The following is a 72,089-nucleotide window of genomic DNA, read 5'->3' on the forward strand; positions in this document are numbered from 1 at the left end:
TAATTATCAGGAATGTTGAATCAGACTCTGATAAGGAAGAAGAAAAGCCTATGGAACAGCGGTCACTTCAAGGGGAGAAAAAGCAAAGTGGGGTAGAAGATTTGCTAAATGAAAGATTAGTCTTAACCCCTCAGGATCAAGAAGACCTCCTTAAGACTATAGCTATCGGGCAAGGTGGGACAGAAGAAGATGACGAAGAGAGGATGTTTGGAGAACAGGTCAGTGGTAATTTGGGAGAGTTGCACAAGGAGCAGTAGCTAAATGTTAATATTGCTCTCCAAACTAATTTGGCCCACCAAGTTGCTTCACCTCAAGATCCTAAACAGACAGAGGCAGAAGAGATGGAAGTAGAGGAACAGGCAGATGTTCATATTGTAACTGTCGACATAGTGTCATAGCAAGGTGACAAAGATAAAGATATACCACAGTGGCTTGAATTTAATTTTGAGAAGAAGAAAAGAAAATTGGAGTTACCTAAAGTTACTCTACAACAAGCAATCACAGAGGAACCAAGAAAAGTCAAGAAACCTAAGACCGTCCATCATCTATCAAGAGCAGGTTTCGGTGAAGTGATTACGGATGTGGCATTTCCACTGCACATAAAGGGTCAAGCCTCCCCAAAATACCAGGTATCCCAAGTAAAATTGGGCAAGCAAACAAAGTGGGGAGAGTTGGATACCTTGGAACTCTCCATGAGTGTCGTCAGGGGACAAATAGAGAAAGAACATTCCTCCCATATGGAGCTCAAAACACAACTAGGGTAGTACAAACAGTTGCTGATAGAGATGGGCAAGCCACTAGATAATTGCAGGAGTTATAATCTGTCATCAACCTCATCACTCCCAGAGGAGGAGGTAAAAGCATTGATAGAGGTAAGACAGGTAGCTGCTACAGCAAAATCATGGGGCCAAATAAATGCCTCGAAAGTCAAATTAATTTTGCATAATACTATGGAGGAGTACAAGGAGGCAGTACAAGTGGGAGGAGCATTAGATTCTTATTCTCAGCAATGGGAGCGAAAGCTCAAAATATTTAGTAAGCAATTCCGGATTTTAAATAAATTTTTGTGTTTAGGAGAAGAGGTAATAATGGAGGACCTGTTGGGTGGTGATAGTTGTAAAAACTTGCAATCTTACACATACATTTTGGCCTGAAGATCGAGATGCTTCAAGAGTATGTGAAGGATGTGGAAGACATCTGAGTTCATCTCCTTAAGCTAATTTTGAAGTATGAGGATTTTGTGAAGCACCTACTCGGAGTTTTTGGATTTGGGATAACTGATATAGGGGTCATGGAGGAAGAGAAAGTATTGAATCAATGGGATGCCTATGATGCTTAGCATTTGCAACCTCCAGCTCAGTTTGATGTCAATTTGGTGGACAGATACACATACCTGATCACCTAGTGTCAAGAGGCAACGGATACAATAGCAGAGTTGGAGAAGAAAAGAGAGAAGGCAGAGGAAATTTTGAAAAAGTATAAATTTAGAATCAGGCATGTTGTTGATCCTCATGCTGAAGAGGTTGCATGTATTATTAATAATTATAAATCTTATAAAATGAAGTAGGAGATAAACCTACAGTTACTAAAGATATAATTGTTTATGAGAAGAAATTATGCATGACTTCTCCACTGGCACTCTAATGGCAGTTCCAACTCCTGTTCCAGTTTTGAACAAAATTCTGCATGATTACAAAAGCTTGACTCATACAACATGCTCTTTGTAGTGCTCACTGAACCTTGGTTTTGTAATAGATTATTGGAGTCTAGAGACAGAAACTTGCAAGTTAACTGCGACTCCTAGTTTTGAGTTCTTAATTTAGGTTAGATTTATTTCTTAGGAATAGGGTAGAAAATTCTATAAATTGAGAGGTTTGATTCATTTGTAAGGGTCCCCAAATTGATGATTTGTGGCCCACTTAAAAAATTTTAGGATATTCTTTCATATTATGATACATTTTAGTTATTCTTTATTCTTTCAACTAAATACAAGAAGTAGCTTGTAGATTGCCTGATCTACGTCTATATTCTATGAAATTGTTCTATGTAATCTGGTAATGTATGTTACTTGAAATTAGCAACGTGATTTGATCTTCTATTTATTGCTTTATGAACCATATTGCACACATAAGTGGTGTATGATAATTATTGTGATGGGCGATGTTATTAATGATTCTATTTCCATAAGTCTATGAAGTTGGTGATTTTTGTAGGTTTACTGGAGGTCCATTGTTGATTGCTAATTTGAATAATATTTTATAATTTCTTGGATTGCAGGAATCTAACTAAGTAGTTTGTTAAGTTGTTATTGAATTGATTTCATTGTTGTTTTCTTGTTTCCTTTAATCTTCGCAGTTTATTTTCCAGAGAATCTTAAATCATAAAATACAAAAAAAAAAGGGAAGTGGAGCCATTAACAATCAACGGGATTTAGTTTCAACCAACAAGCCCCTTAATAGGTACAACCACATCAACCATTGGGCTGCCCATCACCGTCATGACCCGACTATAGAGACCTTGGAGTAGTGAGTTTTCCTAAACTTGTTGCTTTTCAGGAGAGGTGGTGAGTGTTCACATTGGTTACCTGACTGTTGGCGGGTGTGTCAAGACAATCATCAACAAAACCCTTAGAAAGCCTTCCTCTCGAGTAGCCCATAAGGCCAAGTGAGAAGGAACGACCTAAGTGGCAACAGCTAACGCCAAGTAATCCAAGCCACTATAAATAAATGTGTTTGCAATGAAAATTGTAAGAAATGAGTGTTATATGTTGTCATAACGACATCATGTCTTCCTTAATCCCTATACAGTATGAGAAAATATGTAGAGCGTAACCTCTACAGACTGAGAGACCTCCTTAACAGAGCATAAAACTTTGTTGATTATGACCACTCAAACGGAACCTTTATTAATATCTTTAGAAAATTAGAGGCCAATCTGAGTCAATAACCAAACACTTATAGTATCATAGTGCAAGGGTGGGGAAGAATCTGCCCCCAAGACACTCACCATATATCTCCTAGGATAACAAACCAATTGAGGAGCAATCCTCGTTGGTTTAATTTTCAGACAAAGGCAAAAAAATGGGTACACCCTAGGTTGTGACAGGGCTATTTGAGCTGATGGGTATCAAGATGTGTGTTGTGGTACTATTTGTGACCTTTTGACCTTAGTAGAGTCTGGTTGTTGTATGATCGAAATGACCAAAATTTATCAAAAACAAAATGAGGTCTTGAAAAAGATTCATACATTCATAGGGGTTTGCAAAAATCCTTTGAACAGTACTCTCTTTATGTCAAATTGGTTTTCTTACTTTGTTGTTGTGTCTTTGCTACATGATCAAACATTACAAAGTGGAATATCAACCAAGTTTTGTCAAAAGCATCAAGAATCTCAAAACTCATAGAAAACTCCAAGTATTAACATCAACATCAAAATCAAAATCAAAACATTGTCACATTCAGAAAAAATGGAGAATAATATATCTTTTATGATCTTAGGTCCTAGGCATTTAGTCCATACATAGTCTCTTTAGTGTCCTCATATTGCACAAAGTCCTTACACAAGTCCTCACTTCAAGTAGAAATAGCTTCAATCTTTGTCAAAATTACATCCATTTAGTCATTGCATTGTCATCATCTAAGTTCATCTTAGGACCCACTTTAGTCGTGAATATCACAATAGGGTGCATTAGAATCCACATCTATCATATTAGTTTCAAGGTTAACCCTTACATAGTCTATATTTTGATTCATCACTCAATAGAAGTCTTAAGATAATATCATTTGCATGGGTTTAAAAGGCAATGGCGATTTCCCATTTGAACAACCCAATCTTGGGGCAGACGATGATCAATTAGAAATAATTGATGGGTTGGATAATATTGCTTGGGAAGTGAGGATTGACCTTCCCCAATACGATGAAGTCGAAGTTGTTATAGATGATAAAATCCAAAACTTTGTCTGCCTTGATATAAACTTAGAAAAAGAAATCAAGGAACAAAGAGAACGGGAAGAATTGCGACAATTTTTTGAAAGACTTATGGCAAATAGCCCAATTCCTCGTCAAAGTCATCATTAGAGTGTTGTCATCTATAGATTGCATACATAGCTAGTCCTTGCATATGTCTTGCATTCATTTTAGTATGCCATTTGCATTTTAGAGAATCAAAGTAAGTCATACAGAGTCAAGATGACTTTGGAGATACATTGATGCGATTAACAAGATCGCAAAAAGCTAAGATGGATCCAAACAAAGACCCCTTGGTCAATCCCACTTGGAATATGGATTTATTCGCAAATCAACAACCACAAGGCAGAAGACCTATAATGTTACCAACAAACACCAACAGGATGCCTTCCATAGATGAAATCCAACACAATCTAACACAAGAGGAATTGGAGGATCTGGCAGTACTCATGGTTCTCAACGCACTCATCAATAATGATGTTCGATATCTCGCACTTTTAGTTCAAAACGGGGCCAAGTTGCTTCCAAGTGTTGATGTTTCGGCAGTCTTGCCACTGGGAGTAACATTGACCCAAAATATAACTCAAGCACCTAGTGTGGCACAAACTCAAGCAGCAACAACTCATGCTACAACCACTTCAGCTCAATCAACAGCTGCATCTTTAAGCACTAATCTCACATCTCAAACCACACCAAATGTTACATCTCAAACAACATCAAGCATGTTGAATACTTCAACCCAAGCTACAACAACCATGGCTCAAAACACTATTTCTGCAAGTACATCTCAACCTACAGTATTAGTTGCCCTTGGATCTACATACAATGGTCAGAATATGAACCAAGGATCAGTAGGAATGAATAGCTCAAGTCATTCAAATGTCAATGCTCAATTTGCATATTTCACACCACCTAGTGGAATTCAAGGCACGCAATTACATAGTTAGTCAACATTTCAACAAGATCCAAGATACTCAAACGCTATTCCATTTGTGGGAAATACTTATAGGGTCAACGCACCTTTGATCCAAACAGAGATCTTTGCTCAGCAAGTAGAGAATCTCCAAAAGCATATGACCAGCATGCAAACAGTGAATGACAAGAACTATAATACAAAGAATCTTCGTCCTTATCCTTTCAATATGACTTTGTATATGCCACCTTTTCCACCACATTTTGAGACACCAAGATTTGACAAGTATAGAGAGAAAGGTGATCCCCAGGATCATGTCAGAGAATTATTCACAGCATGTATAGAAGTGGCCCATGAAGACACATATTTGATGTGCCTATTCCTTAAAGTCTTGAAAGGATGGCCTTAGAATGGATTTCACATTTACCACCTAAGATTGCTTCATGGGGTGAGTTGGTTGAGTTATTCATCACAAACTTTTCACACAACATAAACAATCCAGTTACTCTAATGGATATGTGTGCAACTAGACAAAAGGAAGGTGAAGTGTTTGCTACATTCTTGCAAAGATGAAGAGCTCTATACCGTAGATGTCTCAGTCACATTCCCGAAGTTGAGCAAGTACACATTTTTATTGAGAACCTTGTTCCTCAAGTGACATATCCATTGCAAATGCAATGTTTAGGCACTTTCAAAGAAATCACAGAAAAAGGCATAAACTGTAAAAAGGGCTTGTTAGAACAAGGAATATTGAAACATCACAAGGATAATGGACTAGCTCCATAAATACAAGCAATGAAAAGACAAATTTTTGCTCTAAAAACAAGAATGTTACAAATGGTGAGGTTGTAGATGCCCGTGTTGTTAGTAGAGCTCAACCAGTGGTATCACTTCAAGGACCAGTTGATTCTTTCAATAGGAATCAAACTCAAACCAACAGTGCAAATGCCAATATGGTTCAGTCAAGCAATCCAAGGCCCCCAAGGATCAATACACCGAAAAGACATTTTATACCATTGGGAGAACAAATTGAGTCAGCTCTCAAGAAGTTGATACAAAATAATGCCATAACTTTGATAGAGGCTCAACCCTATGAACCTGGTCCATTCAAACCTGCTTGGTGGAATGACAATGATTTCTGTGAATACCACCTTTCCAAAGGCCACAAAATAGCAAGCTATTACAAACTCAAGAACCTGATACAAGACCTTGTTGAGCAAGGGGATATCACTGTGGATGCCAATAAGCGATCGGCTAATACAGACCACACCATATTCAAAGACCCTTTTTTTAAACATGATAAAGGGAAAGCTTCTAGTTCAGGTGCACAGAATAACAATGGAAATTCTACTAATGTTGCATATGATTATGCAATCAATACAATCAGTGCAGGAGATGACATACTGGCCACAATTACAATAAATCCAAGGAGCAGAGATTGTGTTGTTATCACTCGAAGATCCAAGGTCACATTGCAAGGGGTACCACCAAAACCCCCTCCACCAACAAGCAATTACAATATGGTTGACCAACTCAAAAGGACTCCAACTCAAATTTCATTGTTTGAGTTGCTTTGCATCTCACCAGCCCATAAGGCAGTCCTAGACAAAGCATTACAAGAATCTATTGTTGCTAGAGATATAGATGAGAATCCATTCTAATCCATGGTTGGAAACTTGGCAACTTTCAAGCTAGCATTCACTGGGCAAGATGTACCAACAAATAGACCAATGCACAATGATCCCCTACACTCGGAAGCTCTTATTCACATAAAGAAGGTTCAAAGAGTTCTCATAGATGGCAGAGCCGGGCTCAATATATGCACTTTACATCTGATCAAAACTCTAGATTACTCTAAACATCATATTGATCCCACCAAGAGAATCAATATCAAAACTTATGATGATGAGGAACGCCCCTCCAAGGGTGTAGTAACCTTACCAGTGCAAGTAGGACCAGTTACCACAAACATCACCTTTCAAGTCTTAGACAGAGAATTGGGGTACAAAATACTAGTAGGGCGGCCATGGATACATGACATGCAAGCAATGCCATCAACTTTTCATCAATGTGTTAAATTCCCTTACAATGGCATTAAGATCACCATACAAGGTGATCCAAACCCATTTCAACACTGCAATTACTTAAGAGCAAGCACAGATAATCAATTACCTATCAATCAAGCAGCTCTTCTCCACATACAAATGGAATCTCTAAAGATTGCAGAAACACCAACATCATCATCTCGAACACCTACAGCACCTCCTCTTCAAATCAAAGATGAAGGGTGTGGCGAGTATTCATGTTCCGGAAGATTGCCAGTAGGACAGTTGTCTCCCAGGTCTTTTGGGTAAACATTACCAAATCTAGCAAACAAATGGAAGGAAATTGTCCGGTTTTCCAATTCTTGTTCATTTATCAGATGGGGAGAGCTTAATGAAGAATCTCTAGATGAAGATGTCAATGGATGGCTATATAAAGAACAAAATGACACTCCACATATCAAACTCCCCTTAGAACAATATGGCAATGGTTTTAAGACATTGCAATGCCATGGTTATGATGGTTCAACAGGCTTGGGGGCACATGCACAAGGCATCATAGAACTCATATTACCTTCAGAGAATCCAAAGAATTGTGGATTATGATACACTAGCCTAACAAAAAAAAGAACAACTCGACCAGATACCCCAATTATCCAAAACTTGCCAATAATAACAAGTGAAGATCATGACCCTGAATCACCAAGACAAATGGTCTTTCACCCAACATCTCATGTCAATATAGTGATGGAAACGGGAGTTGCACCAGCAGCAGATGTGTCTACACCATCATCACCATCCAGTACATAAACAAAAACAAGGATAGCACCAACAAGAGATATTAATTCAATATTACTCCTATCTCTTATTCAAGCACTCAATTATATCATAGAAGAAGGGCCTACAAGTCAGGATACTCTCCCATTCATCATCAACACGACCAAAGCTCCTCTTTCTACAATTGAAGAAATTGATGAAGATGGATTAGACAAAGAAACGTATAGAGAGTATAATGGCTTCACATGATTATGAGTTTTTAGCTGTACACAGTTGCAGCACATATTCAGCATTTATATCATATGACAACCAACCAATTGTGGATGACGGCATTGAATATAAAGATATACCAACCAACCCAAAATCAGTGAAGTATGTTTTCAACAATAGAATCTGCGTGATCTTAGCAACATCTCTTCCTACTGAAGAAAGAGATCTTTGTCTCATTTATCCTCACCTAACAAACTGGGGGCAAGAAGGACAACCACAATTACATTGGTTCCAAAATGATGAAGCTATAGCTGAATTCTTGGATGCAAGGGATGGACTTCCCTATGATGATCATAAAGTTGGTTTTGCCATAGATCTAGATAGAATCGCATACTATGGAGAAGCAAGCTCCTCTTCCAATCTAGATGATAAGAATGAAGCAGAACATATGACCCACAACAGACTAGATACTCTTCCTATAGAGAAAGAACAGTCAGCAATACTAGTTGAAGAAACTGAAGAGATCAACATCAGAGATGCTGAAATAGTAAATAAGATACACCTGGCAAAATCTCTGAATCCAATGGAAAAAGAAAAGTTTATTCAATTCTTTACACAAAGGGCAATCAACTTTGCATGGTCCAATTCTGATATGCCATGTTAAGATCTAGAGTTAGTCTTACATCATTTACCATTTCTCCCAAGAGCAAAACCATACAAACAGAAGCTCAGGAAGATGCATCCTCACATAGCCCTATTGGTCAAAATCGAGTTACAAAAATTGTTAGATGTGTATTTCATAAGACCCATAGACTATGCAAAATGGATCTCAAATTTAGTACCAGTAACCAAACATATTGGAGGTATCAAAATCTACACTGACTTCAAAGACCTCAACAAGGCTTGCCTAAAGGATGATTTTCAACTACCTAACATAGATGTGGGTTTCATAAGACCCATAGACTATGCAAAATGGATCTCAAATTTAGTACCAGTAACCAAACATATTGGAGGTATCAAAATCTGCACTGACTTCAGAGACCTCAACAAGGCTTGCCTAAAGGATGATTTTCCACTACCTAACATAGACATGATAGTGGACCTGACAGCTAGAAATGAAATGCTACCACTCATGGATGGTTTTTCTGGTTATAATCAAATCAGGATTGCACCAGAAGACCAACATAAAACAACTTTCACTTGTCTATGGGGAACATATTGCTGGAATGTGATGCCATTTGGCCTTAAAAATGTCGGTGTTACTTATCAGAGGGCGATGACCACCTTGTTTCATGACATGATACACAAAACCATGGAAGACTATGTAGATGATTTACTAGCTAAATCCACAACGAGGGATGTTCATTTGGATGTCTTAGCTAAAATATTTGACAAACTTGAGCAATACAATGTTCATCTCAATCCCAAAAAGTGTGTTTGAGTAGCATTAGGTAAACTCTTGGGTTCATTGTATCAAACTAAGGCATTGAAATAAATTCTGAAAAGGTAAAAGCTATACTGGAAATGCCAACAACACTTAAACAACTAAGAAGTCTACAAGGAATACTACAATCTATAAGACGCTTCATTGCACAATTGGCAGACAAGTGCCAACCATTTCAACATCTTTTGAAGAAAGGTGTCACATTCAAATGGATGGAACAATGCCAAAAAGCATTTCAAACATTGAAAGAATATATTTTGTCCACACCAGTCTTGGTTCCACCAATACATGGGAAACCATTACTCTTGTACATATCTGCAACGAATTCCTCTTAAGGTGCTCTCCTAGCACAACATGATGAGCAAGGAAAAGAGAGAGCTATCTACTATATCAGTAGAATTCTCATATGATATGAACTCAACTACACACCAATAGAAAGAGCATGTCTCGCAGTAATCTTTGCCACTCAGAAGATAAGGCACTATATGTTGAGTCATAAAGTCCAACTCATTGCACATTTTGATCCACTCAAGTACTTGTTGCACAAAGCAGCACTAACCAGAAGACACGCCAAGTGGGTCATGATACTAAGTGAATTCGACATAGAATGTGTCAACAAAAAGGCCATCAAAGGACAGATCATAGCAGACCAACTAGCAGAGGCACCCCTATAAGGTAGTCATCCAATGGTGGTATATTTTCCAGATAAATTAGTGTTCGCACTTTCAGCATCAACAAACTGGAAATTGTATTTTGACGGGTCCTATACCAATCATGGAGTAGGAGCAGGAATTCTCTTCATAACTCCTCATAATTGGCATATGCACACTCCAATGAGACTTTGTTGGTGATTGAAGGTTTTGTCATTGATGGCAACCTTACAATCCTATGACACCGGCAAGGCATTCCACCGGCACTAGCAAGATCAGACTCTACACTGGCACTCAGACCACTAGCACCGACAGTGAAAGGAAGCATACCGACACAGAAGCCGACAGGAATTTTTGTTGTTAATATATTTTGTTTATTATTGTAAAATCATTGTAAGCCGACTTGGCAAGTTGTAAAATGACTCTTATATGAGAGAGATCGTTGTAGAACATTTTGTAATGAGAGATAGAGGAATGTAATTAGGCGAAATAAGGCAGACCTATTATGTGAATTATAGGTTAAGGGTTTATGTAAGAGGTAGAGCAAAAACTGGTACTGGATATGGCATTATAGATGTCATTTTGAAGCAGTACAAGACACTGGATTTATATAATCCATTTTGTAAGTCAGTGAGACTTTCTATTTTGTATTTGAGCAGTGAGCTCTAGGCACTTGGCCTTCCTGCATGTGCAGGCCCCTCTTGTAGTAGTAATATTCTCTTATTGGCCAGTAAGCGAATATTGTGGGTCACAAATCCCACCGAGGTTTTTCCCACACCGGATTTCCTCGTTAAAATATTGTGTTATGGTGTGTTTTTCATGTGGTTGCTTTTGTCTCTATTTATTGCATTACTTTTTGCTTACCGGTACACAGTATTAATATGCTCTACATGTTTTAAGTTGAGAAAATTCTATAACTGGTTAGATACTGATTCAACCCCCCCCCCCCCCCTCAGTATCTGTGGGAATCCTAACAGACGTTTTGATCATGTTTGTCTTATACAGGTTGTCTCCTTCCTGAAACCAAACTTGATCTTTATCCTACCAATCAAATCAATCTGATCAATCCTATCAATCTTATCATTCAGTCAATCTACAAATTGCTCCAATCATCTCTTCTATCCAATCAAACTAATTCATGTCATCAACTAATCATTCTTCCATCTCTCATATAACATTTTTTGTTTTTCGAGAGATCATTCATGCCTTTAATGCACAAACAATCTCTCAAGGGGGCATTATACCCTAATATCACCGAAGCATACTGGGGCAATTTTTTTCATTTTCTTTGGAAAAACGTCATTTCGACATTGTCCCAAAGAGGGGCAAATGTAAACACCTAAAAATGTCTCATTGATCGCAAACCAATTGATCTTATTTCTTCTGAACTAACTCAATCATCAACTTCAACATTACTAATCATTCAATTTCTATCCTTTAATTAATTAATCATTTCAAATATTAATTATTTAATTAATTGTGATTTATTCCCTTAATTAAATAATCTTTATTACTTAATTAATCATATTTCTAATGATTGAATAATTTTATTTAAATTATTTAATTCATTCATTCATTCCTCCAATTCCCCAAATTCGAATTTCAACTCATTTCATCTAATTCCAATTTCCCAAATTTGAATTTAACCAAATTTGAATTTCATCATTTTTCAATAAATTTCATGTGCATTTCAACATTCGAAAATCAAAATTGAAATCTAAATAAACATGAAATTGAATTTCAATTCAAAATCCTACAACACATGTTGAAAATCATGACTGATTGATCAAGTCAGTTAACTTTCCAATCTCTCCTTTTCACTCTAAATCACCTTTTCTGACTAATCAATCAATTTAGTCTTCTCCTCAATCAATCTAGTCAACTGGCTAATCTATTCAGTCATCTCCCTAATCTATTCAGTCCACTGATCAATGAAATGAGTTAACAAATCAATCTATCATGTTAACATATCAATAAATTCACTTAATTGATCAATCAAAATCAATGAACTATCAATCAGCACTTTAGTTGTATTTCTTTCCCCATCTCACCTGAAAATCTATAAATATCATATCAATTCTCAAGTCCAATCTAGAATCACAGAATTATAATCTTCGAAGCAATTGTCTATCTTGTGCAGGAATTTCAGTGCAACACCTGAGAGCCATCCTACATCCACAATTTGGAGAAGAGAAATCGAATATTTGTCAAATCGATTAAGGGAGTCTTAAATTAGAATTCATTTTAATTCAATTGATTTCGCATTATTTGATTGTCATTTAGGAGCATTTCTAATTAGATTAGATTTGTAATTCGCTCTTAATAATCTGATTATTCTAGAAATGATGAATTTACCCTTAAGAAACATAAATCATTGTTGCTCATTAATTTGTTGAAAGCCAAAATCTCATATTTGAGGATATTGCATCTTGGAGGTTTAGTATGCCTAAGGGCGACAACACAATCTCACCTAACCTCTTCAGTAATACGAGTAGGAAGAAAGCGCACGACATTCTCAATCTCTTTGAGAAAGTCTATATGCGAGAGAAAGCGTGGAGCCAAGGCAAATCTGAGACCTCTTTTCAAAAAATTGAAGGCGATGGGGTCTAAGAAGACCCAGGATAAGTTGACAACCAACTGGTCTAATAAATCTTGTTTAATTTGAATGAGTTAGTTTGATTTCTCATAATTTAAATTGATTTTATCTAAAATGATAGTGCTAGCTAGAATTATTTGGAATAAATCTATTTAATTTTTAAAATTTAATATTATATGATTTTTATCAATGTAGAAACAATTTAAATCCAAAATATTTGAAATTGTGAAATTGATTTAACTTATTTGAAGTAGATTTAATTTATATAAAATTAATTGATTTAATTTGATATACTTTTAAAATTCTTACTAATTTAATCTCAATAAATTCTAAATTAATTATTCAAAAGAATCATTGTACACATATGTGTATTACACTTTTGTAAACTCACCATAAAATTTAAAGCACGAACTATAATATTTTATTATCAAACTCTATGAGGTACTACATAAATAAGTCTTCTGCCTAAAATAATCCAAAAGGTATATTTCCATCGGAACTGGCTTGAAAACACATTTTCTTTCATCCTTTCTTTGTTTGCATATTCTCTACATGAGAATTAAAAACAAAATCTCTAGCTTTCGCAAGATATAAGAGAATATGTTTATTGATGCGCTGGTAACTAATTCTCCATAGTCATTGCTAAGTAAAATCCTTTTCTTAAAAATAAATAAACCACATTTAATACGACCAATAAATCCCATTTAAAACTGCAATAATATGGCTTCCCCAAGAAAGATTTTTATTTATTTTTAAATCGAAGGAGTAGAAATTTGAAAATAATGACAATTTCATTTACAGGCTCAAGGGATGAAATTGATTAATACAATGTTTAAGGAGGAAGACAGTAATAGTGTTTCATTGTGATTGAAGCAAGATGAGTCACTCTATACAGTTTAGCTGGTATTAAGTCAAATTATACAACTATGCTAGTGACTTCCTTCCTGTGCCAAACTGGGTGCTCCAATCGCATATAAACAATTATGGAAATGTGGGCAAGGTTATCAAATTTTTGGACAGAATGATTGTATGAAATCAATGCAAGATCTGCTAAAGGTAGTATGCGCAGACTATAATGCTTTAAGAACTATGCAGTGCAGAGCATACGAGAAACAAATTAATCATGACAATTAGATCATGCAGGGTATCACAAAGGGTTCGGTTAAATAATATTATAGAAAAAACATTCAAGCAAACCAACAATTATACAGCCAAAACCTCAAGGCTCCATTATATAGAACAATTGGAAACAAGAACCCATCAATGGTTTCAAAACAAAGGGCAAATACGATGGTTAAAAATTAGGTGCCCATAACCTCCAAATGAAAATCCAATGTTCGTATCCTCTTGGTCAACCTGCCCACTTTCTCACTCCTGGGTGTTCCATGAGGGAAAATTAATGTCTTGTGATAGCCCTTGATGAGGAAGATTATATGTTACTCATTTTACTTCTTTTGTAACCTTGCATGATAAATGTCATTACAAAGAAATGTAAGAAAATATTAAAATAATTATCTCCACATACATATGGACACCCACTTTCACCCTCTCCATATTCTTTAGATATCAAACATTATTTCATCATTTACAATTAAAACAAGACTTGAATATTGCAAGCTGAATGGCACCTATTTCATCATCTACAATTAAAACAAGACTTGAATATTGCAAGCTGAATGGCACCTATTATCCTAACATTGTGTACTTGCATGACCTAGCTAGGATCTAAAGGTTATATTGGGATCTTCCCCATATTATTAACTGATGTCATACATTTATATCTTCATCACCATTAAGGACTTAAGTTCATATGGCCTTGGATGCAGCTCAAGGGGCACATGCTATTAGTACCTCATTTACTTACATTGGTGCCCGTGGCCACTGAAGGTCTTATCACTATTCTTTACCTACGTTGGGGGAAATATCATAATCCCTTATTTTCATCTCTAGTCCATGAGATTACCATGCTTATGACTTGAGATATTCATGTGATGCATAAAGCATATTCCTTAAAATAATTATTTGACATGATTACATGATAGCTTATATTTACTTTTTATGAACAAATGTTTCCTCTCCCATAATTCCTTTTATCTTTCAAATGTAACTAATTGTAGGGGAGCATATTTTATTGGCATTATCTTCAATTTTGTAGGGCAATAAAATGCTTAGGAATAGATGCATGAATTCATTCAAAATACACACGACATCTTTATAGAATCCATTACTTTACTTGGACCCATTTTTGTGTCCTTTGATGTATGAATGTATACTTTATATGCATGTTTGTGACTACTACATGTTTTGAGATGCGTGATCATTTTGTAATTCATGTAGACCTAAAAGTGGTGGGAAAATATAATGGTGAAATTAAATACCCATGCCATTTCCCATTTTAAGGATAGTGCTTTGATACATTGATATATTGAAAAATGATACAATTCTATACAAAGACAAGACCACACATTCCTATGCACTTATCCCTTACCACGTCCTTATGTTTACACCCCCATAAATTTGTCCTACTCGTACATTGACTACACATACTTCATGTATCCAATTCCCACACTAAGTTATCCCTATTTTATAATAGTGTGTCATTTTTGCAACCACAAGGTTGACATCATGATCATGAACTTCTTGACCCTTTCAATTTCAAACTTTGAAAATACAAATTTGCTAACTCCCAACTATACCCTTCTTGCCTAGGGCTAACAAATGCAAAATTTGCACTATATGTTGGTATCTCCTAAAATTTAAAGACATTGAATGCATTCATTTTTACATACCAACTAATTAAAGACTCGTGTGCATATTATTTACCTTTATAAAAGGAATCCAAACCTATATGAATATTCTAAGAGCAAAGAGTTGTTTTCAATCTTTAACACATATTTCTATGGTTTGACCTAAGAAAATGTGTTCTCTATCAACACGACAATAGCACTACCAAAGTATTTGTAAATGCCACCAATTCTCATATAAAGAAAAGCAATAGAACAAATAGCAATAGAGCAAATGAAGATCAATCAAGGGCACATGGGAGCAGACAGTACAACTATGAAAGGTCAAGTCCAAAGCTAGAGCACAAATCCATGATCATTGACCCAACCCAAACCACCAAACTTGACCCCAAACATAGCAAAAGATAAACGTAAGAGTTTGAGGCACTCATCCAACGAAGAAATCACACTTTCAAGGAAGAAATAGAGAATATTCTAAAATATTCAATCAAATGCACACATTCTTCAGCTAGTGAGCTAGGCATCCATGTCCTCTTTATTTACTTCCCAAATTAGTTGTTGCAACTAACATAATTTATTAATCCTAGATGTCATTATTTAAACTGATAAATTTATACTTAATCGGTTTGGGAAGTTTGTACAGAAAAAGCAGTGCTTTATAAGCAAATGCAATCAATGCAAAGTATATCCTCAAATCATCATTATATAACGTGCATATTATTTGGTGCATGTGAATCATGTTGTAAGTTTCAGTTTTGTACGCTCTACCACTTTCGGCAGGATATTAGAGCATTCGATCACGGCTGGTCCTTGAATGTGAGGAGGAAAAATGTAAGAGTTACTGAGGATCCAATGTGGGTATTGTCTGCCACCTACACAATAGTTTTTTCTATATTTGAAGTGTCCTCAAAAGTCTGTCGTGCCAATATTTGTTTCAGCCAATCGTAGCTCATGGATCTTTGCAGAACAATTCGTATTAATAGTATATTCAATATTATCAAAGTGATCTCTGCTGTCATTCAAATTACAATCAAATAACACCCAACAATCGCAATTGAAGAGGTAAATGTGCTACTATGAAAATGTCGTACTAGTCACAATTTCAAGGTATAACAAGAGCACTAAATACCTTAATGAGCCACTGCCTATCAATTTATCGAAGACTAGATTTTGTTACGCCTGTGGGTGAGCGTTTGCATGCCATCGACATTGAAGCCACTATCACATTGTACCTAGGGATTCTTTCCTATTGATGAAGAGACTTTCCCCAAGTGAATGGCATCAAACCCATTGTCACCGAATTTGAAGTGCATTCCAACTGAGCTTGATGTACATAGTTACATAGTCATTTTTGTGGTAGCCATAGCACTGAATCCTAGAGTTAATGGTGCAAAGATGTTTCCAATTTATTTTATCAACTTCCTTGAATTCAACTCAATTGAACACAAACAGTTTGGCTAATTATTTTGGGTAGGCAAATCGAAATAAGTTTGCTTTAAAAACATATTAAGCCACTATGTATCACTCTTCTTTGGCAATGGACTGTTGTTAAAACGTTGCAGTCACGAGTTCATGTTCTGTTGAGAGTCCATTATAGCATGGTTTACATTTATATCTTTTAATAGTGTGTTTTTGTTTCATCAGGGGGGTATGTTATTTTTGAACTCAAATGGAGAAACCATATGTTATTGCCAAGCTTGAGACGCACAATTTTTATATGTTATTTCCAAGTTTGAAACGCACAATTTTCTGTAAGGCAAATAAAGCTGAAATTCACCCTATCTGAAAAGGATTTATGGGATATTGTGGCTGGAAACATGACAATGTTGCAAAACACAAATGAAGCTACAATATGGACAACCAAATATCACAAAGCAACAGCATTAATAGTCTCAGATTTCTTTTATGTTTACTTGCATCACATAGATCTTAAAAAAACCTCAAAGCAAATATGACATGGTCTCAATACATTTATTCGATTCTTGGGGTTCTAGTGCCAAGATGTCAATGGAACAAAAACTTTTTGGCCGAAGAACAAATCAAGAGGAAAGTGTGATATAGCATAGCAGTACATTTCAATCTCTCCTATATCAACTTGCTAGTATTAAATCTAAAATTGAAGAGATGACACCAAAGCAATTCTATTGAATGGTATGCCTACAGGTTTGATAATGTTATATTTACATTAAACAAAATCAATCCAAATTTGGAAACTATGATTTCTTCCTTGATTGATGAAGAAAATAGATTAAATAAAATTCACTTAATTAATGAAGAAATAATTTTGTCAAAAAGGTCTTAACATTTCAATGGGGAAGAATAAAGTTTTTAAATGCTTCTATTGTAATCGAAGAGGACATATGCTAATGAATTGTATCCAAAATTCAATGTGCCAAGGACCTCATCAATGGCAAGTTGAAGATATATAAAACTCTTAGCTGTCATTGAAAGCAATAATGAGAGCTATGGTCTTGCAATACATAATCAAGATTCTCTACACCATGACAATGAAGAGGAATGTGTTAAGTTACGAGTAAACATATCAAAGAGGAGACTTTAGGACACAAGTGGTTGGAGGAATCTCTTACATCTAAGGTAAGCTTCTCACTCAAAGATGGTACGTTGAATAAGAGGCACCAATTCTTTATTTATGCTCCTTCTTGGAGCAAGAGGCTTGGTAGTTTCGTCCTGCGGCTATTTAAGTATGTATCAAAAGAGTTGGAGATTGGTAACTGTGGATAGCTGGGTATGTCTTGATTCACAAGAGTCATGTACTCATGATATTAATTCATAAATATTATTGGGCAGTCGAGGCATCCATTGATATGTTTGGCTTGATGTCTTTTGATGAGTTGGGAAATTCGGTGGACTATGTAAATGTCCTATACCAATTTGAGGAGACCAAGAGATTTTCATTGAAGAAAGTTGAGATTACTATTACATCTATAGATTAGTATAGTATTGAATTAGAAAAAAAAATATTACAAATCTTAGTGGTGTTCTGATAAGGAGTTAAATTAATTTAAACAGTTTGTACAGATCATCTATGTTTTATGAGCAGCAGATGCAATCAACATAAAATCTGAATCCCAGATTCACCATAATATAATTTGCATATTATTTGGCGTGTAAGAATCCTGATGTAAGTTTCAGTTTTGTGTACTCTACTATTATGAACATGGAAGCCATAAATAGACAGGACAAATTCTAATCTTTGTAGAGTATCTTGCAAATTATGAGAGATGCAGAAAAAAAGGAAATTATAGTTTTTTCTTACATTGTGCTCCAAACCTAATGACATACAGAAAAATTCAAAGAAAACACAACATGGCCCAAAAAACATACCAATTTGAGGAGGAGACCAAGAGATTTTCGATATAAAACATCAGAAGCACAGAAAAATCATGCAGTCCCAGTCCCCTTACAAGCAGGGGCCATGAAACCACAATCATCAAAAGGATCCAAGCAAGCTTCTACGACCCATATAATGTCATAAACCTCTTACATGACAACATATTTATCTGAGATAAATATTTGCAGTGTCAAGCTGCCTCTATAACATTTGACTATTTGTAATCCATGAATATGACCAATGGAAGAATTGCTTCAGTAAAAATTGGTCATCGATGCTAGTGAACATCAGCAGCACTTTCAGAACATGAGTAAGTGATGGTAAAGCTCCCCCTTTGTTTGAGAAGCTTACAGCATCATAGCAGAAAATTTTGCTACATTTTCTTTATGATCTGCACGACATCCTCATCCTCCAATTCATGATCCTATTGAAGAAAGTGACAAACAAAAGAGTTGTTTCAAAAAAGTTATGTTGATGGTATAGATGGCAAGTTCAGTTTACATGCAATGTAATTAAAACTTCCTATCAACATGCAAGATCTTACCTTCCCAACTCTTTGTGGTTTGTGCTTTGCACTGGAACCCCATACCAATGCACTGTCCAGTACATACAAGGTTTTAGATATATGGCAATAGAACAAAAATTTAAAACAATAACAAATGCATAATTTCATTGTAATCAAACTTACTACTTAAACTGTTTTAACATATCCTTGTGAATGCGGATGCAGAAATCTTCAACAGTCCGCCTTTTTGATGAAAGTATGACAGGATCTTCATAATCAGGATTGAGCCCCTTTGGCTTTGTATATATTCGAGTTAAATCCAAATACTCCCACACTTTCTCCAGCAGGCCATCCAAATTCCATTCCAAGTGAGCACTATATGAAAATGAATCAAAGATTAGAATTAACAGACAGCTGTGTCCCTAGGAATGTTTTCCTTAAATTACAACTAACCACTGAGTGCAAAACTAATAACAGGTTTCTGACATTGAACAACTCAAATAAACATCATAATGGTGCATGTCCAGAACTAATAACAGGTTTCTGACATTGAACAACTCAAATAAACATCATAATGGTGCATGTCCAGCAGACCCTGGTATAGTGGTAAGATGGAGCAATTCCATTATGATGACCCAATTTTGCCCTACTAAGAATGATTCCATCTTTTAACCAGCCATGAGTGCAGAAAGGATGGGTGCAGATCACAAACAAATTTTGAGAAAGAGATAGCCTTCAGTCAGCTTTACTGAAATTAGATCCTAAGCATCATAATGCACTTCTGATGGGTACGAGTGCTTACAGATTTTAAAAATGATAATAATAAAGGCACTGGCAAGGGGTGTCATCTATAATGAGACTATCAAAGGTGCCACTAGGAACTCTGGGCCTATGTGTACCCCATACCTACCAAGAAAAGTTATTCATAGGCTAAAAATGTATGAACCAAAGGTTAAATAAAGTTTTCTGTGGAGGTTGGGACTAGCGAAGCATTTGTGTTGAGCCTCCCATAAAACCCTCTGCATTAGCTGAACGGAGAGATTGTTGTGCTTGTGCCTATGCACAAAAATGACATGAGAAGTGGCAGTGTTCGATCAGAAACAAAACCATCAGAAACAGCTGAGTGGTGGTTGCACTACTGTCAAAGCAGTTTTGCATTTCATATTTAAGATTGCAATGGCATTTTCATCAGTAGAATGATAGTTTTGCGCTGATGAGGTGGTTACACCCATTTCAAACAAAAGCCTATGTAACAGCCAAGAAGAAAGTTTTTCATATTCCTTGGTCGTTGGAATTCCTTTAGTGCATTAAAGGATGCTTCCAATGAATCAGACATATAGGATGCAAAAGGCCCATGGAAGCAAGACGGTGTGAGTAAGAATTAGAGAGTTAAATTTGTTGGAGCAAGATTTGTTGTTGCATAAAGTAGCCAGGTGAATGTAACAATAGGAAAAACATTGAATATGGTCTATATATGTTCTTTGTAACTACTGTTAGTCAAAGGAAATAGAAGAAGCTATGCATTTGCCACTTCTAATTTGTTTTCTTCACATCACTTTCCAGGTTAAAATCTTTGTCATTTGTCTAGTGGCCAATGTTGTTGGTGTTGGAAATAAGCCACACCCGGACCGACGATGGACTGGTCCAAAAGGGACCAGTAGCTCAGTGGTAGAGCACTCCAGCAGCATATGGAAGGTCCTAGGTTCGAATCCTAGCTGGTCCATGTCTCAACATGGTATCAGAGCCGTCCAGGCTAGGAGTCCCAAGCACACAAGAGGTGTGGCTTAAGGGGGGGTGTGGTGTTGGAAATAAGCCACACCCGGACCGACAATGGACTGGTCCAAGAGGGGCCAGTAGCTCAGTGGTAGAGCACTCCAGCAGCGTATGGAAGGTCCTAGGTTCGAGTCCTAGCTGGTCCATGTCTCAACATGGTATCAGAGCCGTCCAGGCTAGGAGTCCCAAGCAAACAAGAGGTGTGGCTTAAGGGGGGGTGTGGTGTTGGAAATAAGCCACACCCGGACTGACGATGGACTGGTCCAAGAGGGGCCAGTAGCTCAGTGGTAGAGCACTCCAGCGGCGTATGGAAGGTCCTAGGTTCGAGTCCTAGCTGGTCCATGTCTCAACAAATGTCATGTACACCTTCAACCATATTTAATTCAATCAATATCATGTACCCTCCACTCAAGCACAATGATCTGATTATTTTATAAAAAGTGTTTCTAAACACTAGATGGGTTCCCCCTGGGAAAGGTTGGATAAATGTCCCCTAATAGGTTTAGACCTGGGCGTTCTATTTCAGAACCCGAATTACTTTCACTCTCATCTGTGATGACTGGAGTGCTGTTGTGCATACAGGTGGACTGAGGCAGCGTTCCTTGCTGTTCGTCTCTTCCTTTTCCAGTCTGCTATCGATTTCATTAAATGCTAATCTGACATATCTTTGATTGTCCACAAACTGGTTTCCTCTTAATGCAAATATCATGGTGTAAATGGGAAAGATTGCAGAAATATATATTTGTGTATAAATGAGTGGGTTTGCTATATATGTAATCGCAATTTCAGAGTTATATCTTTATGATCATGCGGCCATATATGTAAGAGACAATTGCCTCTGTCTGATCACCTTCGCTGAATAATACCTTCATTCTCTTGCGATGCCTCCTTGACGCTCTGCCTGAATAATGTCTTTATGCTTGTGCGTCTGGTGCAGGAGCACCTAGGTGGTCCAATACTCCCTTTTGGCCATCACGAGTTATTTCTCATTCTATGATGTAATAAGTTCTTGAAAGACCATTTTTTCATGTAATAAGGTCCTTATGACCAAGTTGTAGTGTTTGGATTCAAGTTGAGGTCCTGATTGTCTCATTGTAGTCAAAACTGCCATTATAGGGTGAAAGCGTGTTTAAGGCATCCAATGGGATGATCCACCATGTATAAGGGGTTTTGGGGTCTATTAACATGTATTCATCATGGTTTGAAGCCATGTAGGTCCCTTTTTAAGTTTTATGTCAAGTTAGGCAAAAGTTGTCTATGATGACAAATGTTGTTACAAGCAGTTTTTGCACCACAATTGGTGATTAATTGGTTGTTTGTTGGTATAACTTGAAAATACAGTTATAGCCATCGTAGGAGGCTTGGGAGTAATTTAAGAAGGAAATCTCCACGACCAAGGGTCGGTTGAACCATGTAACTAAGCACAATCAATAAAATTCTGAATTTTACACTGCATTTTTCTGAGTTTCTCAATGTTGCAGACTGCTATACTGGAGTTTTGCATGCTTTAAAATGCTCATTTGCTTGGAAAAGCTCTTGAATGTGTTAAAGGGGTGAATCCCCTACGTTCTCCTTTTGGTTTCATCTCATTTCAATCTGTATTGTGAAGGTTATAACCAAATTGGTGGAAACTGTCAAAACCCTGGTCTAGGGTAATCCGAGGCAATCTAAAATACATTAGGGGTCATTTCCGCGTTGATAATTCCCTGTCAAGGCGTCGGATGACCCTTACAACCATGTATTTTGTTTTCCTAATCATTGTAGGGTCCCATGATACGGTTGGCATGTGCTAGTGGGGGCACAAAGACTGATTTTTGTGTCTCAGACTGATAAGACAAGTGAAATGATGGGTTTTGGATGGTGTGAATGCAAAAGTGGACCTTGAAGGTTTAGGGAAGGCAGTGAGGGATGTATGAGGAAGTCCTAGACATGATCCAAGTGATTTGTGATCAAAGGAGCCAACTAAACCAAGAGGGTTTATGACTGTCCTCTTCTCTATGTTGTCGGTCACAGTTTGACAGTGGATTCAAATATTGTACTTTGCAAAAGATGAAAGATGGGTTGTTGTGTTTGATGTTAGGAAAGAGAGTAGAAGGGATCTGAGACATTGTGATCTCCCCTTTTTGTTGACATCAGTTCTTTAGTGAGAATTAGCCTATTACCCTGACCCTCGTAGGCTAATGGGATTGGTTAGAGGGTCTTTTGAGGATTGGTATCATCCCCAGTGTTCAGAGTGCTTCAGTTTGGTCTTCGTTTGGCATCATTTGGACATCATTTGCTCAACTTACTATTTTTAGTAAGTCCTGGGATGTTAGAGATGGACCCCTGCTATTTTTAGTAAAGGGGGTATGGTCATATGCAGTCTCCTCATGTTAGCTCCCAGTTCAGACGGCGTTCGAAAATACAGAGTATTCATGGAGATATTAATGTTTAATTGGCTCAATTAAACATTTAATTATTTGGAGATTATATTATTGTTATAAAATGACTTTATATTATAAAGCACTTAAATGAGGATCTATTTATCATGAGAAGGGGGCCACAAGTTTATTAATAATTTATGAGTACATAACCCAAGGTTTAATTACATTATTGATGCCAATGAAATATTATAACATTTTAATGTTAATTAAGAGCTTTTCGAAGAAGTTCGAACTTCTTGAGGAAATATAAGTGTGCAAAAGGAATCGAGCTTCATTATGTGATTGGAGTTTTTCATTGAGGTTTCTTTAGAGCATTGAAGTGTAGAATACCAAGCATTTCTGCAGGATTCAAGGCTCGTCGGCATTGGAGAGCATGGCTTCTTCATTGTAACAGCATGTAGAGGGTGTGCAATATCATCTGATTATGCTTGTGAGAGTCGGCTTCATTCAGGAGTCAATATTGAGCTGATTGGAGGGTTTATTTCAGGGTTTATTTGCAGATTGAAAGGGATTATATTCAGAGATTTATTTGTTGCTACAGTGCCCATGAATAGTAAATCGCTACAGTGCCCGTGAATAGTAAACACTACAGTACTAATGCATTTTAGAAGAGTTAATCTACATAAATTCAAAGGGGTTTGAAGAGCGATTTCAGATTGTTGGAGGCTACATTTATTGCTGTTAGTACCACTCATTGGCACGTAGGAATTACATGTATGTATGACAAGTGTTTGTGTTAATGACAATCTGCTGTAAGTGCATTTTGGTCTCTTAGAATGCATGCCAAATGTTCGTAGAAATGTCTAACAGCTGTAGATGCATATTTCATATGATTTCAGTCACGCATTGTCATTGAAAGGTTAGTGGTAGGTGTTACATTGCATTCTCATTTAGTTTCAGACTTTGATATATGACCTTTTGAGTTCAATGAATGCATATTATCATCTCATGCATCAGAGTATCAAAAAGAAACCACAATCAGCAAGTACATAAGTTTCATGACAAGTGTTTGACAATATTCCTTGAGCATTTAAATCAGAAATTTTCAATCAGATTTGGCAAGGGATACTACAATGGTATCAGAGCGGTTTCCTGCCAACCTGTTGGGTAGATTGATTCAGCTAGTTAATCATGGTTACTTCAAGTACCCAGAATATGAAGCAAGTGTATTCCTCATTGGAAAAGTTAAAACAAAACCAGAAGAAGCTAGATGAATTGATTTCACACCCTGCAAAACTTGATAGAATTGCTCGGTATATGACATCTATTTTTAAGGGTAAGGAGAAACAAGAGGACTTTATAGGGGAAGTATCTAGAAACCTTTGTAATGAATTTCTAGCAACTTGTGACCAGCATACAGCTGAACGTATGGCTAGCAAAAAATCAGATTTACATGGGGGAAGATGTTGGGCACAAGACACTTCATGATGACTCCAAGAGTGAGGAGGCACATGTGAAGGAAGTGAGGGTCAGATTTGAAGAGAATGTTGACACTGATAGCACTTTAGAAGTCGTTATCAGTCATGATAACAATTCTGGTTTTTGCAACAGCAGTAATATTTCATTGCCTAATCGTGAGTTAGCAGCCATCTCAGGTGAGATTGATGGTTGTGTGGAGGCACCTAATGCAGACACTCAAGTTACGGGTGATGTTGAGGCTAGAGGTGTTGTGGATTCAAACCACAACAAGTCTGATTTTTCCAATCAGACCATGGAAAACAAATCAGAAAATTTGCCTAATGGTAATGGTTTTGAGGATTGTTTGACCGATGTGCACACATCTATATGGATAGGGGGCGTGAGCATTGATATTGGCGGTTCAACAGTCTCTAACATGTTATTCAAGCCATCCCAAGAGGTACATGACAGCGGTACACTTGTTGAGGATGTGTGCGAAGTAGATAGCACACATGATGATGCTTACCACTCAGTGAGCGATGACGACTCCGCCTCCGCCTCTTACTAGAGTGTAGATTCCAAACCAAGAAATTTGAATGGAAGTGAGAAGTTCCAAGGTTCTCACCATTTAGTAGGGCAACTGAAGGTGAATGAAAGTATGATAACTTCAGCCTTAGAACACTTCAATGTTGTGCAGCAATTGGTGGCACATTGTTGCTAGACTCCTGGTATATGTGAGCACTTGGATGGTGGGCTTACCCTTGCAGAGTTTCAATCGCTCAGAGATGCCGTTGGGGTAATGCAGAATCATTGCCTACAGATATTATCAGATAGAGATTATCTCCTTATGCTTGACAGTATCTATTATGATGCATTGAGGGGGAAGGAAGAGGAGGTTGATGAGCTCACTCATGAGCTTGAGGTGACTTTGGGCTCGTTGGAGAGCACTCAGTTGGCCCTTCAGGAGTCGCAGGCACAAGTTGATAATCTTACTGTGGAGTTGAACCGAGCTCAGTCTTCACCAGTTACATATACAGTACAGTCTCCTACAGTGGCAGTTGGTGATGATCTTATATCCACAGATCATGGATGTGGTGATGGATATGTTGAGGATGTTGTTGTCTCCATCACTGAGTTAGGTGCAGTTGATTCAGATGGGATGAGCATCTTGGTTGAGAGCAGTGGAGAACCACATGTTGCACCAAGTTCTTCAATGATCGGTGCTACAACAGGTGATGCAGGTCAAATTGTTGATAGTGCTAGCATGGCGGTGATGGGTTCTTCGGAGAGTTGTGCGTTGGTGCACCGTGACACTCCCTCATCTATACAAGTGACTGGTAGAGCGTTACCTAGTTGGGAGTATGGCTCTCACACTAATTTATTTCCCACTCCTGGAAGCAAATCTATTTCCTCATCTCATGCAGTTGATCTGGGTGGACAGTTTGTTGCGACTCGGAGTCAGAGTCATCAGCTGCAGGTTTCTAGAGATAAGGTTGACTCAACCTTATTTCATTTTTACGGCACCAACTTATTTGTTGAGCACTTACTTGAGAGTTCCGAGTTTCAGGATGGTCTATATGGAGCTATCGGGGATACTCTCATTCGAGGTTCTCATGCCATCAGGCGTTTTGTGGGAGCAATTGTAGACACTTTGGCTACAATGCTTCCAAATAGAGATTTTATGATTGGGTTCGTTGAGCAGGTTGCCAAAGGCCCTACCCAATCCGCTTTTCAGGGCCAGAGTTGAGTCATCTTTTGATTCCAGAGCTGTTAGTGATGAGTCGTTGATCGAGGTTGGAGCTTGCTATAGGAATTACATTGTGAGGAGTGCTCACCACTTTTCCTTTGATCCACACGTGGAGGACTTGGTGATGCATCGGTGTGGATTAGCTTCAAGGGTATACCATCCATTGTGGGATGGAGAGTTACCATCTTCCGTAGATGGAATTAGCAGTCGCAAGTACCCGACTCAGTTGTTTGTTGGGGGCTACTTACTGGATCAGTGTTCAGTTTCCCATCATGCTGATGTGTATCCGGTGGAGATTGTTACTCCTGTGACACAGCGACTATCTTCGGATACATGGCTTCAGAGAGACTATGGTGACAGCAGGCATGATGGTTTAGTTGGATATCACATCCATGGGAGTTTAGCAGAGGTTGTGGAGGGATGTTGCGTGGCAGATGTTTCCAAGTATTCCTATCTCCACGATATGGATGGATGTGTGTATAGATTGCCCTAGGATCCAGGTGGAGAAGTTTATTTGTCATCAAGATTGCTTGGGGACAAGCAATTTCAGGAGGGGCAGACTGTGATGTCCCCTTTTTGTTGACATTAGTTCTTTAGTGAGGATTAGCCTATTACCCTGACCCTCGTAGGCTAATGTGATTGGTTAGAGGGTCTTTTGTGGATTGGTATCATCCCCAGTGTTCAAAGTGCTTCAGTTTGGTCTTCGTTTGGCATCATTCGGACATCATTTGCTCTACTTACTATTTTTAGTAAGTCCTGGGATGTTAGAAATGGATCCCTGCTATTTTTAGTAAAGGAGGTATGGTCATATGCAGTCTCCTCATGTTAGCTCCTAGTTCAGACGGCGTTCGAAAATACAGAGTATTCATGGAGATATTAATGTTTAATTGGCTCAATTAAACATTTAATTATTTGGAGATTATATTATTGTTATAAAATGACTTTATATTATAAAGCACTTAAATGAGGGTCTATTTATCATGAGAAGGGGGCCAAGTTTATTAATAATTTATGAGCACATAACCCAAGGTTTAATTACATTATTGATGCCAATGAAATATTATAACATTTTAATGTTAATTAAGAGCTTTTTGAAGAAGTTCGAACTTCTTGAGGAAATATAAGTGGGAATCGAACTTCATTATGTGATTGGAGTTTTTGATTGAAGTTTCTCTAGAGCATTGAAGTGTAGAATACCAAGGGTTTCTGCAGGATTCAAGGCTCGTCGGCATTGGAGAGCGTGGCTTCTTCATTGTAACAGCATATAGAGGGTGTACGATATCATCTGATTATGCTTGTGAGAGTCAGCTTCATTCAGGAGTCAATATTGAGCTGATTGGAGGGTTTATTTCAGAGTTTGTTTGCAAATTGAAAGGGATTATATTCAGAGATTTATTTGTTGCTACAGTGCCTGTGAATAGTAAATCGCTACAATACTTGTGAATAGTAAACGCAACAGTACTAATGCATTTTAGAAGAGTTAATCTACATAAATTCAAAGGGGTTTGAAGAGCGATTTCAGATTGGAGGCTACATTTATTGCTGTTAGTACCACTCATTGGCACAGAGGAATTACATGTATGTATGACAAGTGTTTGTGTTAATGACAATCTGCTGTAAGTGCATTTTGGTTTCTTAGAATGCATGCCAAATGTTCGTAGAAATGTCTAACAGCTGTAGATGCATATTTCATATGATTTCAGTCACACATTGTCATTGAAAGGTTAGTGGTAGGTGTTACATTGCATTCTCATTTAGTTTCAGACTTTGATATATGACCTTTTGAGTTCAATGAATGCATATTATCATCTCATGAATCAGAAAATCAAAAAGAAACCACAATCAGCAAGTACAAAAGTTTCATGACAAGTGTTTGACAATATTCCTTGAGCATTTAAATCAGAAATTTTCAATCAGATTTGGCAAGGGATACTACAGACATTGTGGTAGGCATTTGGAGTAGTGGGAAGGAGGCATGGCCCATATAAATGTGACTATCCCAAGCATACTTGACTGTCATAGAATGACAGTGTTGCAGCAGTAGAATACCTTGTGACCTTATGGGTGGTTGGGAGGGTAAAGGATCATTGTTGTTCTTGTTGGGAGGTCCTTGTAAGAGTGTCAAAGGGTTCATTTGTTTGAGGGTATCTATTTCATGATGTGAGTTGACTATTAGTGGGCAATTAGGAGTCCTAATTGGAGAAGGACTTGTAGGAGAGAGATTTTGTGAGTTGGAGTGATTCAAGGGTTGAAAGATCTCAAGATGAATTTGGCAAGATGAATTTGGCAAGATGAATGTGCCTAGGATGATGTGTGTCAGTAGTTGGAAGTAGGTAGATGAGCATGGAAGTAACTTTGGGGCATTGAAGCCATTAGAGAGGCTAGTAACCTTGTGAGGCTCCTGTAGCTTTGTGAAGAGTAATCACCTATTTGAGTAGGTGAGTTTGGAGGAAGATCTCCCTATTTAGTTAAGTTTATTGGATGCTCTGCATCAGCGTCTTCGCTTTGCAAATGGGGTGGATAAATACCACCGCTTTCTCGGCTACTTAATGGTTTCTATTGAGCACTTGAAATCAGGAATGAATAATTAGGGAAGGTTACCAGTTTCTGATCTAACCTTTGGAAAGTATACAAATGTTGGTGCTGTTTCTTAATGTCTCTTTAAATATATGCAGCCCATTTTGATGCCAAAAGGCAATGCTCAATCAAGTAGATCTAATATTGGATATAAATATCAAATGAAGACAAAATCCGATGATGTTCTTGAGAGTGGGATCGATTCCCATTATATATCTTGCAAGATTGATGGGTTGCATTCTGTGAATGTTAAGGAAGATATCTCTACCATAATCATATCTCTTCATAAAACAGATCAGACTTGTTATCCAAATCGCATGTTTCCAATATTATTTGTTATATGTATTTCTTCTAATGGCAGCTTGCCATCATTTCAGCGAATTAGTCCCAAACTCCATATAGTGGTTCCTATCTTATTAATGGTAGAAATATGACAGCATGCAAGCCTGGGCACCTATTCAAGTCTTTATTCTTTATCATCCCTTTTTAATCATTCATTAACTTTAATAAAGAATTTTTTATATTTAATTTAGTTTTTATTTTTATTATTTTGTATATTAATTTTACTATTATTTATTTATTATTAAATTATACTTCAAAGTGGGGACATTACAATAAATCATAAAAGTGAATTTTGATGGGGCTACTCGTGGCAACTAGGGACCCTCTAGAGTTGGTTGCATCATCCGAGATCATAAAGGTAGAATTCTCTCAATGGTGGCTCAGAAGTTAGTTCAGGAGACTAACAATGATGTTGAGTTTCAAGCGGCATGGCCAGGCATTCAAAACCTGCAAGCACTTCCGTTTTACAAAGATCCATCTGGAGGGCGACTCACTAATCACTATAAATGCAATCATATGCAAGGACACTCCTAACTGCAGGTTAAAGAAGTTGGTGGCCCAAATGTGGGAGGATCTTACCACGTTCAATGAGGTCCTCGTATCACATAAGCAGGTGGATATGTTGGCTAACCATGCAATCGATGTAACAAAATTGGAGTGGATGTGGGACTTAATCAATGCTTGTTGGCATTGGGAGTGGGCAATGATAGCAGCCACTGAGATACACTCCATTAATGGCGACCGGGGTGGTCACATTAATGAGTATAGTGTTGAATAGATTTTGAACATGTGAGTGGGCATCCCAGCTCCTTTAATTGCCAGGCAGGTGTGTGGTTTGCACAGATGCATCAATGGAGACAGCAATCTGTTTGGATGCTGCTGAGAGACAAATGGCTGCTCGGGGCCAGGTAACGGAAAGGCAACTGCTTAAGATCTTCAAGGCGAAGGATCAGGAGGTTCTGCAGACAATCAAGATGGTCTTGGGCGAAGGCTTCCTCAGTTCCAAGTTTTGCTTCCGGGTTAACTCAAACATTTCTTCAATGTTTCTTGCCTGGAGTTTTTAGCTGAGGGAAAACTGTGTTTCTGCAAAGAGGTTAATGGAGGCCCTGGTTTGGGCAAAATGGTGAGTTAATATGAAGTGTTTTGTAGACCTGGCAATTGGTGGCGTGAGTCTTTCCCTGGATGGCAGATAGTGGCCAAGATAAACCCTCCCATACAATGGACCATTAGTCTTGTTCCTTGTTTGGGATACCAATGATGATGTTGAAGCAAGACGTGCTCAGGCAGCCTGTAGCTTAGCATTTCTGAAGGAGGTGGTGGGAGGGTTTGATGCCCTGCAATGCCAACGGCTCTTGGATGGATGGATGGAGCAGGAAGTGTGGAGTAAGGTGAGCTAGTTTCCTGCAATTTTTGGCTCGATTTGCCCTCTAGGCTTTATCACTGTAATCTTTTCCATTGGGCTGGTCTTTTGTCCTCGATGAATCTCTAGTGTTGTACATGAGTATGGCCCCTTAGCCACTTTTATGAATTAAAAAAAATTAATAATAATATTTTTCCTTATTGGGCGCTGACGTGATTTGCCAATTATAACATGAACAGGTATATGAACGAATATGGCTAGCACTTCATGGTATGCTGTTATGATTTACACACCATTTTTGCAAATTTTCTGCCTTGTAAGACAAAAACCTCAGGAGGCTAAGACTAGGTAGGAAGTCACCCTATCTTGTCGTTGTGAGCTATCTTTGCAATAGAGATCAGCAAGAAATGACAAATTTATATTGTTGCTAGACTTACATCACTGAGGAAAGGGATATCGTAGTTGAGGATAGACATGCCTCCATCGCCTAATGAGTTGGGTTGACTCTCTTTCTGAAGATTAAGAGAATTGCAATTCATACTTCATTGTGTGTCTTCAACACCAGCAAATTGACACAACAGGTTGGGGAACTGGGAATTACCCGGATGTGGGTGCCATACAGAGGACCAGATCTATCATCAAGAGATCATCAATAACCTTCACACAATTGAAATCATATAGCAACTTCTATGCAACCCAAGGTAGACGTGTGGAGATTCACTGTCCTAAAATTATGGAGATGTTTCTCATAGACCACCAGTTCTGCCGCAGTGGAATATAATACTACAATCCTTGCTGTAAGTCGTGTACTTGGAAACTATATCAAACATAGTTCCAAGGAGTTTCCTGACAGAAGGGGCAAGGGGGCAAGGGGGCAGGGGGAAGCATTTCGGGGACCCGGGGACCAAGGGCCTAAATTTGGGGACGGTAAGGGGACAGCAGTGGAGAGGTGGTGGGAGGGGTTGCTGATATAAAAATAGAGGTGAATTGAAATCTTCAAGGCAAAATCTGCAATATAAAATCTCTGTGAGTGCCCCAAGATAGGCTACCTAGTTTTCACAAAGTTAAAGGTTGCAATCAATATGTAATGGCATGTGACATATAGCAAGCACCTCGGCAGCGTCCCCAACAGAGGTGGCGGAGGTGGTGGTGTTGTGGGGGAACAATTCCCCCAAGCCCCAAGTCTTAGAAGCTTCCCTCTACAAGGGATGTGGGTTTTTTTGGAGGACGCATCCCTGTGGAACATTGACATCAAACCAATCATTATTTCCAGAGGCATACTGTTTACATCTTGGTATTTCATAAACTTTGTAATCCACTTGAACAACAACAGTGATTGACATTTTGATTGTCTAGAGTTGTGACTGTTTGCTTCTGAACTATTAAATTAGACCTGAGTATTCATTTTGCTAACATTTATGATATTGTGGTAAATTTAGCATGTTGTGAAGTTATGGATCAAACAATCTGGTAGTATTAAATAGAGAAACAAGTTTTTCACATAAAAAAAATTTCAGTCATGAGATGGACTAAAACCATCATACAAATGAGAGCCAATTCCACACACTTTGTGAGAGAAAAAATGACCTCTCTTCAACCTCCTAGCCTTGTGAAATGGAAGACCAAACAGCACACAATGAATTAGATGATCAAACAATGAGAACTCTTTGAACTCTTTGAAGAAAAAGGGGCAATCGCACATTTGCCATGATATTCTAGCATTCATTAAACAATCTGGTCGTGTTTGTCACAATATATGGTAATTTACCACCTATCGAAAGCAGCAAATTCATCACAAGTGAAATCCCACTCATTTAGAAGGTCTGAAACATGCCTTCAGTAATTCTTGAGATGCTACGGATTACCTCAATCATTCCTCTAACATCATAACATCCTTATCTACCATGTATCATATCCAATTGGGACAAGCTCCATCTCTCATCTCCTAACCCCTTGAAAGCACGCCATCAAACATAGAACACCATGACTTCAACGGTCCAGTAGGTTTCAACTAGAACTTTTTCAATCAAAAAGACACCAAGATAAGAAAAATGGTAACTTGTAAAGGAATATTCCCAAATATATTAAACCAACATGTTTGTGGAATCAAAAACCTCCTTAAAATCGGAGGTATGACATGACAATCCAAAAATCATATCACTTCCTTAAACAATCAAGAACTCATAAAAAAAGATGAAACAAAGAGAATTTTTCACAACAACAAAGCCATCTAAAACATGAGGGTGTAAATCATGTTATTGTAAAGGCAGTTTCACATGTGACAGTGGCAATTTCTAACTCATGGTAGTTTTTTATGTAAAAACAGTTTTGCTATTAATATGGTGGTTTCATGGTGATGCACGTGGCTGGCAATTTCACCCATTTCCCACAAGAAGACAAAGCAAATTATAGCTAGAAGTCCTTTAGTACATGTGAGGGCCCTTCCAATGTATCTTAGCTATAACAGGCATAAATCTGCCAAAGCAGGAGAGTGTGAAAATAAGAATTAACCAATTCAGATGGTTGTAGGAGTAAAATTTATCGGTTGAGAGAGTAGCTAAGTGAGTGTGGCAATAGGAAGAATTCTATATATGCTCTATCTGAGCCCTTTGTAACTACTTTTACCCGAAGAAAGGAGAAGCTAACCAATTCCCATTCCCAGTCAATTTTTCCCACATTTGGGTTTCCCGGTTGAATATTTGTGCCAATTGTCTTGTCGTGGTTACTTTTTATCACCTCACTTTTTTTCAGGCAACTACAATACTGTTTCATTTCCAGCAACTTCAGAACACTAATTCCAGCACTAGTTGTAAAAAAATATTTGCCAATTTAAAGTAGAATTAAAGGACAATAAAAAAATTCATAAATTTCCAACCAGTATTGACACTTGAGAGATTAAACACGAGTTTGGAACACAAAAATCTTGAGTTCAAATAATTGTGAAAGATGTCTCTAATTTTAAGAAGAATGAACTCATTTAATTCAAAGGGATACTGGAAACATGTTCTTGGAAACAGAAACTTGAGAGATATCAATTGCAGTTGTGAAAAAAGCACTGGTTTCAATCTGAAGATGGCATTGGAATAAACATCAATGAGGACCTGGAGCAGCGTATGACCATTTAATACTCCCTGCTCTTGTCATGATTTCACTGTTTTTGGTCAGGAAAGGGTGATAAAACTTAAAAGTTCTAAGCCAAAAAAATTATTTCAGAATCTATATAATTAGTTTTATTTGTTTATAATTTAGCTGGTAAGTTGGTTTGTAGTTAAGCTAATTCATTCAGGTACTCAACATTAAATGTATATGATTGCATACAACTACTCATGACAAAATGTAGAAAATATACAAAAGAAAACAACTTTCAGTTTTGATTGAACAGAACATATAAAAATGTTATTTGCCTAAAATTATCAATTGCTTGAAAATGCAATCTGAAAACCGGCCACTTTAAAACAAGCTAGCCTTTTATCATGAAACAGCTCAACTTTCAATGAATAACATCATTGCATTATAAATTAGAAAGTAAAGTTGGAAATATAAAATAAAATAGAGAATTACCTGACCGGACAGTAGTGTGGAAGCTTGTCCAAGATCTCCAACTCCTCGAGAGTAATTTGGTCAACCTTGTTAATAACATATATGCAAGGCATATATATACGACTACCTTCAATCACATCAATAAGATCATCTGCAGTGGCATCATAGCGTAGAGATATATCAGCATTGTGAATTCTGTATTCTCCACAGATGGCCTTAACAGTTTCAAGGTCCAAGTTTGTATTGGTTGAAGTAGATGTGAAGTTTATTCCACCCTTGTCCTTCTTCCTAAATGTCAGATTAGGAGGTTCCTTGTTCAGCCTGCAAAATAAAATATCCTTCTGGTTAGCAGCCTACCTTCTACCTTCCTGTCAAGGTCCAAAATGTCTAAGCAATTATTTCATTCACGTTATGTACCCATTCTATAGTGTAAAGTACTGTTCAGTTACCAATCAAATCAAAACCCAACAAACAAATACAAAATTTTGATTACTGGTTAAGGCACTTACAGCTCGCCAGGATACAATATCACTGAAAATTGATTAGTTAAATTAATATAAAATCTTCTAATATCATGAAGCATGAGATTGAGGGTCTGTCTTGTTGTTTATTGTGTTATTACAAATGTTGTGAAACCATGCAGCTGACTGGAAATGCAAATTAATAATCACATGGAAAAAGAAGTATCAAAATATTGATGAGAAATCTCAAAATACCAAATGAAAAGTTAGCATAATATTGACCTTATTCCAAAACCTTCAAGCTCCTTTTCTATCAGGCGTTTGTGAGTAATTGGCTTAATAGCATCAAGCACTATTAAAATGCAATTGCATGTTCGAGCAGTACTGATGACCTAGAAAAAAACATGTTTACATAAGCAACTCTTGGCAGCAAATATAGCTTAAGAAGATACAATTCAGAGCCTCATTATAGAATATAGGACTTCTTGCCTGCCTTCCTCTTCCTTTTCCATCTTTTGCACCTTCAATAATCCCTGGAAGATCCAGTAACTACAGTATACAAAAGCAATCAGAGCTATTTCATTTTTTAGTATATTGCATAGCTAGAAGATAATAATCATTAAATGGTAACAAGTAAATTTGACCTGAATCCTTGCACCTCGATAGCGAATGACACCAGGAATGCATGTAAGAGTGGTGAACTCGTATGATGCCACCTGATACAATTTCATGAAGTAGATTAGTTTCAAATTTAAGAGACGGAAACATCCAAATTCTACATTTGGGTTCTCATTTCAATAATCTGGAACACTTCAGTAATCATATATTTCATCACTAAGGACCTGCAGAATACCAGTGTACAACAGTCACTGCTTATTACAAGCAAAATAAATAGGAATATCCAAAATGTCATTGAAGCATTTGAGAATACCTCAGAAAATGTACCCGTCAACTTATTAAGAAGGGTTGACTTTCCAACTGATGGGAAGCCCACAAGGCCAACTCGAGCATCCCCACTTTTAGTAACATCAAAACCTTCACCAGCACCTCCCCCTCCTTTTGTCGGAGGAGCAAGGATTTCTCGTCGTAGTTTAGCAAGTTTGGCCTGTTGCGATAATGCACCTCATTATATAAGGACAAAAATGTAATGCAAAATGCACTTTATATTTGAATTCTTGGTTGTACCATTAAGAATAGCTGATAACAAAAAACATTGAGCTTTAATGAAGCATAACTTAGTGATTACCTTTAGCAATCCCAAATGATGGGCTGTGGCTTTATTTTTTTGTGTTCTTGCCATCTGCAGCAGCAAACATAAGGATTCAGATTCTCTGTATGATGATTTCACACAATCCCCAACTGAAACAATCGTAGTTAGTATATTTGAAATCTTAAATTGTTCCAACTTGTGTGGAAGGTTTACCAAAGTCCAAACTTGATTTTGATTCAAAAATACCGACATAATTTTTACCAGAATCATTCACATGGACTGGAAATTTTATGACTGTTGGAGTTCAAAATTGTCAAATAATTCAAAGTATATGGGAAAAGATACTTGGGAGACAGGGGGTACCATGTGGAGGGGAATAAGATCACAAAATAAAATCTGAAATGAGGTAAGTAGGAACCTTCTAAAGTGTAAAAACCTGCAAAACCAAACTCTGCTACAAGATTCTACATCTAATCTATCAGAAGCGGCAGTTAAATCCATGTTAGGACCACGTACTTGGGAACTTTGCAACACAAATATTAAAAGTGAAGACTGATAGGTAATGAAACTAGGAAACCTTTCTGTATGATATAATAATTATTATAGAAATGGCAGGAAATATTAATAGAAACTATGAAAACTTTTGCAAACAATGTTTGGAAATGGTATTTGTATTTGTAATACTAATTGTATAATAAAGAAAGGTTCTAAAAGCTGATTTCTAACAAAGGAAACTTCAGGAAACTCCTGGAAAACAGTAGAAAAATTTCTGAAGCTGCTGAAATATTTCTATCAGAATCTGTCCCCTCTCAATTATTTTAGACAAGTTCATGGGATAGAAAAATGAAAAATGAGTCACAAATCTGGAAATGTGTTTCCAACCTACCAGAATTAGTTTCCACTATACAGAGTAAAAGTCTTCTAACCAATATTATTTACTTTTTACCATAGTCCCCAAGAAACCCCATTTTCAGGTGAATATGCATTTTTTGTTTTCTCTTTTTTAACTTTACAATCTTGATCTGTAAAAGAGGAGAAAAATAACCTCTGGGAAAATATATATTTCTTTGTTCCCGTTGAAGAATATAGTGACATGAATTCAGGTTTGGAAATTTTGTAAATATTGATAGAATGAAACCACAAACATCAGCGGACTACGTTTACAAAACTGGAAATTTAATATCACGCTGCTGAAGATTAGACCAGCTAGAATTCAGGTTTGAAATTTTCATAATATTGACAGGATAAAACCACCAGCATCAGCAGATTATGTCTACAAATCTGCACTGTAAACATCATATACTTGCACCATCAGAATGAACTGATCAATAAACATCATATACTTTGCACCATCAGAATGAACTGGTCAATGAGATAATTAAATTTTAATGTTAAAAAAATATGGATACATGATTGTTATCCATAAGCGTGTAGAGAACAAAAGCTTAGCAAATCTAATTTGAGACCAGAGACTGAACCTACTTGCCATTAATAATCAATTGCGCCTTACCATGCGCTTGAAAGTAGAATTTATTTAAAAACCGTGTTCCAAACTTTATTTACACAAAAACGAAGCAGCACAGAAAGACGACAAGGTTTAAGGTTAGGGTTTTTGAGGGTTCAAACAAATTGAGATGCACTTCAAAGTTCTCTGAATTTCAGATTTTAGATAATCGATCCAAGATATAAAACGATCAAACATGGGATTAAAAGAAATCAGAAAAAGGAATCCGAATATCTTTTAGAGGAAAAAGAAAAAAATATAGCTCCAATGACTCCCAAAAACACAGAATTAACAGGTCATTTTTGACAAAAATGTGTACCTCATCTTCGATATCTTTAATTTTCTGCATTACGGTCGCCATGGCTGCAGTCAATTGAGCTCACAGGCCTGAGTTGTGATAATGGTTTTGCAAGGGTTTGGAAAATATATTTTGTTTCTGCAATTTCAGTGTGGAATACAACACTCCAGAAGGAAATGTGTAAAGCTTTGCGAAGTACTCGTATTGTCTACAGAACAAACCTTACCCAAGATTATATTTGGGGAAACAACCTCTATGTAGACTAATCTTAGGCTAATGGAATAATTGCAATTACTTAGTGAAACGATATAAATTGAAATAATTTAAATATTGTTTAATTCAAATTTTGAACTAAATAATAATAATTAATAAATAAATTTATAATTAAGATATATTATCATATATGTTAAAAGTTGGTTCACTAATATTTTAGAATATATCATAATCTCTATGAGTGCGGACTTTAAAATGCAAAAACTTAAATTAAGATTTGTGAATCTTGTTTAATTGAAGTGGGTATGTTGGAAAACATTTTGTTTTTAATAGATTAATTGTATGGCTCTCAGCAAAAGATTTAAGACAACAAAAAAGTATGTAACAAGCCTATGATGATGTGTGATAATGCTCTAGATTATTTTTATTCTCTTGCCAATCAAACTGTAGATGTGCTCAACAAGAATGCCCTAGGTGTCATTCAAATGAATGAGTGAATATCTTTAATTACAAATAAATATAGTGTTCAAATCAACACAAACATGTGCTAAGTCAGCTAGTAATTGTGTAATGTCCCCTTTCTAAGGACAAATGTTTCTAGCAAGGGTTAGCCTATCATTGGGGTCTCGTAGGCTGACGCAGTGGACAGGGAGCCCATTTAGGAGTCTTGTGACCCTTTGAGGAGTCTTGGGAGGCATTTTGGGAGTTCAAGGTCAATCTCCTATTTTTAGGAGGGGATTGTTAGCTAACTAGTTGACCACTCGGAGGGGTGTGGAGCATAGCAAGGGACCTCATGAGCATTTATAGTTGATCAGAGTGAGTCTCCTATTTTTTAGGAGAATCTTTGTTTTTAGGAGGTGACTGCCAGTTCCCCTAGTCTATCCAAACTTCACCCTAGTATCGATGGTAGCTTCAGTTTTTGGTTTGAAGACCAGGTGATGAGCTAAGAATAACAAAATTGAAATATTAAAGTTATAAGTTTAATATTTTTATTTTTATTTTGTGTTACCCAGGGTATCCCTAGTCCCCGCAGCCCCAACCCAGCGTTTCCACTTAAGGGCGAGTCTAGGGGCGAGACTAGTCCTTGGGGGGTGAATCCATAGCCCGCAAGCAGTCCCCCCTCTTCAGCCTGGGAGGAGAGTCGAACCCAAGATTGATGGGGAGCAAACCCATCGCCTAAGCCAACTCACCTATATGTGTGGGCTTATAACTTTAATATTTTAATTAGCATAATAAAAAATAATATAGTGCCCCTCCTAGGAGTGTGTGCTCAGTAGGAACAAGTTGTTTTTAAAAAAGGGGACTTTATGTCATGATGGGTGGACCCTTGAGAAGTTCGAACTTCCTAGGGAGGGAATAATTTAATAAAAAATCAAAGTATAAAATTTACGAGAAATAAAGATGAAACCCTAAAAGCAGCAATTGGGGTTAGGGTGAATAAAAGAACATTATGGGTAACATTTTGATGATTCAAGAAATCATTTTTAAAGCAAGTGTTTGCAAATTGGAGCTCTAGAGAATAGGGATTCAATCATTACAAGTTGTGGAGAGGAAAACCTTCACGATTTTGGAGGCCCACGGGAGTGTAATACCTCCCAAGGGCTGAAATTCTCGAAAAGTACAGTAATAACAATAGAAAAAAATCCATGATCAAGTTACATCAACTCCTAGGGCAAGGGTTTCATCAACAAAATCAGAGTAAGCAACAAATTTAGGCTTATTTCTTCATTTTCAGCCACCCATAGCTCACCCACAACTAGTCGTACCCCTTATTACAGCAAGAGGCATCATTACTAGCTAGGCGTTAGAGTTTGGAGATCATAAAGGGTGTATATCAAACTTATTTCCAAGCTGGAAACTCTTGGCAGGAGAGCTTGAAGGTCAACTAAGGTGCAGATTTAGACCTTTTTGCCATAGTGTAATTCAAATCAGACTCAAAGATTCAGTTTATGTATGTTGTTAGGGGTATGTAATCAACCTTTTGTCAAATAAAAATTCATCCATTAGTCATTTGTTGCATTGGTTTTGTGTTCTTCTCAATTCCAGTTGTTTTATCCCTTTATTGCATTCATATCATATTGCAAAATCATCAAAAGACAAAAAAATCAGAAAAATCATTGAAAAATAAAAAACAATAAAAACAAAAACTTTCCAAAAAAATCAGAATTTTGCAACAACAGATCGAGGTGGTAGTAGAAGGATGATAGGCCCATTGCCAAACTCTCTAGCATTCAACAAGAGGGTTTTTTCAAGATCAGAGATGACGAGACGGGTACTGCAGGTTTCCCATGATGCACCTATGGTCGGACATCAAGGATATTTTAAGACATACTAGTAGATACAAGAGAGATTCACCTAGAAGGGGCTCAAGTCAAAGGTCCTTAGATATGTGCATGAGTGTCCTGCCTGTCAACGAAATAAATAGGAGCACACTTTTCCAGCAGGTCTATTGCAGCCCCTACCCATTCCGAGTAGGAAGTGGGAGTGCATTTTGATGGACTTCATCATGGGCTTACCTAATGCCCAAGGCAGAGATTGCATCTATGTGGTGGTGGGCAGGCTTACCAAATTTTCACTTTTTCCAATCACCACTACATATATAGCAATACATGTGGTCAAACTCTTCTTCAAGGAGGTGTTCAAACTTCATGGGTTGTCGAGGAGCATAGTTAGTGATAGGGACAATAAGTTTATGACTCACTTTTTGGCAGGAAATGTTCAGATTCAGTGGCACTGAACGCACCTCAAGCACCAATTACCACCCCCTGACTGATGGACACGCGGAGATCGTTAATAAGTGGATGGAGCTATATCTCTAAAATTATATATCAGGACAACATAAGGCATGGGTCGGGTGGATTCATTTGTGTAAGTATTGCTATAACATGACCTACCACATGTCCATCCAGATGCCACCATTCATGACATTATATGGGTATGATGTGCCCAAATTTATGGATTTTCATTTTGGTGATAGTAGGGTGCCTAGCACCAAAGACCTATTGTAGGAAAGGCAAGACATCATGAGGTCCTTGAAGGAGAACATCCAAAAAGCAAAGAATTAGCAAAAATAGTATGTCAATTAGCACAAAGTTGAGCGTTCATTTGAGGTTGGTGATTGGTATACCTTTTCCTGTAGCCCTATTGTCAGTTCGCTCTCAAGAAGAGTGGAGTAGAGAAACTCAAGACACGCTATTATGGACCATCAGAGTCATCAAGCGTATTGGTGAGGTGTCTTATGAATTATAGTTGCTAGCGGACAGTTGGGCGCATAATGTCCTTCATGTGTCTCGCCTCAAGAAGGCGATTGGGCATAATGTGACTTCTATAGTACTACCACCCCTTGATGAGGAGGGAAAATTGATTCTTGTTCCAAAGACCATTGATAACCGAGAGAGGAGACTGGGGATGAGGCTCATCGGGGAGTATTTGGTGAAATGGAGGATGATGCATGGGAGAGTGAGCAGATTCTACAACACCCAAAGATGAGGTTGCTTGAGGACAAGCAATCTCATGGAGGGTGGATTGTAATGTTCCCTTTCCAAGGATAGATGTTTCTAGCAGGGGTTAGCCTATTATTAAGGTCTCGCAGGCTGATGTAGTGGATAGGGAGCCCATTTGGGGGTCTTGTGACCCTTCGAGGAGTAGTGGGAGGTGTTTCAAGAGTTTGCGGCTAGTCTCCTATTTTTTAAGAGGGTTCCTAATTTTTAGGACAGGATTGCCAGTTGACCACCCGGAGGGGTGTGGAGCATAGCAGGGGGCCTCGTGAGCGTTTATAGTTGATCAAAGTGAGTCTCCTATTTTTTAGGAGAATGCCTATTTTTTAGGGGTTGACTGCCAGTTCCCCTACTCTATCCAGACTTCACCCTGGTATCAATGGTAGCTTCAGTTTTCAGTTTGGAGACCAGGTGATGAGCTCATAATAACAAATTTGAAATATTAAAGTTATAACTTTAATATTTTAATTATTGCATAATAAAAAATAATAAAATGTCCCCCCCCCCTTGGAGTGTGTTCCTAGTGGGCACAAGTTGTTTTAAAAAAAGGGGACTTAATGATATGATGGGTGGACACTTGAGAAGTTCGAACTTCCTAGGGAGGGAATAATTTAATAAAAAAATCAGAGTATAAACTTTATGAGAAATAAAGATGAAACCCTAAAAGCAACGATTAGGGTTAGGGTGAATAAAAGAACATTGTGGGCAACATTTTGATAATTCAAGAAGTCATTTTTACAACAAGTGTTTGCAAATTGGAGTTCTGAATAATAGGGATTTAGTAATTACAGGTTGTGGAGATGAAAACCTTCACAATTTTGGAGGCCTACAAGAGTGCAATACCTCCTAAGGGTAGAATTTCTCAACAAGTACAATAATAATAACAACAAAAATTCCATAATCAGGTTACATCAGCTCCTAGGGCAAGGATTCCATCAACAAAATCAGAGTAAATAGCAAATTTGGGCTTATTGCTTCATTTCCAACCACCCATAGTTCATCATGTAGTACCCCTACTTGTTTGAACTCTTTAGACTCGTATTTTATTATTGTTTGTTTTCAGTGGATACATTACCATGATATGTTATTCGGATTTGTATGACATTATGTTTTATCTGGAGATGAGATGTATAATTTATTTGCAGTATTTCAATATTTGTGATTTATGGCATTTTATGGATTATTGCCATGTACTGACATTTTACTTTATCTATGCAATGTGTAATTATATGTTGTGTGTTTGCGAGTGTATTGGATGCAAAGGGACAATTTTCCTTCACTCATTTCGATGAGACAGGGAACGTAGCGATTCTCCTTCATCAATGTGTATACCGTGTTTTCTATATTGTATATATGCATGTGTGGTTCGGTGATGCAGGATATTGTAGGTACAAGTACCGAGTAGGTACGGGGTATCGTCTCCACCTGGCTTCACAAGTCTGAGCGTGCCTTATATTTTCCGATGGAAGTGGAGGAGATAGTAGTTGATCCTATTTTATTCAGTTACACTCATATGAGTGTCGTCAGTTGTACGTCATGTCAGTTTGTTCGACCTTCGTATTTTTATCATTTGATCTTCTTATGAGTCTTTGCTTTGATTTGCTCTGTTGTTTGTTTAGTGGTTCTAATTAATTAATTAAATTTATGGTATTATCTCATAGTTGAATTGTTTATGCATTGAAATTATAAATCTAGTTAATTAAAAGAAATTATTAAATTAAGTTGCAAGCTGCATGATATTAGAAATATATTTTTATTAAAGTTTATGTGGAAAAATAAATTAAGTTAATTGTATTTATTATTTCCTAGAATTATAAATAAATAAAAGAATAAATGAATAAAAGAATTAATTAGAATTAAAGTATTGTTTAAATTCTTTATTTAGAAAATTAATTAATTTGTGTGAGAAAAGAAAAGAAAGAATCATGATTTTTAATTATTGCATGTTAGCTTATCTTTTGTTATAAAATTAGAAAATAAGATAAAATTACTATTATTCTAAATTTAGGTTTTTTGAGAAAAAGCTATTGAGCCTAGAATTTTAGTTTAAAAGGGGGAGTAGGTCATTATTTTAGGGGAGATAGGAAATAGGTCAGGGTTTTAGGTGAAGAGAAATTTATTTGGAAGCTTGTTGAAGGATTGGTTCTCTTCTACAAATTTTCTTCCAGGAAAGCTATACCGGGTTGGGTGGCTTCTTTTGATTGTTTGTTTTAAAGAAAATATTTTATTTCTTTTATCTTTATGAATGATGTGTATGTTAAGATGTTTGACAAATTTAAAATCATGTATGATTATTTCTTGTTCTTGGCTAAAGTCCATTCCTGAAGTTAATTTCTAGTTTATGGAAAGAAGTTATTTCCTGGGTGTTTGTATATTAATTTTTAAGAAAATTGGAAAAAGTTATTATGACAAATTTTGCCAAGATTTTTATTGTGCATGGAAAAGATTTGGGAGGAATGAGATTTACTAGAGAAACCATTCCCTCTTGTTTGATTTTTTTTTTGATATTTGGCTATGGCAGTCCTTTTTAATATTTGTGTATCTCTGTGATATAATTAGTTATTATAGAAATAAATTTAATCATTAATTAAATTTATTGTATTATTAGAAGTTAAGAGAAATTGTTTTATTATATTATTTTGGAGAAATCGTGTAATAAATAATTTCCTTGGAAATAAATTGGTTTGGAAATTAATTCTGTTTTAAAAAAATAAAAATAATAAATAATAAATAAATTTTAAAAAATTAATTAATTAAAAAAAAAAAATATATATATATATATATATATATATATATATATATATATATATATATATATATATATATATATATATATAATGTGGTTTTAATTATGTTATTTTGGAAATGAAAGATATTTCAAATTAAATCATCTTTTTATTATATAATTTAATGTGATATAATTATATAATATTATATTCATTTATGTAATTATATTATATTATTATATATAATTTTTAATTTAGATTATTGATACAATCTAATCGGGTTTATTTGTAAAGTAATCATGAACATATAATTAGGGGGTTAATTTTTATGTGATTGATTTAACATTATTGGACAAATGACAAAATTGATTTCTTTGTATTAATATAGTTGTATTTTCTTATTGTCTGGAAAATCTTTAATTGCAAGTTATTTGTGTTTTTGGTTGTTTTAAGATAAGATTGCATGTATTAGGATCTTGTGTAAATGGTGTTTGCAATCAAGCTTAATTTCATTGCAATTCTGGTTGAATTGTCATTGTGTCCTATGTTGTTATATCTCCTTGGTCAGGTGTTGTTGTATAACCTTATTGATGTGAGCCATTGTGTGTGTTTGTCCAAATGGTCAATCTTGGAATAGTGATTATGTATCCTTCACCTGTGCTTTGTCAGGATTGTTTATGGTTGTCTGTTTCACCATAGAGTTCTCATAGAGAGACCTTTCTTGTTAGTGTCCTATGAGAGAGAGTAGATTTCGAATGGGGGCCATGCCCAAAGTGGATGACAAGATAACCCATCGAAAGTCAGTTAAAAAGTGATAAACTAATAATATATTGGGGGGGAGTGAGATAAATATTAATTAAGATAATGTACCTCGTGCATAGGTGTAGTGCTAGTACAAGGCTCATAATGCTACGAGAAGGCCTGGAATGGCAAACTTACCACCTTGTCTTCAAGAAAGGATTGGTAGGGTTTGCATGAGACTTAGTTGGAACCGGAGGCTCGAGAGAGGTTACCAGGAGAAACCCAGGATGGGGGTCGGGACCTATAGAGGTTGTACCATGGTATCCACCATAAGACATGCGATGACACTCTCTCCTTAGAGTCACTAGTGTTTTGTGAGTTGAGTCACATGGATGTTTGCAAAGTCTTGTAGTCCTTTCGTACTTGTCTTACTTTGCTTGCTTGAGGATTTTCTACTATCTCCTAGCATTGTGGGATGGTTCCATTTCGGGATCACATGGTCGGGTGGTAGTGCCACTTCCCATCGGATGTTCTGGATTGTATCTTCAGGCGAGGAAAGGCTTCGTTGGTGTTTCTTGGTTCGTGGTTCATGTACCAACTCTTGTTTGAGATCATTGTTCAGTTGAGACCTTGTGGTCATTGTATCAAACTTTTATGTAACCTTGATATTGTAACTTTGTAAATCTGTGACATTATTGGAAGCCATGTATTTGGGGATATTGTAAATAGTATGTCAGTGGAATGTATGTTATTTCAGTTGCTTGATCTTATGTTAAATTGTTTTATGGAAATTGGATACATTGGAGTACTTTCATTTCTTTCATTATGGAATTTAGATGTATGTGTAGTTTTAAACTTAGCATTTAATTTATCTAATTAAATGGACAATTGGTTTTATTGTGGTGTTAATATAATCTATGAATTAATCTTCATTGGTAACCCTTAGGAAATCATATGTTAGACTTCCGTTGTGTTATTAAACGTGCAATGGTTGTAGCTAATGCACTTAGTCTTTAAAAAAAATTATTTCACCCTTTAGTTGCCTAGTTGTGTTGTTTTCCTTTAGGGTTCCTGGCGGGGCATTACACATCACAACCAGTTGTACCCCTTATTGTAGCAAGAAGCATCATTACCAGATGGGTGTTAAGGTTTGGAGATCATAAAGGATGTATATCAGACTTATTTCCAAGTTGGAAACTCTTGGCAGGAGAGCTTGAAGGTCAGCTAAGGTGTAGATCAGACCTTTTTGCCAGAGTGTAATTCAAATCAAACTCAAAGAATCAATTTATGTATGTTGTTAAGGTATGTAATCAACCCTTTGTTAAATAAAAATTCATCCATTAGTCATTTGTTGCATTGGTTTCTTGTTCTTCTCAATTCCAACATTTTTTTCTCTTTACTGCATTCATATCATATTGCAAAAACATCAAAACACAAAAAAATCATAAAATCGTTGAAAACTAAAAAAAATCAAAAAACTATAAAAACAAAAACCTTCCAAAAAAATCATAATTTTGCAATAGTAGATTGGGGTGTTATATTTCAAATTGCTAGTGGGAACGTCACTAAGGTGTAAATTTGAATTTCAAATTTTAAAATGTCAAGATTCAAAATTAGCATGGAAGTGACCTAGGTCAAGTCCACAATCGTAAATCTAATTCAAGGAAATGAAAAATAAATTATGGGATAAAGAATGAATATTTGGTGATCAATGATAAAGGGATCAAGATGGGTGATATTGTGAATCAAATTAACATGAGAATGTTACTTGTAAACTTGTTGTGCACTTAGGAAACTTCAATCAAAGTTTACCCAAAACATAAGAAAAAGGGCATGGGTATGCAATATTCACCATTACATTTACCCTAGCTTTGATGTTCATGTAAACTTCTAGGTGGATATGTGTCAAATTAAAGCAAGCAATCAACATGTAAATTAAATATTGTGTACACTTGAAGGATATAGATCTATATAAAGTAACAAATCATTTTTCAAATCTTCTTACATTGACCACTTCCTTGAAAACTTATAAAATATGTAATAAATAGAATTTATTATTGTAGACGTATAAAAATGACCACTTTCCTAAATGAATATTTAATATTCATTTTACCCTCATTCCTCTATTTAATTAAATTCTTCGCATTCATCTATTTAATTAAATGAATTACTCAATTTATTTAATTAAGTTCACCTAAACCTTTTCTAGCCTTTAATTAAATAAATCACTTTATTTAATTAATTCCCCTTTCCCCCTTTTTAATTAAATTTAATTAAAATGATCCTTGCAAGTAAATAAATCTAATTTATTTGTTTAAATCCCCCACTTGTATGTATGCAAGTTGTATCTATTTTTGTTGAAATAAAGTAATTTATTTTAATTAAAATTCCCCTTCATCCACTTGCAAAATCCTACATCTCTGACTTGCCCCCTAAAACCCCTTCTAGATTCTTCTAATCACTTCTAATTTAGCCTAATCCATCTCCTAAATATTGTCACATCCCTAAGCAAAGGGAAGTCACTTCTCAAACCCTCAAAGTCTTTGAAAACCATTAAAGGCTTTATGTCCTCAACAAGTTAACCTTCAAAGTCTTCATAACCATTAATGGTTAACTCAACCTTCGTGCATGGTTAGAGACTTTTTGCCTAACTCAACCTTCATCTAACCCAAGGGACTCATCAAGCATTCATGGCTTTACCCTTGGTTATCCCTTTAACCCTTGCACAAGAGTTTGCCCCTTGGGTAAAAGCTTTGTCCAATGGATAACCCTAACCTAACCTTAACCCTTACCTCCTAAGGTAACCTTCATGTCTTCTCAAGCATTTAATGTTTCTTACATCTCCTCTCGAGCAATCTCTTGTTGACAATTGTCACCATTTCATTGGTGAGAATTGTGAGCATGGATTGATAACTTTCAATCCCGACCCTTGATAAGATTATCCAAGCTTGACCATGCATTGCCTTATTTTCCCTATAAATAGAGCCCTCATTCTCTCATTTAAGATCCAAGTTTCATGCATCTAATCTATAGTCATTTTAACTAAGCATCTAGCCTCTCTTTGTTAAAAATCATCTTAATAGAATTTAGAAGTAATTTTAAATATCATAGCATATCCATGTTAGACTAGTATATCATGTTAAGATAAGTTTTACTAATCTTTTATCTTATCATCATCTTTCATACTAGTATAATTGATCTTAGATTCAATGTCATGCATAGATAGGAATGCATTCATATTAAGTTGATCAAATATCACTCATTCTTGGAGTTGTCATTCCTAAGTCACTTTGCTTAGTGATCTGAGAGCAAAGGCATTGACTTGAGGGATCATGTGAGATAGAGAACAATGGAACACCCATTGGGAAGTTGAGTTATTCAATATAGCTCCATAACTTGCACCAAGAGTCCCATTGGTGTGTGGACTTACTTTGAAACTGAATTTTTAGTTTCCTTGCACCACATTTCTCGCACACATTTATGGCGCCCATCATGGGGTATAACCCCATAAAACATATTGTTTTTAATGCAGGAGTAACATTGCAGGTACGCAGAAAAGCTGAGTTAGAGCATTGGAGCCATTTGTTAGCGCGTAGAAACCTTTTACTAGCGCATCCAGTTTACTGTTTAGCGCATCAGACTTTATCATTAGCGCATTTGGCATTTTAGTTAGCGCATAATATTATGGTTGTCAACTGAAAAATCACAGCGCATTAGGAATACAAACTAACGCATCCAGTTAATTGTTTAGTGCATCAGACTCTATCATTAGAGCATTTGGCATTTTAGTTAGCGCATAATATTATGGCTGTCAACTGTAAAATCAGAGCATATTAGGAAAATAGACTAGCACATCTAGTAATCAGTTGAGCGCATGGAGATCATTCTGTAGCATTTCTGTGTATTTCTGTAGTGCATAGGTGTAGCAGTTTAGCACATTGACGTAACAGAAAGGTAAAATTTGTAACCGAAGGAAGATCATTTTAGGCTTGTATAATCTCACACTAAAATTTGATTGTTTTTGCTAAATTATTTTATGCAGGTTCTAACCTTTTTGTGCAGGAGCAACGGGAGTTAGTTTAAAAGTTTTTTTTTGCTTTCTTTCAAAATAAGTTAGTTAAAAAGAACTCACTCTCCTTTTTGCAAAAGCTTAAAATAAACCTCATAATTTAGTTTGGATGCTTAAAATGAACTTCAGACTTCCTTTTGGTGTTTAAAATAAAACTTCATATTTTCCTTATTGCATGGTAAAAAAAACAACTAAACAAACCTTTCATTCCTGCAAGTTAGGAAAAACATTTTGTTTGGGGCTCTAAAAAGAACAAACAAATTTATTTTTAGCAAGGTTAAAACGAATTTCACCTTCCTTTGGTGCCTAAAAGGATCAATTTTAATTCATTGAAAAAGTATAAGAACCTCATCTTTATTTTGTGCAAGGCAAAGAAGGAAAGTTTTCACTTATCGACTTTAATTTTGTTGACCAAACATCACAATTTATTTTGTTGACCAGGCTTGTTTTTCAAGAATTTTGGAAATATACACTTTGCTATGAAAGGTTAAAAAGAACATCATGCTTGTTGGAGCAACATCTCTAAATAGAAGTTTGCAAATCATTGTCTTAAAGGTTAAAAAGAAGATTGTTTGTTTTGTCTCGAAAGTGGAAGATATATGCTCTCCCCTTAACTGGGTGACCAAAAAGCCACACCATTCTTTCATGCTTTCTTCTTTTCAAGTACTTAAAACCTTTAACAGGCCTGCCCTCTTGAGTTTCTCTTAGAGCGCCATTTAAATGGTTGGTGAGAGGGGAACGACCTAAGTGGGAAATGACTTTATCGCCAAGTGTTCCAACCCACTATAATCAAAAGTGGAGGCTGACGAAAGTCCCCTTCAACAAATTTGTTCAGCGATTAGCCTTCCCCCAATATCTTTACAATATGTAAAACCTTTGTTCTAAAGGTTGGGAAGCCTCCCAAGAGAGTTTATCACTGAATACTGAATGAAAGTCTGATTACGAACCCTAGCATTAGAAACTTTGAGCCGAGTCAGTATCCAAACATCTTCAATATCATAGTGCAAGGGTGGGGAAGAATTCGCCCCCAAGATTACTCACCATATATCTCCCAAGATAGCTACTCAATTGTGAAGCAATTCACTTTGGGTTAATTTCTAGCAAAAGGCAAAAAAACGGGCGCCCCTTAAGGGGTGACATAGCTGTTAGAGCTGACAGAGTATTGAGACTAGTGGGCTATGATATTGATGATGACCCTTGAATAAAGAGTCTATCTGATTTGTATTATTTGCTATCCAAATCTATGAAAACATTGGGGATTTGAACACATCCTCATAGAACATACACTATTTGTTTAGCATAGGCAAAATTGGTTATCTCTTTTATGTCGTGTTTTCAAGTTATTTTTTAGAAAATCATTCATCAAAGCAAACAAGTGTTAATATTTCTAAAAATAGCCAAAATCAGAGCAATCGGGGCAGTTTAGCGCATAGGAGCAACTTCCTAACGCATCTAGACCATTTTATAGCACATACAAACCAGACTATAATGCATACAAACCAGACTATAGTGCTTTCATCAGTCAAACTAGTGCATAACCAATATCATACTGGTTAGAGTTTTAGTAGCGCTTTGTGAAACCATATTAGCGCTTTTGAGCATCATCATAGTGCATCGGAGGCCTAACTTAGCGCTTTCAATCTAAGCCACAGTGCGTAATCGAGACATATTAGTGCATTACCTTTCTAGTCAGAAACTATTTCAAAATTCTAAGTTAGCGCATAACATAGGCAACTTAGTTCATAGAGAATGTTATGTGGCACATCTAGACCATTAGTTAGCGCATCCTATCTCTGCTTTAGCGCATGGTAAAAACTCAGAAAAACAGAGAGCAAATCAGACCTTTTGAGAAAATTTTATCAACAGTCTTGAGTACCCTTTTTGGTCCTCTGTCAAAATCAGTAGTCACAATCTGAACCAGATTATCAGAGAAAACAATTCCAAAATCAAACAAGCATCCTTAGAACAAATTTTTCAAATCTTAAACTAGCTCGAGATAAGACTTTATCCAACCAAAATCAGGCAGTATCATCACATTGATCAAAAGGTCTGCCATCTAACATCACAAAACAACATACCTAGTTTAACGTCAAATCAAGTTTCCATATCGGGAGACTTTATCCATATCATTTGATACACTTTGTCATGGAGGCGAATCTAACTAAACCTCTACTTGATAAAGTAGGCTTGAGTTTTTAAACGAAGTATCCAAATCCAACATCAACACCAACCTTTATCATTTGTGTATGACTACTCCTCGTATTTTGAGAAGAACAAGTCTTCATCACAAAACTAAGTTGAAGAAGAGACAACCTAGTTCTAAGACACTTGCAAAACGGAATAAGTTTCTCTATATCAATCACCAACTTTTTAAATCGCATCATGCTTTTCTCCGACACATGCAATTATATCTTCAAGGCAAATCAACCGAGTTTGACAAAGAACCATTAAATAGTAGAACTTATCTCTAGAAAGCAACATGCAACCAACACTTAAATCAGGGAGGAAGAATCAACCTCGCTTTATTCCCACAAATATGTATCACTTATAATGAAGCCCAACCTGAACCACCCACCCCTGAGAGAGAAGATGACTTTATCCCCTTTGTAACATAAATCTTTTACTAAATGCCCATTGTCACTCGCTTTCATAAAAACAAACAAAGAAAATCACAACCAGAGTCAAGTATGGGTCGTAGATTATCGAACCCTTTCGAGTATACTAATCTGGGAGATACAGAGATTACTGAGGAACTTCTCCAAGAGTGCCAATAAAACCTGTCATTCCAAAAACTCATGGAAAAACTTATCGAAGCAGACAGAGAAAAATATCTACTCATGCTTACTAGCAAAGGAGTTAGACTTCCAAAAGATTTTGATCTTGAAAACTTAAGGAATGAAGACAAGAGAATTCTTAGAACAAAGACAATAAATTACACTTATCAAGACTCGCAAAGAGAGGAAACAACATATGATCCGGAAATCATACCTAAACAAAACACCACGCCTGAGCACAACCATGCCCAAAATCAAGACAATCTAAATAAAAGGGAGGAAGCTTTCCCTCGACATACAAATGCGCCCATGATCGCTCTCACACAACAAATTCAAATGTTGCAAAAACAAATGCAGGATATGTAACAAGGATCCACAATATGATACTCCTTGGATGAGATTTGTCCTTATCCCTTTGACTGGAGATTAAACATGATACCTTTTTTCCCTGAATTCAAATATACCAAAATATAACAAGTACGATGGTAAAAGTGATCCCCGCGATCATGTTCGGGAATTTTGTACCATAAACTTAGAGTTTTCTCATGATGACACTTACTTAATGAGACTATTCCCAAGAAGTTTGGGAGGGCAAGCAATGGAGTGGTTGTCTAAACTTACACCTCCCATTAGATCATTTGATGAGTTGGTAAATAAATTTATCACATAATACTCCTATAATATTCAACATGCAATCACCATGTTGGATGTATGTAACACCAAACAAAAAATATTGAAACATTTATGGTGTTTCTTCAGTGTTGGAGACGTATGGTTTCCAGATATCCTTGAGACATGCCTGAAAAGGAAAAGTTGGAGATCTATATCAACAATTTAAATAGTGAGTTGAGTTATCAACTCAAGCTCCAATGCATACCATCTTTTGCTAAGTTAATCAAAAACGGAATCCAAGTAGAGGAAGCTCGCATCAAGAAAGGAACATTGAAGTTCTTTAAGGAAGGAACTAATTCATCCAACACTCACTCTTTTAACAATCAAAATGACAACAACACTTTAGACAAATCCAAATTTTGGACAAGAAACAAAAATGTTGTTAATGAGAGAGGAGCTTATACTAATGATATGAAGTCCAAACAACCAGTATTAGCTTTATCAGGTAATCCATAATCTAACAAAAATCAGAAAGGTGTTAATCAAGGCACTACCACTTGTCCACAAAATACCAATCAAGGACCTTCCATTTCAAACACCAACAACAATACCCAAGGCAACAACAATAACCAAGGAAACAATGTTAACCGAGGGAATAATACAAACCAGAGAAGTAATACCAACACTTTCCCAAATAGATGCATCTACACACCATTCGAGAAAACCTTAGAATCGATGTTTCAAGAACTCCTGGCAAACAAAATAATCACATTACCAACCATAAACAACTTTGAACCCCAGGTCAAACCACCTTGGTGGAATGACTCTCATTTTTGCGATTTTCATCGAAACAAAGGCCATCACACAAATGATTGCGTGAGGCTTAAGAACATTGTTCAGGATATGATCGATAGAGGTGATTTAACGGTTGATGGTCTCAAGGCAAATGATGATCACGATGCCTTCAAAAATCCACTTCCAAATTATAACAAGGGAGGAGCTTCATCATCAAATGATATCGACGGAGCTCGTATAAATCACTTGTACAATAACACCATCAATCACATATCAAAAGATGACAACCAAGTGAATGTCATTAAAATCAAGGACAAACAAGACCATGTGTCAATCAATGTAACAAACAAAGCTCAAAAATACGTCTTGAAAGGGCATACATCACCATCCACCACTATCCCCAAGACTCAATATGATTTGCTTAATCAACTACGGAGAACTCCCGCTCAAATATTCATACTTGAGTTACTCAAACTCTCATCGAAACATAAGGACATCTTAGAACAAGCACTAGTTGAAACAAATGTTCCTCAAGATCTAGACATTGACAAATTCCAAGCCATGGTGGCTCATATGACAGGACCTCACCTTTTCCGAACATGATAATATCTCTTTGAGTCATCCACATAACACTCCCCTTCATATCAAAGTATTAGTCTACAAACATCGAGTTAAAAGAGTATTAATAGATGGAGGAACTAGTCTCAATATCTATACTTTAAAGCTTATCCGTGCATTGGGCTTCTCCGAGCAGTCTATTGATCCAAACAAGAAGATCACCATCAAGGCCTATGATGATGAAGAATGGTCATCCAAAGGAACAATAATATTACCTATTCAGGTAGGACCGATACAAAGGGACACTATGTGCCAAGTCTTAGACATAGACTTAACATACAATATTCTATTGGGTCATCCTTGGATACATGAAATGCAAGCAGTGCCTTCAACATACCATCAGTGTGTCAAATTCCCATATAATGGACACAAAATTTCCATATTTACCGATAATAATCCTTTTCAACATTGCAATAATTTGGAGGCAACTCAAGACAACCTAGTTCCACACAATAGGGAAGCTCCAACTTCCTCAACATTAGATCATCATCAAGAACAACTCAAATCTTTATCCATGGACTTCAAACAAAAGATGAAAATCAAAGAGAAAGGCATGGGAGAATACTCTTTCGAACCCATGTGTCTATCAAAATTGCCAATATCACCAAAATCTCAGGGACAACCTTCTGCATCAACACATCAAGCAACATAGCCCATCACCAAGTTTGATGGCAAATTTATCCAATTAGGCACACTAGCAAATGAATCAAAATAGAAAGACATCCTTAGTTGGCTATACAAGGATGAGGAAGAGGTCAGAGCTGCTACTTTGGAGGTGGCCATACCAACACAACAATATGGAAAAGGATTTCTGATCATGCAACGGATGGGATACAATGACAAAGGACCTATAGGCAAGCGTCAAGAAGGCATTACAGAACCGTTAGAACCTCCTTCACAATTTTACCGAGACAAAACAAGACTGAGATATAGACACAACATACCACCTAAGCACAAACAAAACAAATATCAGAAACCTCAGTGGAAAGAAAAGAAGAAATACAACGAGAACTCATGGCAAGAGGCACTACACCAAGCAGCAAAAATAACAAGGAAAGAGCGAGAACACCAGGAGAAAGAGAAATGACAAGTGGAACTAGCCATTCAAAAGGAAGAAGCATCTTATGAGAAAGTATATCATGTCCTGGAACCTATTCAAAACAAGGTAGAGTCGCCACCCGAAGACATCATTGCTCCCCAAGGAGAAACTGTGTATGAACAAATATAAAGGGTACATGCAGGCTCTGATTTTGAATCAGAAAAAACTACAAGATTGGTATCAATTATTAGAGACCTTTTCTCACCATATAACATACCTGTTAGAAGCAGCAAGATAATCTAGGACAATGATTTTAAAACTGATTCTAATGACTATGAATGGGGTAGTTGTTCAAATATTACTAAGGATGTCGAACGAGGTGCTACCCATTCATATACACCCCTTTCTTAGGAGGGACAAGACACAGAGTCTCAATTACTTGAATTTGGACCACGACATATCTACGAGGCTAAGGAAAATGAGCAGCAACACTACAACCAATTTTACATAAAAGATGATACCATCAAAGACCTTGACAATCTCATTAACCTAACCATCATCCCAAACAACTATAACGCTACCTCTATCATGACACTTACCGTAGCCAATCTCAACCCACCAAATGACTCCTTACCACTTGTATTTCCTGATCTCATAGACTGGGATGAACCTGAACACCATGATATACCTATCTTTCCAGATGATGAATCCATTGTCTAGTATCTATGTACAGTCAACTCGGAAACATGCTCTACCAGTGAAAAAAATAATGATATCTACAATCAAGAGAGTGCCAAGTCTCTCAGTCGTAAAAATGAAAGAAACAAAGGATCTAATGCTCAAAACCAGTCAATGGCATTACTAGATCACAAAAAAGTCAAAATAAAGGACACATCTGAGGGTGAAAACCTTTTTAAGGCACCTAAGGATGGGAGACTTGACACTCTTCCTGAACACTATCAAGAGCAATCACCCATATTGTTTGAGTCGACTCAATCAATAAACATCAGTACAGAAGCAACAACTAAAACATACACCTAGTAGAATCACTGACAATAGAGGAACAACCAAAGTTTATCAGATTCTTCAAAGAAAAGCAAATAAATTTTGCTTGGTCCTATGTTGATATGCCTAGAATAGATCTGAACCTGATCATGCATCACTTATCTATTGCTCCAGAAGCTAAGCCAGTCAAGAAGAAGTTAAGAAAGATGAATCCGCATGTAGCATTAATGGTCAAAGCTTAACTAAAGAAGTTATTAGATGTCGGATTCATTCAACCTATAGACTATGTTGAATAGATTTCCAACATTGTACCAGTTTAAAAACCAGATGGAAGCATCAGAATATGCATAGATTTTAGAGATGTCAACAAAGCTTGTCCAAAGGATGACTTTCCTTTACCCAGCATCGACATAATTGTGGACCTAACAACCAACCATGCAATGCTATCATTAATGGATGGTTTCTCTGGCTATAATCAAACCAAGATAGCTCCAGAGGATCAAGTTAAAACTGTGTTCAATTGTCCTTGGGGAACGTATTGTTGGAATGTTATGCCTTTTGGCTTAAAGAATGTTGGGGCGACTTATCAAAGAGTGATGACGACAATCTTTCATGATATGATGCATACCTTCATGGAGGACTATGTGGATGATTTACTGGCTAAGTTATTCACCCAGGCATAACATTTGGGCATATTAGATAAAATCTTTCAAATATTGGAGCAATTCCAATTCAAGCTAAACCCTAAGAAGTGTGTCTTCGGGGTCACATCAGGTAAACTATTAGGCTACATTGTGTCTACAAAGGCATTGAAGTAGATCCAACGAAGGTACAGGCCATCATGGAGATGCCACCTCCCAAGAACATTAGTCAACTCAAATCTTTACAAGGATGAATACAGTCTATCAAATGATTCATAGCCCAACTAGTAGATAAAAGTCTACCATTCAACCATCTGTTAGATAAGAACATACCATTTCGATGGGAAGCCAAGTGTGTGGAATCATTGTATCAAATCAAGCAATATCTAATGAATCCACCAGTTCTGGTACCACCAATAGCAGGAAAGTCGCTCATTCTTTACATATCCATAACGAAAGTATCATTGGGGGCACTATTAGCACAAGAAGATCAGGAGGGCAAGGAACGAGCTATATATTACATCAGCAGAACATTAAATGGATATGAGCTAAATTATACATTCATTAAGAAGGCTTGTTTAGTTGTGGTATTCACCTCTCAAAAGTTCTGCCACTACATGCTAGCTCACATAATCAAGCTAGTAGCAAAAATTGATCCTCTCAAGTATTTACTCAACAAAGCGGCTCTTACAAGCCAACTGGCTAAATGGGTCATGATTCTCAGTGAGTTTGATATCCAATGCACAGAGTGTCGGGCTATCAAGGGATGGGTAATTGCAAATCAATTAGTTGAAGCACCACTACAAGATAAATAGCCAATGCAGGTGGAATTTCTAGACATGGATGTATTTACTGTTACAAACAAACAATGGACCATGTACTTTGATGGTTCCTATACCCAACATGGCTCGAGGGTCGACATCTTGTTCGTCACTACCGAAGGACACACTATTCCAAGATCGTATAGGCTCATGTTTCCATGCACCAATAACCTCACTAAATATGAAGCATTGGTAACATGAATCGAAATGGTTGTGGAATGGAAAATCACGACATTGAAAGTCTATGGAGATTCCCAATTGGTTATAAATCAGATCAACAATGAATATCAGACAAAGGATGACAAGCTATTGTCATACAAAAGAATGGTGGATGACTTCAAATAGTAATTTGTACACATCACCTTTGAGCAAATACTAAGGTTGGAAAATAGAGGAGTCAATGCAATGGCCACTATCACTTCACTATTACAAATTCCAGAGCAATAGAGTCGTTATGAGTTCCCGGTAGAGCAACTATTTTCCCCAGCCTATGACAATTCTGCATCCCACGTCATCTATGCCTTAACCGGTTCAGACTCCCCTCTATATGGGACAATCTACGAATATCTTAAAACCAATACCCTACCACTTGACCAATCTCGTAACCAAAAACACAGCTTTATTCGACAAGTCGCCCATTATACCTTAACTGTTAACACACTTTACCGTCGAGGTCTAGATGGTACTCTTCTTCGTTGCCTTGATTGTAGTGAATCTGACTCTGCTTTACACAAGTTTCACGAAGGTATTTGTGGCACGCATTCAAGTGGTCCTACTCTTGCTAAAAAACTTCTGATAATGGGATATTACTAGCTGACAATGGAGAAAGACTCTTATCAATTTGCAAAGAAATGTCCTAAGTGCCAAATTCATGGCAATATTATCCATGCACCAACACAGGAGTTACAACCATTCACTACATCCTGGCCTTTTTGTCAGATGGGACTTGATTTAGTAGGGAAAATCCATCCTTCCTCTTCAAATGGACACAAGTTCATTATTATTGCAACAGAGTATTTCACAAAATGGATTGAAGCAGTCCCAATGACCACAGTAACTGGAAAGCAGATTGCCTCATTTATTCTCAATTATCTCATTTGTAGATATGACATTCCAAGTTCCATCATCACAGACAACGTGCGTCCTTTCAAAAATCGTGAGAACTATGTGAGCGATTCAAAATCCAACATTGCTTCTCTACACCTTACTACCCATAGGGGAATGGTCAAGCAGAGGCATCAAGTAAAACAATCTTGAAAATCCTAAAGAAAATAGTAAATGTTGCGGGTAAGAATTGGCATGTACAACTCAATCTGACACTGTGGGGATACAGGCCTAGCATTCAGACACCTACAGGGGCTACGCCATATTCATTGGTGTATGGATCGAAAGCAATTCTACCTCTCGAGGTAGAAATTTCGTCACTCAAAGTATCTTTGAAAGGCCTCATACCAAATGAGAAGTATCAGGTAAACAGATTGCATGAACTAGAATTTCTGGATGAAAAATGATAACATGCCTATGATCATCTCAAAGCATATCAGCAGTGAATGTGCAGAAGCTACAATCACATAGTCATTCCAATAGCTTTCAAAGTGGGTGATCTTGTACTCAAAGAAAATCCCATAAATCAACATGATCGAGAAAATAAGGGGAAGTTTGAACCTAACTAGTTAGGTCCCTATGTCATCATATCAGCCTATGAATTGGGCGCATATCAGTTAACAACCTCAAAAGGAGACATGCTCGATGAACCAACCAACAACATCCATCTAAAGAAGTTCTACACTTAAGTCATCCAATGCACAGAAAAAGCTAAAAAAAAGAGAGCAAAAAATCAAAAAAATACAAAAAAAATCAAAAAACACAAAAAGTGCAATAAAAACAAGTAGTGAAAACCTGGCAATAGGCGCTAGTTGTGAGAGAACAGGTCCTCCATCTATCACTACTCAGATCTTTTACATCCATCCAAATCTCAGCTAAAGGCCATCACCCACTACATTTAATGCAACAATATCCCGAACATACTTAGCGTAGTCACTGTCCTTGATTCTCTGAAGATCAGTTCATGATATCCCACCATGGCTTGGTGATCATCATATATATCCACACCAATAGATATATGTGACTAGGGGAAACTTTCCTCTCACTTCAAACATTCCAAACAACAAACAAACACGGATCACAACACGCTAAGGAAACCCTGTTAACAAATGCTCTTTAGGCTAGCCCACAAGACCATTATCCAAATACAACTTTAACACACATTTGATGGATGATTTTTTGAAATATAATTTGTTTACATATAGCATGAAGTTTTGACTATTTTGTATTTTAAATTTTTAAATCATTGGATCTCCTATAGTTTCTCGATGATGCATCGAGCTAGAGGAAGCAATGGGGGAATTTGATATTTTTTGGTTTTCTGTCTGTGAGGAGATCATTCGTACGGTGCAAATGTGTCTCGAGACATGATTGGAAACATATCATTGAAGACATTATTCCACTTTGCGCATACAAATGGTTCACTCTTCTCTATTTTACGCAAGCAACACTCAAGTCGTCTTAGTTCAATTATACCTCGACGCTTGTGCCGTCTTGCAATATCAAAAACCATGTAATTTTTACTTAGGTCATTATGGTTCAATTATACCATTATACTTGTATTAAATTACAACATCTCAAAAGCTCAATGATGACAAACAAAACAAAGCATAAACATGTGACTAAACAGGAATGACAACGATAGAATGAAGATGATCATCTAGTTGCATATCATTTTAAGTCTTGCATTTAGTTGCATATCATTTTAAAACTTGCATTTAGTTGCACATCATTATCATTCTTATACATCTCATTTTCAAGATACACATCACATCATTATCATTATCATACATATCATTTTCAAGATACATCTCATAAATCAAGTTCATCAATACAAAACATCATCACATCTTCGCTTATCAAAATCATGAATCATGCACATCATTATCAAAATCAAGAGCACTATTATCTAAGCATTACATTATCATCATAGAACCATCATATCAAAGAATCACATAAATCATCATCCATAACACATCACATGTGGATCGGAAAAATCAATGCTATATATATATCACAAATGGTCAAAATGTACAAGGGATATCATGTCTGTCGAAATACAACAAAATGATCAAAATACAACAGAGACAAGTCTCTCGGGTATGACTATCTCCTGAGGTTGACGGCCTCGCAGAAGATGTCCCAGCACCTAGATCTCTGCCAGGTGGATCACGTCGGGGAGGCCCTATAACCCCCCTGCTCTCTGTCCTCGAATGACTGCGGACGGATCGATTGTATGCCATTGTAGCATAACTAGGAGCTATGTGATCTCTAGGGACCACCTCCTCATATAAACACCTATAATACTCAGCCTCCTTGGCTGAGTATTGTATCTCCCTCAGTGTGTCTCGCATCGAGGCACCGACTGCCACTCTCTCCAAACTATATGCAAGGGCCTCCGCTCGACCCCGACGCTCTCTCTTTGTATTCCGCTCTACTGTAAATTGCGTAATCTGGTGTTGTTGTGCTAGCACCCGTGCCCGCAACTCCTGTATTGTGACATGCAATGCTCAAATTTGATAATCTTGTCGATGAGTAGGTACCCTAATCTGAACTGGTACCTATGTCATGACGCCACCCACACCTATCCCCGTCCTAGGCATCGATGGAGGTAACACATCTTATCTCCTCCTCTGGGTTGGTCGCCTAAACTCCTCTAAACCACCCACAACTGCTAGCACCTCGCCTTCTCTACCAATCCCCCTAGCACCACACACCAACTCTCCTCCTCTCCCACCATCTCCTCCTCTATCTCCTCCTCTCCCTCTCCTACCACCATCTCCTCCTCTATCTCCTCCTCTACCAAATCCTCTACCACCTCTTCTCCCACCTCCTCCACCACCTCCTCCATCATCTCCATCTCCCTCCTCCACCTCCTCTCCCTCCTCATCTCTCTGTCTCACTCCCCCTCGACTCTTTGGCTGTTCATCCTCATCATCATCAAAGGTAGGTAACATCTATGTCGGATCCGATATGCGTGCCACTGCGTGTGCCACGAAGTACGCCGAGAACTCCTCTATCATCCCCGCATCCACCACTCTGACCCCATAATCCCAAATGTCTTGCTAGTAGCATATACTCCTCTACAACTGTTACACTATCTACAATGGGTCCCCACTCTAACACATCTTGTCTCCGGTGAGCATATAAACACACTCCCTGTGGCATCCCCTGCTATCGACCATACTATCGTTGAACACGGCTATGCACAAATCACTCAATAATGAAGGGCATCCACCCGATTAGGTATCTCGACATGTAAACATAGGGCATCTCTAGCCTGTCCTCCACCCATACCTCACAATCCATATATGGTCTCCAGATGACTGTATCAATATCATGCAAAACCCTCCTCAAATGCTCTAGTTTGCCCAGCTTATGTTGGACAACTATACCTGTATACCCATAAAATAGGCCCGTCCAACTGGCCTATCCCTGTCTACAAGTGGCCTCGCTGCAAGAATATGCTCCCAAGCCCACACCTGTAATAAAGTCACCCCTGCTGATAAACTCGTGTATCCCATATACACTACCTAGTGAAGCTCCCTATAAAGGTGTACTAACATACAAGACCCCCATGTGAACCTACATCCTTGTGTAACCATATCCTCTAAAACCAATCCCCAGCCGACGGCTAGTCCCTTCGACCTACGGTCAGGACACATAAATCTACCTATAAAACCTGCTAGTACCGAGGGTAGTGGAGTGTAATCAAAATCCATGAACTCCTGCCAAGGGATCTCGTATCCGCTAATCTGATCATCATGGAAAATATGACGGAGAGCCTCTGTCCCGCCCTCCTCAGTCTTCTCATAAGGAAATAGCGCCCCAATCATAGGAATCCATAGAATCCGATAACAGTCCTCTGGTGTGACCATCATCTCACCTATCGCCAAATGGAAGGTGTTTGTATCACTATGCCACCTCTCCACTAAAGTTGTCAACAAACCCCGATTAATGATATACCAAGGCATGTCTAGTAAAGAGGATAAACCACACCTCTCAATCACATCTCTATCCCCTGTGATATCCATGTAATCAATGCCCATGGTCTCCAAAATCACTCTCGTGACTGGAGTACGCCAAGCTATGCCTGGAAAACACAAAATGTCCATCATCAATTCCCACATCAATCTGATATATCTAATCAAAACAAAATCAATTTGAAACAACGCATGCATCATATCAAGCACCATACCAAAAAATAGAGATCCATAACACAAGCATCATATCGACAATCAAAGATCCATAACGTCAGCACTATATCGAAAATCAAGCACCATATCAAAAAACAAGATCCATAACGCAAGAATCATATCAAGAAATCAAATCAAAGATCACTAATGCAAGCATCATATCGAAAAACCATATCAAAGATCCATAACACAAGCCTCACATCAGGATCATATCGAAAATCACGAATCATAACTCATATCGAACATCAAAATTCATATCTCAAGGCAAAAATCACAGATCCACATCAAAAAAAAATTAGGATCCTCATTTAAACAATCACTCAGTTTGGCAATCCATATCGGACGCAATTTCAAAGCAGCAGACTATCCACCCCTAAGCCATCTACCTCATTTATTCCCCCCGTGACACATTCTTCCAAGTCTTTTCTACCCATTTTTTTGACCCCACGCACCAAAAAAACCCTCCCATGCGCTAAGCTGCTACTTATGTGCTATCTTTCTTCACCCACATGCTAGACACTTTACTCTAAGCACTAAAACATTCTATGCGCTAACTAGTTTTGCCATTGCGCTACCCTGCTAACCCTATGCGCTACTTTACTCTACATGCTACCTGTTTCCCCCTAAGCGCTAACTTGTCAACCCTATGCGCTAAGAGACTCTACGTGCTATCCTAATATTGCGACGTGCTGCATAATGCACCTAAAACACTTACCTAGCTAGGTTACCCTACGCGCTAATTATCCTATCGTATGTGCTAAAGTTAACCTCCTATGCGCTAAAACGATGAATTTTCAAGCAAAAAATAAAAAACATGATAAAAAAAACAAAATCAATCACAAACGTGGCAAAATTTAGATGACTTATAGGTGGGCCATACACGACGGGCCTCCGGTATCGATGAACGCGCTCGAATCGATGAGAAGCATAAGGAACCGACATTTCCATCAGACTCCAAGTGTCACTATCACAAGAGGACAAATGTGCAAATAATAAGAATAAAATCACTTTTTACCTTTTTATAGGGTCAAAGTCAAAAAGGGTTAGTAGGTGGGGAATGTATTTTGCTCATTTTCTCACTTTTAACCTTATCGAACATCATTTTTGGGAGATGAATCAATTACACTGCATTCAACACAGTTGAAATATTCAAAATGCAATTAATTCAAAAACGCTCATCAAAATCAACAAATTTTTCAAAATCCTTGATTCATCTCCTGAGGGGGCATCATCAATATCAATCATGAAATCTGGGGCATCATATTGACATCTCGACACACGACATCATATTGTTCAAATTCTGACAGCATATCCAACAATTTTCTTTGAATCAATATGTGCACACACGCCACTTCAAAGAGGGGCAAAATGTAGACGTATAAAATTGACCACTTTCCTAAATGAATATTTAATATTCATTTTACCCTCATTCCTCTATTTAATTAAATTCTCCACATTCATCTTTTTAATTAAATGAATTACTCAGTTTATTTAATTAAGTTCATCTAAACCTTTTCTTGCTTTAATTAAATAAATCACTTTATTTAATTAATTCCCCGTTCCCCCTTTTTAATTAAATTTACATTTAATTAAAATGATCCTTGCAAGTAAATAAATCTAATTTATTTATTTAAATCCCCCACTTGTTTGTATACAAGTTGTATCTATTTTTGTTCAAATAAAGTAATTTATTTTAATTAAAATTCCCCTCCATCCACTTGGAAAATCCTACATCTCCCAGTTTCCCCCTAAAACCCCTTCTAGATTCTTCTAATCACTTATAATTTAGCCTAATCCATCTCCTAAATATTGTCACATCCCTAAGAAAAGGGAAGTCACTTCTCAAACCCTCAAAGTCTTTGAAAACCATTAAAGGCTTTATATCCTCAACAAGTTAACCTTCAAAGTCTTCATAACCATTAATGGTTAACTCAACCTTCTTGCATGGTTAGAGACTTTTGCCTAACTCAACCTTCATCTAACCCAAGGGTCTCATCAAGCATTCATGGCTTTACCCTTGGTTATCCCTTTAACCCTTGCACAAGAGTTTACCCCTTGGGTAAAAGCTTTGTCCAATGGATAACCCTAACCTAACCTTAACCCTTACCTCCTAAGGTAACCTTCATGTCTTCTCAAGAATTTAATGCTTCTTACATCTCCTCTCAAGCAGTCTTTTGTTGATAATTGTCACTATTTCATTGGTGAGAATTGTGAGCATGGATTGATAACTTTCAATCCCGACCCTTGATAAGATTATCCAATCTTGACCATCTATTGCCCTATTTTCCATATAAATAGAGCCCTCATTCTCTCATTTAGGTTCCAAGTTTCATGCATCTAATCTATAGTCATTTTAACTAAGCATCTAGCCTCTCTTTGTTAAAAATCATCTTAATAGCATTTAAAAGTAATTTTAAATATCATAGCATATCCATGTTAGACTAGTATATCATGTTAGGATAAGTTTTACTAATTTTTTTATCTTATCATCATCTTTCATACTAGTATAACTCATCTTAGATTCAATATCATGCAGAGATAGAAATGCATTCATATTAAGTTGATCAAATATCACTCATTCTTGGAGTTGTCATTCCTAAGTCACTTTGCTTAGTGATCTGAGAGCAAAGGCATTGACTTGAGGGATCTTGTGAGATAGAGAACAATGGAACACCCCTTGGGAAGTTGAGTTATTCACTATAGCGCCATAACTTGCACCAAGAGTCCCATTGGTGCGTGGACTTACTTTGAAACCAAATTTTCCGGTTCCTTGCACCACATTTCCAGCACATAGTTATACATTTTAAAAATAATCATTGACAATAACTTGCTTTAAAAGGATCTATTATTGAAAATGTGAAAATAAAGAGTAGAAGGATAAAGAGACCATGCCTATTATGAAAAGTGATAAAATCTTTGATTACATGGAAGATTCTAAGAACATAAATGGATTGATAAACACTCCCCTAGAAATGGAGATGCATGTAAGTTATTCAATGCAAAATATAAGTCAGAAAGGAGCATTTCTAACACATGTACCTCATTCAATTAATTGCATGCAAAGATGCAAAGAATTTGAGAAGAGGAGAAATATATAAATATGATAAGATATGTAAACATAGTAACAAATATCATCATATTATAGGCATGGAGAACATATAGGCTCTAGACAAGGACCACACAGGCACAAATAAGATGTAATATTAAAATATAAAGATGATGAGCAAAAACAAATCATACTTATAAAATTATAAGATATGAGCATAACATGCATTCACGTGCATGATAAGGATCATAAACATGGAATCATAAGATGTAAACATTAGAAATATCATAAACATGGATTCATAAGGTCTAACATGATAAGAATTATAGATTCATAATTTTTAGATATAAACATGATAAGTATTTGGATCATGGCACAAATACCCATAATAAGCATAATGGTACAGTATATAGATAATGTGGGAAATTATTTGAGGATCATAAATCACGAAGCACGAGAATATATAAGGTAGCACAAAACATGTGAAAATATAAGTAATAAACATGGTTCATAAGAGTCAAATAAGATATATAGAAAACACATGGAAGCTAAAACATAGGTAAACCTACCTAAGGAAAGCATGGTAGGTAAACTTCATAAATGCCAAAACCATTAAGCATATGAAATAATTGAGCCACTTAATGGTCATTGGGAAGATGACCTCAAGTAGGGAAAAAAACATAAGATTTAATATAGAAGGTGAAGTGAGAATAGGAAATACACAACAAATATGACATGAAGAAAAGGCCAAAGTGTAAGTACCGGATGAAGACGGAAGTGAGAATTAATATGAGTATATAAAATGATCAAGGATCTCAAGGAACATAATGAGGATCATTCTATAAGAGGTCATTCTCATACCTTCAAGTTATGATAAGGTCTTATTTTTTAATGATATAACATTCCTCTTGATAAATTTATATTTTGAGTTTCTTCTTATTCTAGAGATAGTTCTATAGAACAGTTTTGTGTATGTTGAATAAATTTTTTTTTTTTTGAGTTTCTTCTTATTCTAGAGATAGTTCTATAGAACAGTTTTGTGTATGTTGAATAAAAAAAAAATTTTTGGTCTTGATGAGGAATTGGTGTTCTTAGTGTGATACATAAGTCTGTTAAATATCACCTTCCTTATCTTGTTTCCTTGACCTGTGAATAATGTGTTGTTCATAAGTATCATCAAAAGGCATAACCATGTTAATATCTTAATGCTTAGATATCATAGGATATACAACTTGAGGTGCTTTAGGTCTCTTTTCTTCATAAGCTCTACAATGAGAAGATGCATAAGCCTTGCATTCATTTTATTTATTTTTCTTCTAATTAAAATTTATATAAAATTGTGTACATAATATTTGTTATCATATATGCCACTTCTTTAAATATCTTATAACACACACACACACACACACACACACACACACACACACACACACACACACACACACACACACACACACACACACACACACACACACATAGTGACACAAATTTGATAGTGGTTTATAAAGATCTCTATCAACTTTGACTACATTTCCTTCATGTACAAGTTTCACACATTGATGTAAAATAGATGGAAATGTTTTACATTATTCTATACAAGCCCTACTAATTAAGACATCAAATCCACTCAATGATGGGATTACACGATACAATATTGGCAATGCTTTAGGACCAACTTTCATATGAAAAATGGTGCATTGTAAATTGCAATCAAAATAATAATAGTCATTTTTAGCAATACTCTAGGAATGTACATGCTCTCAATGCTTAATTAGACTATTAAAAATATTTTTTTCTTCAATATGTCTATTGTATTGGCATGTAGAACCAATGAGAAATCAAGTAGCTAACATGCCTCTATTACTACCAAGAGCATATAATTGATCATTATAATAATTTTCTATAATCATCAATGGAGTGGCATGAGAAGGAGGCATGACTCTATAATGAATTGAGCCTGCAAAAATATTCATATGTGAATACATACATGATAACAAATATAAAACTCGTCCATATTAGCTCTATTAGCATATGTGAAAGGAAATTAAGGTGGGGAATCCTAAACTAATCTATGAGAGCACTTGTATATGTAAAAATTAAATTGGTCATACAATTACAATACATTAGATGTAAAAGCAATATATTATAACATGGCGATTTATGTGGGAAAACCCTTTTTGGAGGAAAAACCACATTTTCTAAAGCAACTCAATTTATTTTTCAATAATCAAATGGTTACAATATACTTACAAAGTTTAATCCTTTATAATATTATCACTCATAAGAGATTTGGAGCAATTTTGGTGTCATAATAGTACCTACAAAACTCACTATGAAAGCTCTATCTCAAGCACCCAATAAATAGGATAAGGAATACATGAAGTTATAAAGTGGAAATTAAGAAACCATGATCTAAAACCACCCAAAATGTGGTTCCCAAATCCCAAGATGAGTCTAAAAGATAGCATAGAAAATTCCTTACACCTATCATAAGCTTGTTATAATCCACTCAACAACTTGAGTGCTCCATTATGACTCCATCTCTCCATCCAAATATGTCTTATGAAATGTCATAACATGTGTCATTAGTTGGTCAATAAATGTAACTCCATCTCATAGCTCTCTTATGCATCATAGATGCTCTTACATTTTTTTATGTAGTAGGCCCAACTTCTAAAGGCTACTGTAATGCCCCGCCAAGAACCCCAAAGGAAAAACCACAACTAAGGGTGAAATAATTTTTTTATAAAAAAAAGTATAAATAATAAAATTTCATTAATTACAACATAGCACAATAATAACACAAGTGGAAGACTTACACCAGAATTCCATAAGGGTTACCAACGAAGAATAAAACTAGAAGTTAAATTCCACAATTACAATTAATCCAATTAACCATCAATAACCCAAGGAACATAATAAGCCATATGCAATAACATATTACACCATTTAAATATTGAAGGATTACAATATAATTCTCTTCAATAAATCATTTACACCAATCATAAAGAAAGTTGATAAATAACATCCAAATCTCAGGATTACACTGACCATAAATACATGGCTTCTAATAATAAATTCAGAGTTAACCACTTAACCAAATAACAAGGTTACATAAGTTCAATAATACATATGACCACATAGGTCTCCAAAGAATAATAATCTCCAACATGAGATAGAGCATGAGTCACGAACCACAAAAACACCTGCGAAGTCAATCCTCGCATGAAGGTACAAACAAGAACATTCGATGGGAAGTGGCACTACCACTCGACCATGTAATCCCTAAAATGTAATCACCCCACCATGCTAGGAGATAGTAGAGGACCCTCAAGCAAGCATAAGAAAGACATGGATGACAAAATAAAACAACTCCATGATAGAACAATATGACTCCAAAATATTCCAGGTGACTCAACATCACAGTAATCAAGTGACTCGACATCACAATACACAAGTGACTCGACATCACAGTACACAAGTGACTCGACATCACAGTACACAAGTGACCCTAAAGAGAGAGTGTCATCGCATAACTTATGAAGGTTACCATGGTAGGCCTCCATAGGTCTCGGCCCCCATCCTGGGTTATCCTGGTAACCTTTCCCGAACCTCCGGCTCCATCTAAGTCTCATGGGGACCCTACCGACCCTTCATGAAGACAAGGTGGTCGGTTTGCCATTCCAGGCCTTCCCACTACATCTTGAGCCTATACAAGAACTCAACCATGCACAGGGTACAATATCATATAATGTTATAAAGTACCCACCTCCTAATCAATTATTAGGTTATCACTCATTAGCGGACTTTCAAAGGGTTATCCTACCATCCACTTCGGGTGCGGCCCCCACTTAAAAGCCACTCTCTCAAAGGACACTAAACAAACATGGTCACTCCACGAGGACCCTAGGGCGAAACAACCAGCCATAACACCACTATCCAAAAACAAGTGGTCAAAACAAAGACATACTAACTCTTGGTTAACCATAAGGAAAGACACTACATGGTTAAGACAACAAGGTCATCATACATCACTTGATCGAGGGGTACCAAATACGCCACAATAGGACGACTGAACCAATGATGAGAAATAGCCACAAATAGTACTCTTTGCAAGGAAAGCTACTTTCACTAAGTTCGCACTCAAACAATCTTTGATAAAATCAGCATCATAAACACTTGCAAATACCATTGATTGAAAATTAAATAAAAACACCCTTCATTTAATGCATCATTCAAAAACAACATTCATTTCTATATAATTTCCAATTCAATATTCCAACATAGAATAAAATCCCTATTAAATATTCAACCAAATAAAAATACGATCTATTTCCAAAAATACATCAAAATTTATCATTTTGAATTAAAAATCCAAAGCCTTGATTTTCAATAAATAAGTCCATTAAATTAATATGAAAACCAACACATAAAAAAACAATCAATTTATAAACTACCATGAAAATTTAACATTTAAACTAACTTAAAAATTCGTTGAATTTAATAAAAATTATCAACGACACATTAAATTGTACCGCAAAAGGTAAAAGGGCACACGGTGGGCCAAGGCCCTACCCGCGGTAGTACTGTTGCCAATAGCAGCAGACACTACCCGTCGATAATGCTGCTACCGCCGATAGCAGCCACTACTGACTAGTAGTACTGCTACCGACCAGTAGCAGTCCTACCATCTGATAGTGCTACTACTCGCGTAGAGACACTAGCGACCGGTAGTGTTGCTACCCGCGTAACAGTCACTACCGACCGATAATACTGCTACTGCAGTAGCAAGCCACTACCGCCCCACGTGGTGGGATTAGCCCGCCACATGGGTTAGGTTAGATTAATTTTATAATAAAATATCAATTTATTATTTCTTCTAAAACAATTTAATATAAAATCAATTCATCCCCTATTCATTTCACGGGCCACATACATAGTGCTAGAATCCAAAATGAGAAAGGATATTTACCAATAAGGTAAATGGTGAATTAATAACACACAAGAGCCCCATTTATAAAGATTTTTGGGCAACATAGAAGAATTTAAAGATAGGAGAAGTATTTTGATAAATTTCTTCACTTCCATTACATAGGAAGAATTCCTTGCATCTTGGAAGAGGCAAATAACCAATTTTTGCCAACATAAGCCCCAAATCTTAGGCAAATAGAAACTAGAAAACACACATAAATCTAAATCTATTCCTTTCTATACCAAATAGAAGAGATAATTCAAGAACTTGATTTTGTAAGAGCAAATAACAAACAACAAATAGAAAGATGAACCATTTCCTTCCCATATGCAAACATTTGATATGAATTCAACAAAATCATCAATAACAAACACTCTTTCTTTCATTCCAATCATTCAACAAGAATTTACAAAGAGATTTACATTTATCCAACACACAGGAAGCAACTAAAACATTCAAAATTAAATTGCAAAACAAGAAGAGATTATCCAACCTTCAAGCAAACCAGGAAGCAAATTGATGGAAGAATCCCAATCTTGCAAACCAAATCCAACTCCAACTCCTCTTCCAAAATGGTTTTCCAAATTTCTCATTCAAAATTATGCCTCTCTCTTCCCGTGAACTCCCAGGAATATATGGGAAAAAATATATTTCAACCTAAACTTTCAAGGTTAAAAGTTTTTCCAACCAATCAGAATAAAATATTTAAAAAGTAAAAGCAATCAGATTTACCCTTTTTCCATAAGCAATTCTTTTCCAACAAAATAAAATACAAAAGTCAAATGGAAAGGTAAAAAGGAAAAAGTTTTTATTTATTTGTTTTCTATTCTCATAATACTTTCTTTCAACAAAAACATTTAACATTTAAATGGCTAGGCAATTATTTATTTCCTTTCACAATATAATAATACAACTTTAGCATAATAAAATAAGCCAATAACCATTTAATTCTAGCAACTCATTAATTTATTTAAATCAATTACTTAAGGCATATTAAACAACTAATTTTGCCAACACAAAAATAGCATCATCCACTCAATTAAATAACTATTTAAATAATCAAAAACACGCAAAACAAGGAATGCTCACATGACAACTCACAAGACGAAGACACTAAAGCATTCTCACTCGCATACCGGTCAAATGGAAAAGACGACCGACTAACAACACTCACATGAGTGTGACTGTGGGTCAAGCTAAGGTCCAACAACTATCTCCTCCACTCCCATCGGACATATAAGGCATGCTCAGACCTGTGAAACCAGGTGGAGTTGATACCCTGTACTTACCTGGTACTTGTACCTACAATGTCCTGCATCAACGAATCATGCATGCATATAGACAAATATATAAAAAGACATGACATGCACACCAATAAAGGAGAATCG

General features: G+C 36.6%; 1 protein-coding gene across 1 annotated transcript; it reads right to left on the reverse strand.

The window, feature by feature from the left end:
* Nucleotides 1–18,545: 18,545 nt before the first annotated feature.
* Nucleotides 18,546–38,086, reverse strand: LOC131076175 (developmentally-regulated G-protein 3). Its single transcript, XM_058013228.2, has 10 exons — nucleotides 37,854–38,086; nucleotides 36,067–36,120; nucleotides 35,752–35,925; nucleotides 35,465–35,536; nucleotides 35,310–35,369; nucleotides 35,103–35,212; nucleotides 34,381–34,680; nucleotides 19,383–19,574; nucleotides 19,239–19,290; nucleotides 18,546–19,118 (listed from the first exon to the last, which is right to left on the reverse strand). The coding sequence occupies exons 1-10, from the start codon at nucleotides 37,893–37,895 to the stop codon at nucleotides 19,068–19,070; spliced, it is 1,107 nt and encodes a 368-aa protein (XP_057869211.1). The 5' UTR covers nucleotides 37,896–38,086; the 3' UTR covers nucleotides 18,546–19,067.
* Between the last annotated feature and the right edge of the window lie 34,003 nt (nucleotides 38,087–72,089).

Source organism: Cryptomeria japonica, chromosome 10, assembly GCF_030272615.1.
Source record: "Cryptomeria japonica chromosome 10, Sugi_1.0, whole genome shotgun sequence".
Lineage (NCBI taxonomy): Eukaryota > Viridiplantae > Streptophyta > Pinopsida > Cupressales > Cupressaceae > Cryptomeria > Cryptomeria japonica.

Bases quoted from the DNA above. Each gene is read 5' to 3' on its own strand.
- LOC131076175 (XM_058013228.2), bottom strand. From the start codon at position 37,895: ATGGCGACCGTAATGCAGAAAATTAAAGATATCGAAGATGAG. The intron at 35,537-35,751 runs GTATTCTCAAAT...AAATTGTATCAG, and splicing joins TGACGGGTACATTTTCTGAG to GTGGCATCATACGAGTTCAC. The intron at 19,291-19,382 runs GTAAGTTTGATT...TGTACTGGACAG, and splicing joins ATGTTAAAACAGTTTAAGTA to TGCATTGGTATGGGGTTCCA.